This window comes from Schistocerca nitens, chromosome 5 (genome assembly GCF_023898315.1).
Source record: "Schistocerca nitens isolate TAMUIC-IGC-003100 chromosome 5, iqSchNite1.1, whole genome shotgun sequence".
Classification (NCBI taxonomy): Eukaryota; Metazoa; Arthropoda; class Insecta; order Orthoptera; family Acrididae; genus Schistocerca; species Schistocerca nitens.
In genome coordinates, this window is record NC_064618.1 from 177380813 (window position 1) to 177452901 (window position 72089).

A 72089-nucleotide genomic window follows, 5' to 3' on the forward strand; every position below is an offset into this window, starting at 1 on the left:
AGGAATTATGAGTAGTCATTTCTTCGCCAACACCGCAGCCTGTTTTTAAGTAAAGATTTAAGCATCTGATCGCAAGAATGGAGTTTCGTAAAAAACAGAAGTCAGTACAGAGAGATTGTTTCCCTCATTTAATTTTGTTATTCTCTCGAAAATAAAAATTAAATAAAAATCATGAGAAATAGTTTTTGTTGTTTGCAATTGTGCTAGTCTGAACAATGCTGCCATATTTTTGTTCTAAAATAAAACATTTGGGTTGAGTAGGCCTATTACTGGCAATTTAAACATGTTGACTCCTAGAATTAGTCGGTAACCTGTTACAGCACCTGGAACGTCCGTAATAAATAACGTATTTTGAAGTTTATCTCATTATTTTTTACGATCATAAAATCATTAGAAGAAATAAAAACTTTGAGGTTCGCCGATGACATTGTAATTCTGTCAGAGACAGCAATGGACTTGGAAGAGCAGTTGAACGGAATGGACAGTGTCTTGAAAGGAGGGTATAAGATGAACATCAACAAAAGCAAAACGAGGATAATGGAATGTAGTCGAATTAAGTCGGGTGATGCTGAGGGAATTAGACTAGGAAATGACACACTTAAAGGAGTTTTGCTATTTGGGGAGCAAAATAACTGATGATGGTTGCAGTAGAGAGGATATAAAATTTAGACTGGCAAGGAAAGCGTTTGAGAAGAAGAGAAATTTGTTAACATCGTGTATTGATTTAAGTGACAGGAAGTCTTTCCTGAAAGTATTTGTATGGAGTGTAGCCATGTATGGAAGTGAAACATGGACGATAAGTAGTTTTGACAAGGGGAGAATAGAAGCTTTCGAAATGTGGTGCTACAGAAGAATGCTGAAGATTAGATGGGTAGATCACATAACTAATGAGGAGGTATTGAAAAGAACTGGGGAGAAGAGGAGTTTGTGGCACAACTTGACTAGAAGAAGGGATCGGTTGGTAGGACATGTTCTGAGGCATCAAGGGATTACTAATTTAGTACCGGAGGGCAGCGCGGAGGGTAAAAATCGTAGAGGGAGACCAAGAGATGAATACACTAAGCAGATTCAGAAGGATGTAGGCTACATTAGGTACTGGGAGATGAAGAAGCTTGCACAGGATAGAGTAGCATGAAGAGCTGCATCAAACCAGTCTCAGGACTGAAGACCAGAACAACAAAAATAAAATCATTAGTAAAATTCCGTGGTATCAGAATACCCTCTTAATTCGTTGAATAAAAATAACGTATGTAGAAAAGAGATTCTTGATTTTTATAACTTTTCAGGACAATCTGAGATTTGGCAATTACCACTCTTCTGTTATTGTTGCCTCGCTGATGAACTTAAGGATCCGCAGTTCTCAGCCTTATACTTCGAACTCGCAGCAGTGGTCGACTTAATAAGTCACTGGGAGAGTACTCATGTGCTTCGGAAGAAGACCCTCATTCGGGTCAATTGCCCCCCGCCCCCTCCCCTCTACCTCCCCGCCCTCACCCCACTGTCTTCTCAGCAAACTACCCCTTCACAACGCTCCGTACGTGAAGAGACCGGCAAGTGGTCCACGCATCATTAGGAAGGTTTGACGCGGCGGTGAACCGCTTTACGGCCTAGCGCCGATAGCCTTCGGCGTCCGCCTTTCAATCGAGGAGCGTCGGAAGCGGCGCGGGCCACAGTAGTAGGGCGGAGGGGGGAGGGTTGGTGCTCCGAGGAGGAAGGAAGTCGCGGGTCCTTTTCAGCAGGAGCGGAGCGTGCCTTACACACACGCACACACACACACGCACACAGAGGCAATAGACGCCGCTCCCACCGGCGGCGCTGGGGCAGAAGATTCACTCAGCCTGCCTGCCCCGGCGACAATTACCATTTACAAAGACGATTTGTGTCCGCTTAGATGGCGGGGACAGAGGCGCGGGAGGGCCACCCTCCTGCCGGAGCAATGGCACGCATCAAGGAGGGGCGGTGGGAGGCGGGCGAAAGATCAAATTAAACGGGGCCGCGCCAGCCGGCGGAGCGCGGAGCAGCCATTCGAATTAACTAAACCGTCCTCTTGATCTCTAATGCGGTTATTTATAGGCCGCGGAGGAGCTCCTTTAACTGATGCTCGCGCCACGTTCGCTCCTTCATGCACTGCTCCGCACATCGATCGCGCGGAAGAGCAGAGTCTATGTTGCCCCCCAGTGCCGGCTGCGAAAGAGAAAAGAAAGTGGAATTACACGGAGACGTCATTACTTGTGCGGGTCGCAGGCGCGGAGGAAACAGCCGGCTCCGTGCTTAGCCGAAGACAATGGCGGAGGCTCGTCCTTAGTTTCAAATGCTGGCGCGCTCTCTGACTGCTCTCTGGGATCGTGATCTGAATTATTAATGGAAAGCACAAAGAAATATTTTCTTCTCCAAGTATTACCTGTGACATTTTACGAGATTTTAACTGCTACTTTATTTTCTCATCGAGATTTCTTGTACAATGAACATCGATGTATTTCTCTCCTTCAATTGGCATTTATTCAAACTGTCCAGTGGAAGCTACGCTATTAGTCTTTCTCTGGTTGTGGCGTTGAAAAATGACGAATTAACAGGGCGAAGCTGCGAGCATCCAGTCCACTACTGTAGACCGGCAAAGAGCCACTTTCCCTCGGGGTAACTACCTACTTAACTGAATTTTCATCACTATTCTTCAGCATACTCTACTTCCGAATGTAAAGACTTTCCCTGAGATAGAACCTCTTCTGCTCACAAATGGTCCCTTTCCTCACACGATATTCTGCCAACCATTGTGGTAGGGAATAGCAATTCTGTATTTCTAGATTTCCGGGAAGTATTCGAAAAACTGCTACAGCGCAGACTGTTAACGTAGGCGCGACCACACGGAGTAGATTCTCACGTAAGCAAGGGCTGGAACACTTCCTTAAGTAATAGAGGTTGCAGCGCTGTCATTGACGGTTAGTTTTTATCAGAGACAGGCGTGTTGTTAGGAGTGACCGAGGAAAGTGAGACAGGACTGACTGCACGCGAGAACGTTTTGTTTACTAATTAAAGACGAAGCCCCTAGACCATGGGTGCATTTCTGCTAAAACCATCACTTCATGAATACTATAATGTACAGCCACTTGTACCTGCTTGCTGCACTTTAGCCTCTCTGGTTTCAGGGTACAGTTTTTCAAAAAATGGTTCAAATGGCTCTGAGCACTATGGGACTTAACATCTTAGGTCATCAGTCCCCTAGAACTTAGAACTACTTAAACCTAACGAACCTAACGACATCACACACATCCATGCCCGAGGCAGGATTCGAACCTGCGACCGGAGCAGCCCCGCGGTTCCGGACTGCAGCGCTAGAACCGCACGGCCACCGCGGCCGGCCGGTACAGTTTTTACTCCCAAGGCTCCCTCGATTACCTAATTGAGGGTTCCTGATGTTGTTTCACGATTTTTCCCATGAACCTCTCCCTTCTTTTATTAAGATTGTGCAGTACATTTCTTTTCACCCCAGTTCATTTCAATATCTCGTCATTAGTTATTCGACGTTCCCATCTACATCTACATCTACACTGTACTCCGCGAATCACCTAAAAGTTTTTGACAGAGGGTACTTCTGATGTACTACCACTCGCGAAGGCCCACGGTAAGAATGATTGTCGGAAAGCCTCTGATTTGGCTGTAATTTTTCGAACTGTCCCGTCGTGGCCATTACGTGAGATATATGTTGCAGGAAGTAACATGTTGTCCGACTCAAACGCAGAAATAATCCTTAGAATGTGATCTTTAATTACCAATATTCACTTTTCCATCTAATCCTGAGCCAATTGGATACATTTCTGCCAACGATGAACAAGTTTTCTGAGGCCGTCACGGAAGGAGTGGCCACTCTGCTTCTGCAACCGCAGTGTCACAGTTCTCCCAACGTCTTCATCAGAAGCATAATGATATCCTCGCAGAACGTCTTTCATTATCAGGAAGAGAGGGACGTCAGATGGTACTAAATCTGGACTGCCGTACGGTGGTGGGATTCAGTCTCTGAAGTTCTGCTGTAGTGGCTCGTGAAGTGTGTGGTTTCGCATTGTCCCACACGTTATTGTGAAATGCAGATTGTGCTTGCAATTTCTCTCTGAGTGATATGGCGATCGTTCTGAATCAATATGTCAACATTTTGCTTGTGAAACTCGGTGGTTGCTGTCACACGACGTCCAACTCTTTCTTTGTCAAGCTGGTCAGATGTTCCCTCCTCAACATCTTTAAACTTACTCGCCCAACGACGGACAGTACTCACATCAACACAGTCACCATAAACGGCTTTCATCCTCTGATGAATCTCCTGTGGGGTGACAAGAATTCAATGACTGCACGCTGCTTAAATCTCATCGACAGACCGTCTGCGCAGGTTTCCATACTTAACAATATAACAACACAACCGTTCAATAGTTAGGCTTCCCGCCAACTGGAGCTGTAGAGAAGAGGCTACGGAACAAGCAAGTACCTGCCGCATACTAATGCTGCCAACTGTTCAAAAGTTACGAATGTGCGGGCACTGCTTTTCAGTCAACACTCGTAGATAAAAGTTACTCAAGAATCAGTTGAACAATCACCTTATGAGACAGTTCCTTCGTGGAAGAGTTACATTTAGTTAAGATTCTATATATGAATCTCAGTGCGGCATCTAATTCTCCCAATATTTGTTTGATGTGGCCATTCGACTTCAGGTCGCTCTGGATAGTTACTCCTAGATATTTTAGGGTAGTTTCTCATTAGTAGTGCTGTTGTGTAGCAGCATTTTCTTTTCCTGTTCCTCAACTTTATTCTGCAGCACACATTTCAGAACTTTAAATTCTTTTTTTATCTAAGCTTTTTACTGTCTACGTTACACTTCAGTATCACGCTACACTCCGATAAATACAGTCATATAAACACTTGCTAGCATGTGCATCCCATGTTAACAACTTTTAATTTTTCAGAAATATTTTTCATGCTACTGCCAATCTGGTTTTAGTATTCTCTTTGTATAGGCCACCGTTAATTATTTTGGTGAACAACTCTTCTACTGCATTTAGTGTTTCATTTGCTGACCTAGTCCATGTCTGAGGAGTGCTGTTGGCACGCGGGATGCACTCACCCCTTGTGACGCCAGCTAAGGAGCTACTTTATGGAGAAAGTAGTGCCTCTTGTTACGAGAGCTAACAACGGCCGAGACAGCGGTGTGCTGACAACATGTCCCTCCATATCCGCATTCAGCGACGCCTGTGGGCTGAGGGTGACATGGTGGTCGGTCTGTACCATTGAGGCTCCAGTGTCTGTTCAGACGCCGTGTAGTTAGTTTAGTTACTTTGCTTATCCAATTCCGTTAGCATCGTCTAACTTACATCGAATGTATTACTTTAAATTTATTTTACTTTTGTTGTTTTCATTCTATAAGCTCTTTTCAAGGCAATATCCATTCCGTTCAACTCATTTGCTGTCTTCAAGATCTTTTACTTTAGACGACTACTCTGGTCTTGCGGTTTGATTTCAGAGACTACGGGCGACTGTAAGTTGACACCCTGACAGCAGTCACTTAAAATTTCAAGCCTTTCCCTTGCCTACCTGGCAACGCATCTGCTAAATTGATCCCGTCCTCTGACACTGGTGGTTGTTGCTATTTTGCATGGGAGGTTATCACGTTTGTCAGAATCTTAAATAAAACTTGAATGATGGAAAAATTAGTAAGATGATGTTCCTGTCATTCTTGTACTTAGTTATTGATGGGTGATAAATATATGAACTTAGGATTAATCTTTTACAAAAAATGGCAAGAACATATTAATCACAAAATAGGACAAACAACCTAACTTAAGCGAGATGACAAATAAATCATGAACTGTTGGCAACACAAATAGAAGCAAGAAATAATCAGCATCCATTGGGTAGTGTTGGGTTAGCAAAGACTAAGGTTTATCTGTGTAATACATTTACGCTGGATAACCGAATCTGAAATTATCAAACGCTGAATAAGTTTTGATGGATTTATTCCACACAAAAGTTACGTTACGTTGGTGCAGCTGTGAACAAGTGATCTGACTGTGATACTGTTTGCCCCAAGAAGCCAGAGCAGCTATACTATACCCTTCGTCTACACGTAGCAGTGTCTCTGGTGTTGGTCGGGGCGCAAGTATCAGCAGAGTAGCAATGAGCGGCGACTGTAAATTGTTATCGCAGGCACGAAATATGCATAGTAGCAAGCAGGCGATCTTTCAGACGGATTGCAATTACTTTCCAATGAAACTCTGAAATCTCGGTAGCTTCCAATGTGTGACGCTCCAGTTCATCGCTCATACCGTAGACCAGTTTGCCACACTTCTACGGGACTGCACACAAGAAGATAAAACGTCAATGCGAAAGACCTGATACGATTAAGAATGTCCTTGCATAGCGAATTGTCTGAGATGAGTAAGGTCTAAACTCTGGGTACAGCTAAGACTTCCCCACATGCTCCCCAGTCAAGACCTGTGACAGTGCCAGGACACGCTCAGGATGAAGTGTCCCCAGTGCAGGCACTCATAGCAAGAGTCACGACCTGTCATCTCCAAAAAAAGTTTGAATCAGAAACAGTCTCCCTCCGTCTTTCCCCTTCCACGAAAAATTAGGTAAATTCCAAAAGTGCACCAATGCAACTCCCCGACACAGATTTTGTGCTGATCACAAGACACCATGAGCGCCACATTTCCCCTCTATCTCGTCCACCCTGCCTCCCAGCCAAACCTAACCAAAGTTAATAACATTCGTTACTAGAGAAGCAGCCAATCCCTGAATCATAAATTTTCGCACAGCGAGAAGATGTTATGTTCCTGAATTTGTTTCCACAGGTCACATTAGGCAGCTTGTTTGGAGAATTTTCGTATAGGCCTAAAGTGAATAAAACATTTTTCACACAGATCGTTACCTTCACGGATCTTGGCAAAACAAAGAGATTTCCCAACACAGACCATTTTAGAGCAGCTTTAAATATTGCATTCCGTCCTAAAATTCATCTGAAGGCCTGAGACTTCCAAAAAACTCAGCAGGCAGAGAGATGACACTACCTGATGGCTCCATTTGTAGTGTCCAGTCTAAGGCGAACATGGAAACCTGCAGATTTTATGGATGCCAGCTCTTTAAACAATGGGTGTTTACGACACTGTCGAAAAGCCTTGGCCAGCTGACCCACTTTCTCTCCTGCGCAGCTGTGGTCAAGCGGTTCTAGGCACTTCAGTCCGGAACCGCGCTGCTGCTACGGTCGCACGTTTGAATCCTGCCTCGGACGTGGATGTGTGTGATGTCTTTAGATTAGTTAGGTTTAAGTAATTCTAAGTCTAGGGGACGTCAGATGTTAAATCCCGTAGAGCTTAGAGTCATTTGTAGTCTCCTGCGCCCCTGTCCCTGTTTTCGGTCAAAGCACCTAAAAGATAGATCCAGGTAGGCAGGATTTTGCCTGTTCGGCAGAAGGCATTGCCTGCGCACCGGTGCGAGAAATTCTTGGGACAAGCATTCTGTCCTCGGTAAGCGGTTTCAAATGTTCCTCTCGCTAGTAGCTGCATGTGGCTTCCAAATCCCAAATGTTCACTGCAAGTTTTGCTGTTAAATAAACAAACTGCCTGCTTGTTCTCAAGTTCAGCAAATACTATTCTAGGGAATACTACCATAAACATTCCACATGAATTAACAATGTATATGCTCCCCTTACTGCCTGCTCGTGTTGATAACTTCCTGGCGTCTCAAGACAATGATGTCTAGGGTATAAGAACAATATTAATGAATAGCCATCAATATGAGAATAAGTGAGAGACTGACTTCTCCTTTCTCAGTTTCTTCACCCAGAACTTTAATTTCCCTTAGAAATTTTTGCACACAACCTTAGCACCTTTTTAAATGTAGCGATTGCATAACATCAGTGTCTGGCTACATTTACGTCTCTCTCCCTCTGGAACTGCTGCTTCTCTTTTATGTATTCTAACTCTTGAAAGAGAAGGGTACGTTCATGCAAAGGTTGTAGGCAGCCTTTCATGACCTGTTATTCGCCCCTGATACCCTCAAAATTTCAGACAGTGTTGAACAGTCAACGTTTTAAACAGCTTTTTACAAATTTCCCACTGTCATAAACATATGGCTGCGTATTTTTAACGTATCTTCTAAGATTCTGCATAGGGCCAATAATGCCTCGGGTGTGTCTACATTTCTCTAGAACCGAACTATTCTTCCCTGACATGAGCCTCTGCTAGCTTATGGGTGTCGTAATGAATGTAAAGTAAAATATGGATAACGGCTTTTACGATGTAAGAGAAGACCCAGGATAAATAAAGAGCTAAATATACAGCAGCGTGTCAGCTGAGACACGATGTGGATACTTTGCAGTGCCATCTCAGAAAGAGCTTCAATGAGAGCATAATGAATCATTATAAATGCTTAACCATCGAACACACACGTTATAATTGAGATATTGATAAAAGCGAAACATTTTCGGTACACATACAACAAATGAAGTGGCACATCGCTTCAGTGAAACAGACAACATATTTTTTGTCCTGCACCGACTGCGATTTCCATCAGGAATGTCAATTTTTATTCATGAGCTAGACCTCCTGTGGTGCCGATCCCAGCATCCTGACACGAATCGACATCCGCACAGCTGTACAGAATTGCAGATGAGCTACAAATTAGCACCTTTAATCGTTTATTGCAATGACTGTCGTCCGTTACTGTTAGAGCGTGCGCATATTGCTTCAACACTGAAATCAATTCAGTGTAATATGTAACTGCGAATTGACTCATAAATGGCACTATCTACATATGCAGTTAAAATCTCAATAATGCGTAGCATTTAGTCAAAATGGACACATCCGTCGTTGATAAATGTAAAGACATCCAGTGACAGCCCAATAACGATTCGTTTGCACTGCACATAAATCAGGTGCATTTCATTCAAATGCAGATGTGACACTGTCAAATATTACGCATTTCCTATAGGATAATTTTTGACACAGTGATGGTTAAATTTCTCGTTGTTCTACTTTTCCTTTTTTCGCCAATCGCATTTCACGTGACTGTGGCGCATAATCCTTGTTAATGATTCTGTACCCCCCAGTACTCCTGAGAATCATGTATGTATTCAACAAATCACACAAACATACGGGAGGAAATTACATTTTTTTCTTTTTAGCCAAGGAATGTAGAATGTATGTTAAAGGATTGGACATAACAAAATTCTTTGACAGAGGAAAGTTTCTGTCCATAAATGAATTTTGTACTTACAGAGTACCGCTCGAGTGAAATTAAAATTTATCGTTTCTCGCAAGATATATTGCGAAGCATAGATAAAGTGGATCAGGCAGCTTCCGTGCTCCTAGATTCATAGAAATCGTTAGACATACTGCCATAATGCAGCTTTTAACAAACATCCGACCACAGATTAAGTTATAAGTGAGGAAGTGACACGCAAAGGCAAACGTGACCAAAATTTAAGAACGAAAGGGAGATACGGAATGGACGATACATGTAGGACAAGCAGAATCTCAATACATCACGCAATTCAAGTGAAATCAAGCATGTGCCATGCTACAAACCTGTGAGACCAAATATGACCTAGACTGTCGTACAAAGAAGTAGTCCATTTCGACCGATGGAAGACACTGATTCCAGTTAAGTGACTTCTATTCCAGTCACGATCAGCCGTTACCTCACTGAGCAGCTGTTAACAATGGATCAAGTATTTGTGGTCCCTCATAATAATGCTGTATAGTACTAATATTGATAATCATTATTACGAGGATCACATTTTCGGTAGAGTAAACGTCTACGAAAGAGGCCAACAAATGTAAAGAAAGAGGTATACAATTAGGTCTACCGGACAGTGGTTGAAGTAAGAAATATTAACGGCGACTGGTGGGCAATGGACGTCAAATCCGTATCTAAAGGAGTGCGTATGTGAAATGATACGAATTTTCATATACATACATCAAAAAAGGTTTGCATGACCCCGGTTCCCAAAACTCCTGAAGATAGACGTTGACTGTGGATATTGTAACACAGACATAGTCCTTTTGACTGTTCAGATATGTCACTAAACGCGATCAAAGATGTAAACAACCATACGTGAGCAGTGTCTATTGGACGGAGGGAGTCCGACAGCCAATCTGCTCCAGTCATTCTACCAGGATGGAGCTACGCCGCTCGTGTTATCTGTAGTTCAACGATGCCTAGACGGTCAACACCGCGGTTCGATCGCGTCCGCATTGTTACTTTGTGCCAGCAAGGGCTCTCAGCAAGGGAAGTGTCCAGGCGTCTCAGAGTGGACAAAAGCGATGTTGTTCGGACATGGTGGAGTTACAGAGAGACAGAAACTGTCGATGACCGGAACGTACGGATTATAGATCGGAGGAACCCTGACAGCAACTCCACCATGTTGACACACTGTCCAGCGAGTGCAGCAAGGTGGAAGTTTCGTACTGTTTTGGGGTGGCATTATGTGGGGCCGACGTACACCGCTGGTGGTCATGGAAGGCCCCTTAATTGCTGTACGATACGTGAATACCATCCTCCGACCGCCAGTGCAACCATATCGGCAGCATATTGGCGACGCATTCATCTTCATGGATGACAATTCGCGCCCCCATCATTCACATTTTGTGAATGACTTCTTCAGACATGAACTCTATCGAAAATGCCTGGGACAGATTGAAAAGGCTGTTTATGGACGACGTGACCCACCAACCACTCTGAGGGATCTACGCCGAATCGCCGTTAGGAAGTGGTCCAATCTGGACCAACAGTACCTTTGATGAACTTATGGACAGTGTCCCACGACGAATACAGGCATGCGTCAATGCAAGAGGACGTGCTACTGATTATTAGAAGTTCCGGTCTATACAGCAATCGGGACCACCACCTCTGAAGGTCTCGCAGTATTATGGTACAACATGCCATGTGTTCAAATGGCTCTGAGCACTATGGGACTCAACTGCTGTGGTCATAAGTCCCCTAGAGCTTAGAACTACTTAAACCTAACTAACCTAAGGACATCACACACATCCATGCCCGAGGCAGGAATCGAACCTGCGACCGTAGCAGTCGCACGGTTCCGGACTGCGCGCCTAGAACCGCGAGACCACCGCGGCCGGCCATGCCATGTGTGCTTTTCGTGAGCATTAAACAGGGCGGAAATGATGTTTATGTCGATCCCTATTCAAATTTTCTGTTCAAGTTATGGAACTCTCGGAACCGAGGTGATGCAAAACGTTTTTTGATATGTGTACAAGTACGAAGCTATGTGAAATACTCATATTGGTGTGGAGGCAACTGCTTTCTAGAGATTCCAGAAAGATGTACAAGAGCTGAAGTCGATTTAGAAATGCAAATCGACCATTACGAAACTCTTTTGTTAACCACGAGCCGAAGTATTTCTCAGTCACACAGTCATAGATGACAAGATGAAATATGTTGATGGTTTACTGTAAACTACTTCCCGAGAAGACTGAAAAAATCGAGAGGACTTAAGTTGGTACATATCCATCATTGGCGATGAACCCAAGTTGTTCAACACAGAGGTAGAAGAGATAACCTGTGACTGATTAAAAGATGCTTCTGGTTTATATGTTGAAGTGTAAGAGTTATCTCTGAGAACCGCTCTAACAATAGTTAATGTCATTGTTACATCATTGTATTCTGTTATGGTGATTTGAAGTACTTTAAATAATTGTGAAGGAAAAAAAAATCTGACTTTCTAAAACACGGAATATCAATGTCACAATTGCCATTTTGTATTTTTTCCTCGATATCTCTCATTAAGTTTGTTATAAATACGTAGGATGATAAAGTATAGCAAGCATTACAAATATGTCCGTTATTTTCAAAAAATAAGATTTTGCTTTTGAATAATAATCAAAAGTGATTATGGGAATTAGCACATGTTCATATCCGAACTTACTTTTCAAAGGAATATTTTTATTGCAGACATAATCAAATATGAACATCCTTTTGGCACAAAAGGCATTTGTATTGCAATATGTTATTTTCATTCATACGTATGACGGAAATAAATTTTGTGTTGATTGTGACTATCTGCGTTTAGTGGACATGTTCGTCTTTGCATGTTACCTCCTCATATGTGAGTGGTACAAAGTCTTTTTAAGCTACAGAACGCAGTAGGTCGTCCTGGACGATGAATGTTCGCCGGAACAAAGTAAGGCATGCACCAGGTAAGCACCGTTGTTGTCTACACGTATAAACGATCTGGTGTATAGGTTATGCACTAGTCGACATGTGTCTCCTGATGACCCTGTACTCCTGGCGAAAATGTCACCGTTCAGCGACTCTAAGAGGATTCAAAACGATTTATTTGTTTGATGGAAGGATTTATTTATAATTTTTATTAATGTGATGAATGCCAGCTTGCACAATTATTAGACGACAAAAAACATTATTTTCTGCTGATGAGTAGAAAAAACATGTAATGATCGAATACAGTATTAGCGTTGAGCTGGTTGATACACACACGTTTATTAAATATCTAGGCGTATTGCTGCAAAGCTGCATGGAGTGCAGCGATTACGTAATTGCGGTTGCACGGAAGGTGAATGGTCGACTTCGTTTTGTTGGGAGTACTGTAAAAAAGTGCAGATAAAAACCGCCCGTATAGGACGCTTCTGCTAGCCATTACTGAGTCGTTCGCATGTCCTTGTGATCGCCACGAGATCCAATTGAAGGAAGTTTTTAAAGATTTGATGCTAGCTCCATACCAGTAGGTTTGATCAGCACGCGAATATTACGGAAATGCTCCGTGAACTCAGATGGGGAACACTGGCGGGAAGATACAAAGTTGAGAAAGGTCAGAGAAACGCTAACTACGCCAGACAGCAGAAAGATTCTCCTGACACCAATATACACCTTGCATAAGAACCACGAGGACACGATAAGAAAAGACAGGCCTAAAACGGAAACATATAAACAGTCATTTGTGTAGTGTCCTCGCCACCACTATAAGGTCTTGTACCATTTGAATCATGTGAGGGGATATTGTTCGGTGGCCAGTATTCTCATTCTACAACACAAATGCGCACATGTACACTCCTGGAAATTGAAATAAGAACACCGTGAATTCATTGTCCCAGGAAGGGGAAACTTTATTGACACATTCCTGGGGTCAGATACATCACATGATCACACTGACAGAACCACAGGCACATAGACATAGGCAACGGAGCATGCACAATGTCGGCACTAGTACAGTGTATATCCACCTTTCGCAGCAATGCAGGCTGCTATTCTCCCATGGAGACGATCGTAGAGATGCTGGATGTAGTCCTGTGGAACGGCTTGCCATGCCATTTCCACCTGGCGCCTCAGTTGGACCAGCGTTCGTGCTGGACGTGCAGACCGCGTGAGACGACGCTTCATCCAGTCCCAAACATGCTCAATGGGGGACAGATCCGGAGATCTTGCTGGCCAGGGTAGTTGACTTACACCTTCTAGAGCACGTTGGGTGGCACGGAATACATGCGGACGTGCATTGTCCTGTTGGAACAGCAAGTTCCCTTGCCGGTCTAGGAATGGTAGAACGATGGGTTCGATGACGGTTTGGATGTACCGTGCACTATTCAGTGTCCCCTCGACGATCACCAGTGGTGTACGGCCAGTGTAGGAGATCGCTCCCCACACCATGATGCCGGGTGTTGGCCCTGTGTGCCTCGGTCGTATGCAGTCCTGATTGTGGCGCTCACCTGCACGGCGCCAAACACGCACACGACCATCATTGGCACCAAGGCAGAAGCGACTCTCATCGCTGAAGACGACACGTCTCCATTCGTCCCTCCATTCACGCCTGTCGCGACACCACTGGGGGCGGGCTGCACGATGTTGAGGCGTGAGCGGAAGACGGCCTAACGGTGTGCGGGACCGTAGCCCAGCTTCATGGAGACGGTTGCGAATGGTGCTCGCCGATACCCCAGGAGCAACAGTGTCCCTAATTTGCTGGGAAGTGGCGGTGCGGTCCCCTACGGCACTGCGTAGGATCCTACGGTCTCGGCGTGCATCCGTGCGTCGCTGCGGTCCGGTCCCAGGTCGACGGTCACGTGCACCTTCCGCCGACCACTGGCGACAACATCGATGTACTGTGGAGACCTCACGCCCCACGTGTTGAGCAATTCGGCGGTACGTCCACCCGGCCTCCCGCATGTTCACTATACGCCCTCGCTCAAAGTCCGTCAACTGCACATACGGTTCACGTCCACGCTGTCGCGGCATGCTACCAGTGTTAAAGACTGCGATGGAGCTCCGTATGCCACGGCAAACTGGCTGACACTGACGGCGGCGGTGCACAAATGCTGCGCAGCTAGCGCCATTCGATGGCCAACACCGCGGTTCCTGGTGTGTCCGCTGTGCCGTGCGTGTGATCATTGCTTGTACAGCCCTCTCGCAGTGTCCGGAGCAAGTATGGTGGGTCTGACACACCGGTGTCAATGTGTTCTTTTTTCCATTTCCAGGAGTGTATTTAACAGGGTTCTTTATTTATTTGAACAGATAACTGCTACTTAACTTTAAGAGTCCTGTGTTGTGGTACAAGCTCTTCAGAATAGTTCACGTTAGCCTCACTGCTTCAAATGGTATAAATGGCTCTGAGCACTACGGGACTTAACATATGTGGTCATCAGTCCCCTAGAACTTAGAACTACTTATACCTAACTGACCTAAGGACATCACACATCCATGCCCGAGGCAGGATTCGAACCTGCGACCGTAGCGGTCACGCAGTTCCAGACTGAAGCGCCTAGAACCGCACGGCCACACCCGCCGGCTAGCCTCACTGCTGGTGAAGTTCAAGTCCCGATAAACACTACTCCGGTCATTGTACAATCTCATAGCCTGTGGTGTGAACTGACGGACGCCAACTAGGGTGGTGACTGAGCTCGTGCGCCGGCTAGTGACTTAGACTGAGGTAGTGACTGTGATTGAGCGACTGAGACTGAAAATGACTGAGACACTGAGACTGCGAGCTAGGAACAGAGACTCAGTCCCCCGGTCAGTGGCAGCGATCCAAATACTTGCTGTGGAGAGTGCATTGGCGGCGTGTTCCTTGCGAGTCTGTCTGTGACTGCTGTCCTGAGAGGTACGCTTGATCCAGCACCAACTATCGATCTTCGCGCTACATCTCCGAACGAAGTAATTCCCTATAGCCAAATTCTCTGAGGGTGATACTGAAGACGAAGACCGTTCCTGCTGCCTCTGGCCAAAGGGGCGTCTCAGCCACCTAGCTTTTAAGCTGGGTTGCCTGTTGCGCTAGGTCAACGAGCGGTCGGAAATCTGACGTCACTATGCAGTGCCACGTCTGCAGGTGAAACATGAACTTAACAGCCACGAATTTTACTTTCACCGTCTTTTGTTTTTATTGATTTTATTGATCGGTGAACATAAAAAATAATCTGCCCCCACTGTTTGGAGATCCTCTACTTAAGCAATCCATTGGTGGATTCTAGCTGGCTGGTGGGAATTTGCATTGATGACTAAGTTGAATAATTAATGTTATCGACTTTTAATCAAGCAAGCAACAGCCTGGTGACTAATATTGCTGAAATCATTATTACATATGTAGCATGAATCGCTCTTTGGAAACAGATTAACTATTTGGGCTAATTTAATTCTCTTTTTTGGAATGGAACTTGACTGGACTGCTGCTGAGGTTTCTCCGCGTCGGCTGCGCATCACAGAAAAGTCTTAGGGCTACAGTTCAATACGGCGTATAATCATCGAGCTGTTAGAAAATTTATTTTCTCTTTCTCCTGAACAGAATATCATACATTTCTGGCGGATGTTTTAGGCAGTAAAAATAACTCATAGGTCATAGTAGTGCGTTCAAAAGCAACCAAACGCGTGTGTGCGGTGCTCAGACAATGGACTCGTAATCGAGTGCAATCGAGTGCATAGGGATTCTGATTGCCATCTGCTTATCCTTTGCCGGCCGCTGGTGGCCGAGCGGTTCTGGCGCTACAGTCTGGAACCGCGCGACCGCTACGGTCGCAGGTTCGAATCCTGCCTCGGGCATGGATGTGTGTGATGTCCTTAGGTTAGTTAGGTTTAAGTAGTTCTAAGTTCTAGGGGACTTCTGACCTCAGCAGTTGAGTCCCATAGTGCTCAGAGCCATTTGAACCATTTGCTTATCCTTTCTTTATGTTTTCGTGATTCCTCTACGTTGCTTAAAGGGAGCACTGGGCGGGTTTCTTTCAAAAGGCACGTCTTGTTCACTTGCCCATCTTTCTCTAACCTGAATTACTGCTGCTTCTGTAATGATCTTATCGTCGAACGTCGATGACACATCTTCATCTACATCTTTAGACTTACTCTGCAAGCCACCGTACATTGCATGACTGGCCGCATAGAAAATGACCAAAAGCGTAAAATAAATTCTGCAGAAATTAACTTTCATTACAGCAAAAAATTATTTTTCATTCCCAAAAAATTTTATTTTCAGTATAGCTGATTTCAGTTCCTAATTAAATACTACGTACATTTTTCAACTCCACGCTTATTCTGTCCCACCCACGATCATAAAAAAATAAAGCATTGGGGATATTGAATCACATGTTATGTGAAATAACTGCAAATGAAAAGAGCGTGAAAAACTAACTTCGCATCTCAGAAAAATAATTCGAACAAAATTATCTAGCCCATCTGGCTATGAAATACAGGAAAAAGGGACAGATACTTTTCATCAGGCATGATATCGAAAGATAGTCGAACTTCATTCTGAGTATACCAGTCCTCAATTAGAAGTCGGAATGTTTCTAAAATATATGTTTGGTTTAAGATCTCTACCTCCAAGCACATCGAATGTGTTCTTAGACTACCATAGTATTGCTTCCCATCACAGTCAGATTTATTTCTACATTATGTACTTGAAAACTATGTAAGTAAAGGTGCCAAATTTCTTCCTTATTTATCTACCAGTATACCAATAAATGAAGTAACTACACAAGATGCGAAGTCGTTTCCTTGACATTTATAGCAACAGTTTTACAAAGCCCATCATTCTGTGCAAGAATTTATGGAAATGTTAAAGCAGCAGGCAGACGCTTTCCGTGCCCCGTTCGGTTGCTGACCTTAATAGGCATTTCGTTACTGGCAGTAGTGCAGGGGTTTCGGCCATTGTATTGTACATGTGCTGTCTTCTATCATCTTGACAGTGACCTTCTGCAGAGTCAGTTACTTCTAGTTGGATGCAATGCGATAGAATTTTCGAGGATACTGTGAATTTCATAATGGCTTCGGCCTTTTCCTTTTCTTGGAATATTATTCTTGACATTATAAGGAAGTGTAACGGCATGGCGACTGTTAGGACACATCGGAAGAGATCGCAGGAGCGTGGCTGCCTTGCAGAAAGGACATTGCGCCGGGGACGGTGAGGTTAAAGGAAATAAACCTTTTTTAAATATAAGCGCAAAACTCGAATGCGATATCGCTTATCCATTTTCATTGTTGACAGAGCTCCTGCGCTACATCCTGCTGGTGCTGGTAGGACAGTTCATAAGTTTGTGTGAATAAATTGACAGTGCGAGAGGTGGTGTACACTATGCATACCACTGACATGACTACCACTCGTTCAGACACATTGCCAATTACTAAAAGATGCTGAAAATGTAAATGAGGGAGATGGGAAAGACGTAAGTAAACTGCTTAATATTCCAACACCACGGCTGGTAGTGGCATTTATTATTTAAATAATGTGTCATTTACACACAGAATTAGATTGATAATGCTCCAGATGTTACTTTTTAAGTGACCCTTTTTAGTCCCCCGCTCCACACTTACAGGAGATAGCCGGCTCTCAGCCTCCGCCATCCCTAACTCTTCTTCACTATTAGTAAGTGATGTATACATTGACGGAAAAAAACCGCAATGTAGAGTAATGAAATTCCGGGAATATGTTGTCTAGGTAACATATTTAATTGATTAACATTGCAATATTACAGCTTAACGTAAGCGCGAGATAAGCCACTACAAATGTGAAGCTCCCGTACATGAATAACCGGTGTGACTGCCGGAAATCAGAATGCAAGCGTGCAGACTTGCATGCATTGTGTTGTACAGGCGCTGAATGTCAGTTTGCGGGATGGAGTTCTTGCACTTTGTCAGTCAGTGAAGGGACTGCCCCGCGGGGTAGCCGCGCGGTCTCAGGCGCCTTGTCACGGTCCGTGCAGCTCCCCGCGTCGGAACTTCGAGTCTTCAAATGGGCATGGGTGTGTGTGTGCATGTGTGTGTGTGTGTGTGTGTGTGTGTGTGTGTGTGTTGTCCATAGCTTAAGTTAGTTCAAGTTAGATTAAGTAGCGTATAGGCTTTGAGACCGATAACCTGAGCCGTTTCGTCCCATAAGACCTCACCACAAATGTCCCAATTTCCTAAAGTGATTGTTCTGTTTGGGGATGACGCTCGAGTTCTCCTCCTATGAAGGCCCATATGTGCCGCATTGGAGATAGATCTGGTGACTGAGCGGGCCATGACAACATGTCGACACTGTAAAGAGCATGTCCGGCTACAATCACACTACGTGGGCGAGCGTTATTCTGTTGGAATACTGTTAATGAATGACAGTGCTACAGGTCGACTAATCAGACTGACGTTCAAATTTGCAGTTAGAGTGCGTGAGATAACCAAAGGACTTCTCCTGCTGTTATATGAAACCGCACTCCAAACCATAACTGCAAGTATAGGACCAGTGTGTCCAGCACATAGACAGGTCCTCAGCTGGCCTTCTTCTAACAAGCACACCACCATCACTAGCACCGAGGCAGGATCAGCTATGATCAGGAAACACAATAGTCCTCCATCCTGCCCTCCAATAAACTCTCGCTTGATAGCACTGAAGTAACAAATGGCGGTGGTTTGGGGTTAGTGGAATGCACGTTATAGGGCATCTGGCTCGCAGCTGTCCCTGAAATAATGGCTTTGTAACAATTCGTTGTGTCCCTGTGGTGCTAACTGCTGCTCGTAGTGCTGCTGCAGAAACACCAAAGCCATACGTCGAACACGATGGTCTTCCGACTCGGTAGTGCCACGTAGTCGTCCGAAGCCCGGTCATCCTGCGATTGTACGTTATCGTTACCATAGCTGCCAGCAGTCACGTATTGTGAATATATTCTTACCAAGTGTCTCCGCAGTATTGCAGAGGCAACAGCCAGCTTCTCATAGCTCTATTACACGTTCGTGTTCAAACTCAGTGAGGTGTTGATAATGGCATATTTGTCTTTGAAAGCCATTATTTACTACATCAAATCACCACGTCCAGTCTCAAAGGTAGCTACCGCTCACACCCGTTCAAGCTTATACAGTATGAGATCAAACGTACCCGGACACCTCCAGAAACATACGTTTTTCATATTAGGTGCATTGTGCTGCGACCTACTGCCAGGTTCTCTATATCAGCGACCTCAGTAGTCATTAGCCATCGTAAGAGTGCAGAACACGGCGCTCCGCGGAACTCATGGAGTTCGAAGGTGGTCAGGTGATTGGGTGTCACTCGTTTCATACGTCTGTACGCGAGATTTCCACACTCCTAAACACCCCTAGGTAGGTGTCCGGATACTTTTGAACACATAGCTCATATAAAGCATAACTGCTTTTCATAGTTACAGTAAAGCTACTAACGTAACTCTTGGGCGACCAGCGAGAAACTGGAAGAGTCATCAGTTTTCAGATGCAGAAACGCGCCTACCGATTTTCGTTTGTGTCGCACCACTCGTTCTTGATGTTGCGATGTTTTATCCGACAGTGTATATGGAGTCTGGTTGAAAGAGGTCACGCGTGTTGGTACATTTAATAATTTTTTAAAAAACTGATGTAGAAATGAAAGTTTGTCAGAGGGGTTTCGTACAATATTTTCGTAACATTAAGTTCGCACCACTGGGATGAGCTGAGAACTCAATATAGTATTTAAACTTGGCGGGTCCGCTTGATGATTCCACATTAGCTGATAACTATCAGTGATCCATTTTTCGTTTTCTGAAGGTGAAAAACTGGCTGTAATCTAACCTCTAAGGATTTTACTGTATGGTGAAAGTTGTACGAATCACGAAAACATTTGAAATGGATGGACCAGTTAAAAAAGAAACAGTCGAAGCTCAATGACTGACAGGCATTGTCCTGACCGGCCAGTCGAAATGACAATTTCTTCTCTTGAAATCTGCACTGGCGATACTAATTCGTTAAGACCAGCATGTTACAGTTTCACATACCAAACTGTTTTTGCTGTATGTTGTAGTGAACTGAGAATGCTTCTCTGCTCTCGATCATGGCATGCCGAGGAGATCACTAATGACACTGCCTCATGATAAGAGTAACATTTAAGTGATATCAATAATTAAACGAAATCAAACTCAAAGGGAACGATTCAAGGGGTTAATGAATGAAGGTAAAAGTATTGCTTTTTTTTTTTTTTTTTTTGGTCATCAGTCTACTGACTGGTTTGATGTCGCACGCCGCGAATTCCGTTCCTGTGCTAACCTCTTCATCTCAGAGTAGCACTTGCAACCTACGTCCTCAATTATTTGCTTGACGTATTCCAATATCTGTCTTCCTCTACAGTTTTTGCCCTCTACAGCTCCCTCTAGTACCATGGAATTCATTCCCTCATGTCTTAGCAGATGTCCTATCATCCTGTCCCTTCTCCTTATCAGTGTTTTCCACATATTCCTTTCCTCTCCTATTCTGCATAGAACCTCCTCATTCCTTACCTTATCAGTCCACCTAATTTTCAACATTCGCCTATAGCACCACATCTCAAATGCTTCGATTCTCTTCTGTTCCGGTTTTCCCACAGTCCATGTTTCACTACCATACAATGCTGTACTCCAGACGTACATCCTCAGAAATTTCTTCCTCAAATTAAGCCGGTATTTGATATTAGTAGACTTCTCTTGGCCAGAAATGCCTTTTTTGCCATAGCGAGTCTGTTTTTGATGTCCTCCTTGCTCCGTCCGTCATTGGTTATTTTACTGCCTAGGTAGCAGAATTCCATAACTTCATTGACTTCGTGACCATCAATCCTGATGTTACGTTTCTCGCTGTTCTCATTTCTACTACTTCTCATTACCTTCGTCTTTCTCCGATTTACTCTCAAATCATACTGTGTACTCATTAGACTGTACATTCCGTTCAGCAGATCATTTAATTCTTCTTCACTTTCACTCAGGATAGCAATGTCATCAGCGAATCGTATCATTGATATCCTTTCACCTTGTATTTTAATTCCACTCCTGAACCTTACTTTTATTTCCATCATTGCTTCCTCGATGTACAGATTGAAGAGTAGGGGCGAAAGGCTACAGCCTTGACTTACACCCTTCTTAATACGAGCACTTCGTTCTTGATCGCCCACTCTTATTATTCCCTTTGGTTGTTGTACATATTGTATATGACCCGTCTCTCCCTATAGCGTACCCCTACTTTTTTCAGAATCTCTAACAGCTTGCACCATTTTATACTGTCGAACGCTTTTTCCAGGTCGACAAATCCTATGAAAGTGTCTTGATTTTTCTTTAGCCTTGCTTCCATTATTAGCCGTAACGTGAGAATTGCCTCTCTCGTCCCTTTACTTTTCCTATAGCCAAACTGATCGTGACCCAGCGCATTCTCAATATTCTTTTCCATTCTTCTGTATATTATTCTTGTAAGCAGCTTCGATGCATGAGCTGCTAAGCTGATTGTGCGATAATTCTCGCACTTGTCAGCTCTTGCCGTCTTCGGAATTGTGTGGAAAATGCTTTACCGAAAGTCAGATGGTATGTCGCCAGACTCATATATTCTATTGCTTAGATGATTAAAACATGAAAGAAATGTATTTATTTCAGTGCTGTTATCTCAAACCGAAACTAAATATTAAACCTCAGGGCCGATTTGACTGGCCGTGAACACGACTCATTTATTAAGGGAAAAGAGGGGAAGGACTATTCAGCTCACCATTATTCGTCATCATTCGTCTCCAGTTTATCCAGTTTTATCCTACAGTTCATAACCAATAAATTGTGGTCAAAGTCCACAACTCCGTCGTCAGGCCACGAGTGACCTACCGGGACCATCCGACCGCCGTGTCATCCTCATGGGAGGGTGCGGATAGGAGGGGCGTGCGGTCAACACACCGCTCTCCCGGTCGTTACGATGGTATTCTTGACCGAAGCCGCTACTATTCGGTCGAGTAGCTCCTCATTTGGCATCAGGAGGCTGAGTGCACCCTAAAAAATGCCAACAGCGCATGGCAGCCAGGCTGGTCACTCATCCAAGTGCCGACCACGCCCAACAGCGCGTAACTTCGGTGATCTCACGGGAACCGGTATAGCCACTGCGGCAAGGCCGTTGCCCAGAGTCCACACCTGCCCCTGAACATGTCTTACAATTTAAAACCTGGTTCCAAAATCTCTGTCTTACCATGATATAATCTATCTGAAACCTTTCAATGTCTCCAGGCCTCTTCCACCTACACAACCTTCTTTCATGATTCTTAAACCACTTGTTAGCTACGATTTAGGTATGGTCTGTGCAAAACTCCACCAGGCGGCTTCTCTTTCATTCATTACCCCCCCTTCCATCTTCACCTACTATTTTACCTTCTCTTCCTTTTCCTACCATAGAATTCTGGGCTCCTATGACTATTAAATTATCATCTCTCTTAACAATCTGAATAATTTCTTTTATCTCATGGTAGATTTCTTCAGTATCTTCATCATCTGTGGAGCTAGTTGTTGTATTAACTTATACTGCTGTGGTAGGCTTGGGCTTCGTGTCTAGCTTGGCTACAATAATGCATTCAATATGCTGTTCGTGGTAACTTATCCTCAATCTTATTTTTTTAATTCATTATTACTCCGGCATTATCCCTATTTGACTTTGAATTAATAATCCTGTATTCACCTGACCAAGAGTCTTCTTCCTCCAGCCTTCGAACTCCACTAATTCCCACTACATCTAACTTTAACCTATCCATTTCCCTTTTTAAATTTTCTAACCTACCTGCCCGATAAGGGATCTCTGATCCGTAGAACGCCAGTTTTCGTCCTCCTGATAACGACTTCCTCCTGAGTTCCGAATGCAGGATTGATGTACCTCCTGGAACATTTTACCCAAGAGGATGCCATCATAATTTAACCACACAATAAAGCTGCATGTCCTCGGGAAAAAGTACGGCTGTAGTTTCCCCTTGCTTTTCGTCGTACTGCAACTACTGAAATGGCTGATGGCCCTCTTCAGGAACCAGACGTTTATCTGGCCTCTCAACAGATACCCCTCCACGGTGGTTGCACCTGCGGTATGGCTGTCTATATCACTGTGAGGCATGCTAGCCTCCCCACCAACGGCAAGGTCCATGGTCGATGGACCTTGCCGTTCAATAATAGTTCAATAATTGTAACCTTTTATTTGTGCATTAACTGATGATGTGAATACTTAGCACCTTGCAACAAACTTTACACATAATTCTAAACCTTAAAGAGATTTCCTATCTGACCCCTACTTAAAATTATTAAAAGATAACATTTTAATGCTTGCTGCACACCATTCATTCAGTGAGACTGACACATAGTCTTGACTTTTTAATTTATTACTTCTTTAATAACAACTCTTTTCGCAACAGTTTCGTAGACGATGTCTATAAATATACTGGATGTGCCTGCAAAATATTATCATTTTACGGCACTTAGTTTAGGGGATATGACGTCATACACATTGTGATTCGTGAAAACGAAAACATATTCCGAAATCTGCTAGAGATTCAGGTGATTTATGTGTATAAATATGCGTGAAATATATGTGACAAAATTGTGGGTTACTCCTTCTAAGCACCTGGGCCGATTCCAACCAAACTTGGTACACATATTACATACTGTCTGGAAACAAGTATTGTGGGGTAAGAACGAGAGAAATCCTATTTGGATGGATGGTGGTAATGTGAAGAGAGAATGGTGGAGAAGGAGCTGCACTGATAAAAAGATGAGGAACGTGGAGATGAGTTCAGGTACGCAGGGAGATACAGACAGAGGAAGGGAGGACGAGGAAATGGACAAAGTGAGGGTAGATGAGCAGATAGACAGAGAGAGGGCACAAGGGGACAATGGAGAGGAAAGAGGGTGGCGGGGGTGTAGCAGATGGACGGAGGGAGGGGCCAGGATTGATGGCTAGAGACTGGTGAGTGGTGGAATTGGACAGAGAGGGACAACTGAAGATATACATCTACATATACATAATTACTCAGCAATTCACAGTTATCTCTCGGACAGAGTGTTCATCAAACCACATTTAAGCGATTTCTCTATCATTCTACACTAGAACAGGTCGTGGAAAAAACGAAAAATCCTTCTGTGCGAACTCTGATTGTTTTTTATTACGATTATCATTGACTTCTATGTAAATGGGCGCCAACGAGATATTTTCACATTCTGAGGAGAAAGATGGTGATGAGAAGGTCCTGCGGCAGCGAAAAAGTTTTGGTTTTAATGAGTACCACCACATTTCATGTATCGTATCAGTGGCACCCTTTCCCTTATTTCGTGAGAATACTAAACGAGCTTCCCCCTTTGAACTTTTTCGATGTCATCCATCAGTCCTATCTGATGCTGATCCCACACCGCAGAGAAATACTCCAGAAGAGATTGGACAATCGTAGTGTAAGCAGCCTCTTTAGCAGATCTGCTACATTTTGTGATGTTCTGCCAGAAAATCGTAGTCTTTGGTTTGCTTTGCCCTCAACATTATCTATGTGAACATTCTCATTTAAGTTATTCGTAATTTTACAATTGACTGTTTGGTTGAGTTCTTAGCCTTTAGATCTGTGTTATTCATCGTGTAACTGGAATTTAGCGGATTCTTTTTAGCAGTCAAGTGCACGGTTTGGTTCTTCAAATGCCACTTTTTGCATTACACATAAATCTTGTCTACACGATTTTGCAACTGTTCCTAATATTCTGATGACTTGTCGTGATTATCAGCGATAGCATCATCTGCAAACAATCTACCGGACTGCTCAAAGTCTCTCTCTTAAATAATTTATGTGGATCAGGAACAACAGAGGGTCTGTAACACTTTCTCGGAGGACGCCAAATACTAATTCTGTTTACTCGATGACTTTCCGTCCGTTGTTACGAAATGCGACCTTCTTGACATGAAATCACGAATCCAGGCACACAACTGAGACGATGATACCCCATAGGCCAGAACTTTTACAACAAGTCGCTTGTGAGAAACGGTGTCAAAAGCCTTCCGAAACTCTAAGAATAGGGGAACAATTTCACATCCCCTGTTGATAGTATTCATTACTTCGTGAGAATAAAGAGTTAGATGTGGTTCCAAGAAAATTATTTTCTGAAAACCTGTTGGCTATTTGCGGTAAATTGTTTTGTTGGAGGTGATTCATGATATTTGAACACAGTATATGTTCCAAGATCCTACAGCAAATAGAAGTTAGTGATGTGCGTCTGTAATTCAGCGGATTACTCCTATTTCCATTCTTGGGTGACTTATGCAACTTTCAAATCCCTTTCTACGAGCTAGCAGTTGTGCATGAAAGCCAAGTATCGAGCTACTGTACCAGTATACCCTTAACGCAATGAAACAGGTATGATATTTTAATTTTTTTTTCTTTCTTTGGGCCTTGTCCCACACAAATGCGGGGTCGCCGGTGTTATTACGGATTTGGCAGTGTGAGTTGCAGAGGGTGGTCGGATGCCCTTCCTGCCGCCACCCCGAACCCCCTGGGGCGTATGTAGTGTACCCCAGCTGTCTGCGTCTAGTGTAAGCCAAGGAAGAATGTGAACGTGTTCGAATGTCTGTGAGTCGTGTAACTGAGGGGGAACGTTGGGACCAGTCCGGTATTCACCTAGCGTGATGTGGAAAACCGCCAACGTATGAGTTATTAATTTATTGCTTCTTTAATAACAGCTCTATTCGCAAAAGTTTCGTAGGCGGTATCTACAAATAACACCTACAAATCAACTGAATTGCTGGCACCTGACCAGTATTCAGTCTGGACCGGAAGTCTTGCCTTTATTGCTTTAAGCTGCTTCGATACACTATCTACTTCTAAGTTAGCCATTTTAGCAGTGTTTCTTGATTCGAATTCTGGAATATTTACTTCGTCCTTTTTTAAATAGATTTCGAAAAATCGCATTCAGTAACACTGCTTTACTGGGACTGTCATAAATTACATCCCCACTGTTATCGGGCAGTGAAGGTATTGATTGCCCGTTGCCACTGATGTTCTTCACATAGGACTTGAATCTCTGTCTTTTCTGCCTGATTTGGAGACAGATTTTAGTTTGGAAATTATTAAGAACATCTTGCGTTGGAGTTCGCGCTAAATTTCGAGCTTCTGTAAAGCTTCACCAATCCCAGAGATTTTCCGTCCTTTTAAATTTGGCATAGATTTTTCCCTGCTTCTGCAATACTGTTCTGACCTGTTTTGTGTACCATGGGGGGTCAGTACCATCTCTTACTAACTTATTTGGTATAGATCTCTCAATTTCCGTCCATACTGTTTATCTGAATTTAAATCACTTCTGTCTACAGTAACATAGTCAGACTGGAAGAGTGGAGGCTGACTCTTAGGAAGGTGTCAAACGAATTTTTATCTGGTTTTTTAAATAGATGTATGTTGCATTTATTTTTGGGGGGTTTGGGCGTTACGGAATTTAGTGTGGCAACAACCACTATTTCGTCACTAAACCATGTTTCTGTCATGATGCTCCCTATATGGTCAGGATTATTTGCTGCTAAGAAGTCAAGTCCTTTCACTTCGCGGCTTCTGAACTAGTTCATCAAAATAATTCTCTGAGAAGGCACTAACTACGATTTCAGGCGTCATTTTGTGCTACCACTGACTTTAAACATTTATTTTCTCCAACTTGACGAGTGTAGATTGAAGTAACTTCGATTATACGGGGAAAGGGTATCTACCTGAAATGACTCTCAACTTTTCTTTGAACTTTTCAGGTACTGTATCATCTGAGTCATGGGCTAAGTAGAAGCAACGTATTATTAATTTTTTCCTGTTGTTATGTATAGCCTCTGCCCATACCAACTCACAGGAACTACATATTTAAATCTCACTACAATGTAAACTACTTCTGACAGCAATAAAGACTCCGCCACCAAAGGTATCTATCCTTCCTGAACATTATTAGGTCTTTTGAAAGAATTTCGGCTGAACTTATTTCTATCTTTAGCCAGGTTTCCATACTTATTACTATATGAGATTCAATGCTTTCTATTAGAGCTTGGAGGTTTGATTCAACACATCTATGGCAGTTGATAGTTATAAGATTAACAGAGATGGCGGGAGGGGGTGTTAGAGCAGGGAGGAGTTGGAGAGAGAGGGAAGGAGCACATGGACATAACAGGAAGTAGTGAAAAGGACAAAGGGGAGAGGACGTAGCATGTGAAAGTTGCTGGATTTGGACGGGTTACTCCTGTAACTGAAATATCAGATCTGAAGATGGTTCTGAATGAACCGAAAGCGGTCATATGAATAAAAAATTTGCAGTCAAGACGGATTTTAAGTAACATTATAAAATCACTGATTGCTGTTATCCGGTAAGACATTATGTCTGTTTTTGCAAAGGGGAGAGGGGCAGGTGGGCAGAGGCAGGGGTGAGTAGCAGGTGGATAGACAGCGATGTGGGAGGAGATTGACAGAGAGTATGGGTAGGAGGACAGGGACAGAAAGAGAGGGGTGAAAGACATGTTCACAGAAGAGGATGAGGAGATGGAGAGAGAGGGGCAGAAAGTGATGGATATAGAGGGTGGGGAGGTGAGGGGTGAGCAGGAGATGGACAAAGTGGAAGCAAGAGGAGAAGGACTGATAGAATTGAAATAGATACATATCTGGGCAACGTCATGTATCTGACTAGTTCATTAAAGATAATTAACGATAGAACTAAAATCTAATTTTTGTTCTGAAAACAAAAGTACACGCAATGAGCCTCTTTGAGATAAACTTGTAAAATATCTTCAAAATCATAAATCAATGAATTTCATTAGCCACACAGAGGCTCAAACACAGGGCGAGAAATGAATGTACGGGTTTCAAGATTTAGTAACATTTATTACATTCAGCTTAAAATGATAAGAAATACATCTAAAGAAAGAGAAACTCAAATGGGTTGTGGATTCCTCAGAGAGGAGGGGGAAAAGGAGGAGGGGTGGGGAGTTTCTCACAAGAATGGATTATCCCCAGGCGGTCATAAATCAATTAACAGAAGAATAGGTTTGCCACAGAAGGTATGTTTTCCGTGAATGTATACTACCCGAACAATGCACTTTATTCCTATATTATTCTCTTCACCACGAACACAAAACATTTGTTGAGAACCACTAATAAATCAACATTGTCTTCAGACTATCTGTTCCTCAACACAGACTGATCGATGACATTATGCCTGAAGAACCACATACTGTACATTGATCTAATTAAATATCAGATATCCCAAATGGTACAAATTAGAACCCGGTACAATACAGACAACTCTCCCCTTCTATTTTTCTCGCTTATATTTCAAATTAATATTTAACTGAGGAATGAAAGATATGCATGGCCTAGACCAGTACAATACAGAGGTGGCCACTTACTTCTACTCTTCCCTTACTGCCTCAAGTGACCTTAATGGTCTTAGTTCACATTCTGTGGGTTCGTCTATATATTGCAGAATTAATGACGGCAATCAAAGAAAGGTCCAAAATTGTTATTATTATTGATAAGTTTCGCTGATGACACAGTTATCATGAGTGAAAATGAAGATGAATTACAGGATATGTGGAATGGAATGAACCAAAAAATGCGTATGAAATCTTATGGGACCTAACTGCTAAGGTCATCTGTCCCTAAGCTTACACACTACTTAACCTGAAATATCCTAAGAACAAACACACACACCCATGCCCGAGGGAGGACTCGAACCTCCGCCGGGACCAGCCGCATAGTCCATGACTGCAGCGCCTTAGACCGCTCGGCTAATCCCTGGAATGAACAGCCTAATGTGTACAGAATATGGACTGACACTAAATGAAAGAAAGACGAAATTAATCAGAAGTGGCAGAAATGAGAGCAGCCTCAATCACATGAGAACTTCGAGTCACAAAATGGGTAAATAAAGGACAGAGCAAGGAGGACATAAAAATCAGACTATCACCGGGAGGAAGGTCATTCCTGGTCATGTGAAGTCTACTAATATCAAACATATGCCCTAATTTTAGGAAGAAATTGCTGATAATGTACGTTTGGAGCACTATCGGCAAGGAAGCGAATATATGGAAAACACAGACAAGAAGTGTTCCGGCGTAACAACAAGCGCCGGCACGAATATCAAAAACTCAAGAGCAGGGAGGATAGTGAGACGACGTCAGCCAATAGTACGCTGACTAGGAGGACACCACGACTGGAGCAGCCTTTATACGAAGAGAATAAAAGCAACGAGCCGCCGAGCCGCGGGCGCACTAGAAGGAAGACACTAGAAGACGCACTCGAAGACCTGCACTAGCAGTCGATCACTAGAAGAGACGTACTAGAAGAGCCGCACTGGAAGACGAGCCGTGACTTGTGACCTATATAAATTGCTTGCATTGGAAATAGTATATATCAGGGACATATACTATTTGCATGTCGCCATTTGCTTGCGACACTGCTGTAACTCCTCTAAGTTAAGAAGTACTGTGAAATCAAACTCCATTAATATGATTGTCTTCTATTTTGTCTAGCTATCCGAGAAAACAGCTCCTTAGGCACCTTATACTACACGAGGGGGCAGGATACCACAAGAAGAAGACAAGATGGGACACGATGATAGGATACCTGTTAAGGCATCTCCAGAGGGAGCTGTAGAGGGTAAAACCCTGTATAGGAAGACAGAGACTGGATTACGTTAAGCAAATATTTGAGGTCTTTGCATGCTGCTACTAGTCGGAGCTGAAAAGCTTGGCACAGGAGAGGAATTCGAGACAGGCCACGCCATCAAACCAGTGAGAATACTGATGACTCAGAAAAAATGTCCTTTTATAGGACTTGCTCATCCCTACTTGTAATAGAACTTGAATTACGTAACCATTACGGCACCTCACTTCAACCTCTCGATACCAGCAATATTCTACTGTGCTTCTGCAAAATAGTTAACATATTTCTGTGACATCATTCAGATTTGATTTCATTAACGTAGAGGTACTTCGATACATCGATATGTATATATTGCAATGATATTATTCTTATGTGTATTCTTTATTTTGTCACTATGATCTTTGACGCACTTGTAACTCTGATTTTTGGGCGCGTAAGCGGTTGTTAGATAGTCAAGCTTTGGTCGCCATGTTAAAAAGACGCAAATTGTAGTCAGTTTATGAAATGTGAGCTTAAACAGCGAGGAAGATATTTTCAAGTATGTTTTATATTGTGAAGTGATGTTTTGGAACGAGTTGCGTGATAATGCAACAAAAATAATAAAAAAGAAATGTAACTTAAATTCGGAGTGCTGATTACTTTTTTACATCACCATTGTCCTAACTTGCAAAAGTTTAATATTCAACAATGGTTTATGAAACGCATCTATAAAACTTTTGGATTTCGCAGAACAACACGTAGGTCTCTTTGCATCCGAGCTTGGAATCATTACTACCTAGATTTTCGACGATTGAGCCATGAGTTCACAACGAGACCAGCGTGGGAAACACGAAAAGATGAGTGTCTAGTTTATCCATTATTTCAAGAAATGACTTTATTAACTGTGCTCTAATGACACCTGCCACATAATATAACTTTGTTGTTGCCCGAACATGCAATATTTAGCAGCATGAGGAACACTACAATCATAATTAATTTTTCACCTTCTTTTTGTTAGGGTTGTTAGACTCTGCAATGTCTGTCCTATGGCTAGATAGTATTAGCCGGAAGAAGCGACTACGGACTCCAGGAATCTCCAACATGGGAAATGGAGTGGCAGTTAACTACGCAGGTAGAGAAGCGAGACACAGCATTAACTGTAAACAGTTCCCAAATATTTAAATTCATGTCTCTGGAAGTACTTCATTCAAGCTTCTTATTCTAGGTAACATGTGGTGTCTGTGTTGTGTATCTGGACAGTGGAGTCCCACAATTGGCTCCTATAGTGTACACAGCGGAAGCAGCTGTGATTCGCGGAAACAGGGACCGTAACCTGATCCACTGACGCTGGAATCGCAATCGGAGCCGCGTGCAGCATGTTTAGCACGGCGGAACGAATAAGCACGTGTTTCGCGGGAGCGGCGACCACTGGCGACCCTGCTAGGTGGCGGGTGTTTCCGGAATGTTACACGGCGGCCGCGCGCCGCCTGGCCGACTCGTTATGTAAATGCGCCGTCAATATGCGCGGACAGGCTCACAGCGGCCGGTCTCATGGCGACGCTCGTTACCTCGCCATATCCAGGTCCATGGCCGCCGCCGCCGCCGCCGCCGCCGCTGTAGCCCGGAATTGATTCGCGAACGCTCCCATACGTGTCGTGGTTTGCACAGCCACTCTGTCACTGCACAGGCTTGTTTTTGTACGCGGACGACTGCTGGTAACCTGAGGAGGACCAAGTGGGCTGTGCCATAGCCTGTCCCATTATCCGCAATAAAGGCATTTAATTCCGTAATGAGTGTACGATGCGATACTTTAGTTCCTCTTGGCGTATAAAATGTTCAATATTCTAACATTTCTGTTTTGTTTTTTGAGCCACCAGACTTGAACCGTGATTTATATTAAAAGAATATTCTTAAGAATTTATTTTATTTACTAGCGATTCATCAAGAACATTGACACATTTAATCACGCCATGTAAGCATGGAAGTAGTTGCCAGGGAGTAACTGAGGAAATCATAACCAAATTCCTTTTAACAAATGGCAATTTTATTCAAAGCATTTTTTGAAGAAAAAGATTTAAAATTGTAATCGGAAAGCACCCACTAAATATCAAAGTTACAATTTATTCAGAGGCAGAAAGAAAGCCTCTGTAAGACTACACTGGTGCAAATCTGCAACACAGCAGATAACTTTAAACTACGAGTTTTAACAATTTACACAAGCACACAAACTATGCAACCCCCCCTCCCCCCCCCCCGTAGGAGGGATGGAAGTGGTACAAAACACTAACAATTAAAATATTAATCTTGGCACCGAAGGTGCAACTTGATTTTAACATCTAAGAAAAGTCTTACGGTGAAAGGGTGGCAGCTTTATATACTAAAATGATCATTTAAATAAAAGCCCAAGAAATGCAGTGTTATATAAAATTCCACAAGGTTGGCCAAACAATAATTAAGATGCTCTACAGTGCACAGATACCGCCTCTCAAGATCATAGGCAATGATATCAAAGTTTCCAAAGATAAAAACATATTTCAGGTATTAGGCCGTTACACTGCGAGCAATAAATTCGGTAACACACCAAATCCGACAAACATGACAGAGGCAGCTACTAACGTACGGTAGATAGGTAGGGAAATTACCGAACAACCCGAACCGCAGGTTGCTCTAACCCGCTCCTACTCCACAAGGGAAAAACGGATCACCCAATTTTTAAACAACCACCTTCCCGCGGGTGGGCTAACGAAGAAGGATGGTGGACGACCCCAAAGCAAAACGGCTGGTGACCTCACCAAGAAAACAACTAGAATTTAACAAGAGTAAATCAAACAACATATCACCAATCACTTAACCTCTAATAAACTACGATTTCTCGAGAAGACCTGGCCAGCCTGATGTCGTGGGTTGACTCCTGTTGCTCTCGTGTCGACCGCGAAGTCACTACCCCTCGCTATACGCCGCAGCCCACTGGACTCACGTGGCGACCTCACATGCGCCGACGCTCAAAACGGACAGGTCATCTTGTTTCTCAGTGCGCGACCGACCAACCGATCGATCTATCCGCCAACGACCATTGCCTGAGCAAACTCGAGCAGACTGGCGGCCTAACGCGCAGACTCAGATGCAGGAGGTAAGCCCCTACCGGGCGACCACTCGCTGAGTTCTCTTACTGGTGGAGTGGAAAGAGTCTAATTTTTACGGCTTTAAAGGTTGATCCAAACTACAGACATATTAGCACTCCGAATGACAGACAGACACTAACTGCCTAACAAATGCGGACGAAAGACAGACTAGCAAGCTGGAGACGAGAGACGGACCCAGACTGACCACTGGCGAGCTCATGGCACCTCATAAATGCACGTGAACAGGCAATCTTTCCCACCAGAGGGCGACACCAAAGCTGCGATAGCCACAGCGGCACCACCGCCAGAAACGGAGGGCGATTGCTTCACACTACGCTCTGCGTCGCGCTCCTCAAAACAGCAATTTTTTACCACGGCTCAAGACTTCTGACTGGTTTGACGCGGCTCGCCACGAATTCCTCTCCTGTGACAAGCTTTTCATTTCAGGTTAGTAGTTTCAAACTACCTCCTCAATTATTTGCTGTATTATTCCAATCTCTGTCTGCCGCAACAGCTTCACCCTCTACTGCTCCCTCTAGACCCATGGAATCTTAACAGATGTCCTATCACCCTGAACCCCCTTCTCGTCACTGTTTTCCATATTTCTCGCCGATGGTGCGGCGAACCTCGTTATTAGATACATCATCACTCCACGTAATTGGCAACATTCTTCTGTAGTACCATGTCTCAAATGCCTCGATTCTCTTCTGTTTGGTTTTTTCCGCCCTTCACTACCACACAATGCTCTGCTCCAAAGGTACACACTCAGACATGTCTCCCTCAAATTAAGGCCTACGTTTCGTAGCCGTAGAGTTCTCTTGGCTAGGATTGCCCTTCTTCCAAGTGCTAGTCTGCTTTGTACGCCCTCCTTACCCCATCCGTCATGGGTTATTCTGTTGCCTAGGTGACAGAATTCCTAAACCCCATCTACTTCGTGGTCATCAACTCCGCTGTTAAATCATTCCATGTAGTTAAGTTTCTAACTAATCTCATTACTTCCTGATTCTTCAATTTATTCTCAGTCCACATTCCATACAAACTAGACGGTTCTTTCGATTCAACAAATACTCTAATTCCTCTTTACTTTCGCCGAGGATAGCAATGCCATCATTGAATCTTACCGCTTATTTTCTTTAACCTCAAATGTTAATTCCACTCATGAAACTTCCTTTTATTTCAATCATTGCTTCTTCGATGTACAGATTGAGCAGTAGGAGCGAAATACTTCATCCCTGTCTTACACCCTTTTTAATACAAGCACTTCGTTCTTGATATTCTAGTTTCCTTTTGGTTCTTGTATATGCTGCACATTATCCGCCACTTCCTAAAGCTTATTCCTATTTTTCTGAGAATTTCAACATCTCGCACCATTTTACACCATTGAACGCTTTTCGCCGTTCACAAATCCTATTGACGTGTCTTCATTTTTCTTCGGTCTTGCTTCCGTTATCAACAGTAATGTCTGACCTGACTCTCCTGTGCCTTTACCTTTCCTAGAGTCAGAGTCACTGTCATGTAACAGATCCTCAATTTTCTTTTCTATTCTTCTGTTTATTATTCTTGTCAGCAACTTGCTTGCATAAGTTATTGAGCTGATTATGCAGTAATTCTCTTACTTCTCAGCTCTTACAATAGTCGGTATATGGCACTTCCTTCCACTGATTTTGAACCCTTTTGCGTTATTTGATCTTAAGTCGTCCTTTTAAATGTTCATTTAAATTCTTTCTAATTCTGATTCTAACGCGGGATCCCCTATCTCTTCCATAATGACTCCTGTTTCTTCTTCTATCACGTCATCAGCCAAGCCAAGTCCCAACCCCCCCCCTCTCCCTCCCGCCACACACACAAAGGTGTTCAACGTACTCTTTCCATCTATCCGCTCTTTTCTCTGAATTTAAAAGTGAAATTAATGTTACGGCCCTTGTTTTTACTTTCACCGAAGGCTGTTTTGACTCTTCTACATGCTCAGTTATTCCCTTACGGGAATACAGCCGGATTGCGTTCTGACAACCACCGAATTTTCGAGAAGAGGAAAAATGTTAATTTTCAAAGCACAATTGAAACGAGATAATGTAGTCCAAGGAAATTCAAACCCGCGGTAGGCGGTCTACACAGCCAAAAATATACTATACGACATGTGTACAAACTCAGCTACCACTTAGAAAATAGTAAATATTAAGTCCTAACGAGTGATGGAGTGGGCAACATTTTCTGTCTCTATGCGAAGACTAATGTCAAGACGTACTGAAGGGATTCTGCTTTTGAAACCGCCCGCTCAATTCCCGGAACAGTAAAATACCTGGCCGTATGCAAGAAGAAAATCTGTACTACGAGCTTCTTGTAGCCAAAACACTATCCCTTTGGAACACTTAAAAACGAGCCCATAGAGAGGCGAAGTTGGTCCATGCAGACACAAAAGCAGACAAGTATTCAAATCTCCGCACGAAACTCGACACACGCGGAGGGATTACCGACTATACAAATCAAAACATCTGAAAACGAAAAAAAAAGCAAAGGAATGCTCTCAGATCTACTTTGAGAGATATTTTGGTCTCAGATTTTCCCCATCCATCAATATCAACCACGTCATCTGTTGAAGTCAAGGAAATTTACATTGCCAAGGCCCAGGCAGCTCTAAAAAGGAGATGAACAGAGGTAAAGCCACTGGCCCCAATGACCCCCTCCCCCAGCAGAGATATGTGGTTGACAACTGTGGAATGCGGCAGGTTGACTAACAGGTCTTTTCAACCATATCTTCAGAGAAGGTGGAATGCCTACAGATTGACAGTGCCAGTCTTCAAACAGAAGGAATGCTCTGCTGAGCGTTCTAATCACCGCCCGACCTGATAACTGAGACACGCCATGAAGACCTTTGAACGCATTCTCAATAAAAGGAATTGAGATATAGCTCATATCGCTGCGAATGAAGACGGATTTATGAAAAATTGTGGCAGAAGTGACGCAATCTATGCCGCACGGCTGCTGATCGGAAAATACCATGAAAAGAACAAATCGACGCAGCTAGCTTTCCCAAAGCTGAAAATGCCCTTCAATCGCGTACTACATGATCTAATCTGGTTAGACCATCAAGAACGTGGCATTCCAGAGTACTCTGTCAACTAGGTAGGTCTTTTGTATGTAGAATCGAGGCGCTATGCCCAAGCGGGTACAGGAGCGTCAAATGACATTACCACAGCAGTAGGAGTCCACCATGGCTCTGTCCTGTCACCACTGCTATTCACAGCAGACCTGTACATTCCACTATTATGGTCGATTCTCTGTGATGATGACGTCTGTAGAGAACAACTTTGGTCTCCAACACCAAACACAAGAGTGGAGGGACTGCAAGCACGATATGTCCTGTGGCTCAACAAGAAGAAAACTGTGCACATGATGTCAGTTCCATAAGAAGTTACGACCATCAACGATGACAGAGAAGATATATCAAGAGTATCGAAACTTAAGCTCTTCTGTTCTGCAGTTCTTAACGATAGCCAGCGCAGAGACGAAGTCAACGCAAGGACGCAGGCATCCTGGATGGCGAACGACAACAGTGTCACCTGAGATCGTCAGATTAAGCATTATTTGCAGTCAATCATCTACCGGACTTCCATCCGTCCTATTGCTCTCTACACACCGAGTGTCGACCACCTACGAAAGAGGCATAAGGGAATCTGGGGGTCAAGGAAACCAACATGCATAGATGGAGAAGTGGCATCAATCGACTGGATCACGTTTCGAATAACAATATCAGGAAACGTTTCGGTGGTCGCATTGGTTCAGAAGAAAATGCGAAAAAGCCATCTGCAGTAGTTTGGACTTGTACTGTACTCGGAGGATGATATCACTGTAAAGGCAGAATACACAGTGGAAGTAATTGGAAAGAGACCGCATTGACAACCTAGACAACGATGGGCCGACACTCTATTCGACGACCTGAAGGCTTTAAACCTTCATCCAGAAATAGCCCACGATTTAACAAAATGAAGACAGAAAATACACTCCGCAGACCTTGCCACCAGTCTGGACAAACACTAAATGAAAAGAAGAACGTTGAAGGGATTTTGATATGATTTTCGAGAATAGATTGACTGATTCGAGAGGAAGATCTGTGTACATAATTTATAGGTATTCCTTGCAAATTGGCTGAACTATGAAGATACCTCTTAGTAATCGCAGCTTGAATCGTTAATGTTACACTGCAATTTTGGCTAAAACTTCAGGTATCCAAAGTAGTTCTCTGAATTTTATACACCTCTGCGTACTGTCCTGTAAACTAAATTACAGCTTCTCCTGAGAAGGTGTCCGACCGTGGACAGCGTTACCTTTGTGAAGCCGGAGCACGTCGCTAGTGCTCTACGCACCAGTTCTTCGCGGTTTGATGTTGTGACCAACGTATGATGGCCTACAATTCCAGGCAACGTGGTAGACACTGGCCTTACGCAGACCAGGATCATACTTCAAAGACCGTAAAAGGTCCCTATTCTTAGATGATTGTCGACAGACACACGTATTTTTACAGAACTGGATCTACCCTGTTGAGCGTGATACCTACATAAGACGTGACGACTAGTCCTAAGTCCCACCTCGTTACTCTCACCAGTAACCCGATTCACGTTTGATACTGTAACGCAAAGCCCATCTGGTGTTTCTTTCACTGTAAGCATTGTAGCGATATGTGACGTTGAGGTGGGTTATCTTAGCTGATAAACGTTTGGAGTCTGAAATGATGTGGAACACACGGATCAGGAAACAAAGAACTCCTTCATGCTCTGCCAAATGATGACAAATATCAGCCTGAAGCTTCGACTTGCCAGTCGAAACATTAGTGATTGTCGAGGATCCCACCCAGGGTCATTCTTTTAAGTTGGTTCAGAATATGTTCATTATGATATTTTCTGCATAAATTATTATTGATTTATTGAAATAGTGTCATGTTTAGATCTGCACAGCTCCCCCGACCGCCCAACGTACCATGTTCATAATAAAGACAATGTAAAGGAAACGGACGTCCTGCAAGGAGCAGACGCAGAGAATGAAAAGAGTGTAGAAAAATTACATAGCTAACGACATGCCAGTGACCTTCTTCGACTTGGTCGAATTTGGAGTGGGCCAAAATGCCATTGAAATGTACTATTACCGACATATTCGACGTGAGGTTTTCCACAGCTTTACTGAAAAAAATTGGTTCAAATGGCTCTGAGAACTATGGGACTCAACTGCTGTGGTTATGTCCCCTAGAACTTAGAACTACTTAAACCTAACTAACCTAAGGACATCACACACATCCATGCCCGAGGCAGGATTCGAACCTGCGACCGTAGCAGTCCCACGGTTCCGGACTGCGCGCACAGAACCGCGAGACCACCGCGGCCGGCGCTTTACTGAAGTCTACCCGTAAAAGGTGCTCTTAATTTTACCGTATCAGTAAAAACAGAGACAGATAATTTAACAGAGACGGTAAAAAAAGGATTAATTTTGTGGTGGTAGAAGGAAGTGTGACTCTTATGTACTGAGAAATGAACAGGCGCGGTTGACCTTCCCTAAGGATGTCAATACTGCGATAAGGAACTCCAGAGTAGGAAGCTCAATTAAAGACAGTGGATATCTGGGACAAGGGCGATCACACATGTTAGACAGACAGACATAAGCACAAAGAAGATGACTACGAAGATATCTTGCGTAACAGAAGGAATATTTCAATTGATCGACATGTTGTTGTTGTTGTGGTCTTCAGTCCTGAGACTTACTCTAACCTGTGCAAGCTTCTTCATCTCCCAGTACTTCCTGCAACGAACATCCTTCTGAATCAGCTTAGTGTATTCATCTCTTGGTCTCCCTCTACGATTTTTTTCCCTCAACGCTACCCTCAAATACTAAATTTGTGATCCCTTGATGTCTCAGAACATGTGCTACAAACCGGTCCCTTCTTCTTATCAAGTTGGGCCACAAACTCCTCTTCTCCCAAATTCTATTCAATACTTCATCATTAGTTATGTGATATACCCATCTAATTTTCAGCATTCTTCTGTAGCGCCACATTTCGAAAGCTTCTATTCTCTTCTTGTCCAAACTATTTATCGTCCATGTTTCACTTCCATACATGGCTACACTCCATACAAATACTTTCAGAAATGACTTCCTGACACTTAAATCTATACTCGATGTTAAGAAATTTCTCTTCTTCAGAAACGCTTTCCTTGCCATTGCCAGTCTACATTTTATATCCTCTCTAGTGCGACCATCATCAGTTATTTTGCTCCCCAAATTGCAAAACTACTTTACTACTTTAAGTGTCTCATTCCCTGGTCTAATTCCCTCAGCATCACCCGACTTAAGGGGCTCCGGAACGCCCTATACTTGCAATGTTAAAATAACGCTTATAAATAACATCTTTCCTCACAAAGTATTTGAAGTAGGAAGTTGAACTTTTTACAGACTATTTATTGGAATATGGGCTACAACTTAACGCAGGGATTTTACAAAATTTTAGTTCAGTTATTAAAGATGATTTTTTTTCAATTGTAATGAAAATTCACAACATTTTTTTGCAATTTTTTATTTATATATTCAAAAATATACAGTTTTTTGGAAAAAGGCTGTGTTAAATTATGCAGAAGGTACTGTGTAACATTTACTGAAAGTTTGAAACAAATATGTTTGGAAGATCCTTAGAAAACATGTAATTAGTATGAGAAAATAAAAGTTTTGGGAATCGAGCGACAAAGATTGGATTAACTTTTTAGTGCATTCCAGGTCCATAGGATGGATTATCTTCATCCTCTGCAAACTCCTCCTCCAGCTTCCTCTTGTTCCTCCTCCTGTTTACTCTTGCTTGTATTTCTAGACTCTTTACAGCCCTGTCTGCAGCCCGAAGGCGTTCCTTGTCTAAAGCAAGCATCGCTAGTACCATGTTAGAACCTATCTTCATTCCCATATTTCTAAATACCTTGCACCTTACAATGTTGCCATCATTGAAAGTCGCAACAGCATCATACACACCAAAGTGAAGTGTTTCTATTCCAACTAATACAGTCTTGCGGATTCTCGACCATATAACACTATTTACACTTTCATTGGGGTTTTGAGTTTTTCCGTGAATACACTTTTTCAACAGTTCAGGTGCTGCTAAGTCTCTGAAAATAGGTTTTATCACCTCCATTATTGCATGAGGCAGACTGTGCTTATGAGCGTACACTTCACCAGTTAGCAATGCTTTGTTATATTTACACCAACTGTCTTCTTCTTTGGGACACAAGCTATGTTGGGGATTTTCATCGTTTGAAGAAGTATGAAAAAAAGAGCCCAAACAGCCTTCTTCATTTCGTCGACACTTTATGTATTTTGCCTAATAGCTATTCCATAATAGTTCTGCATTTTGTCAATTACACTGTCAGTTAACCTTCCCTTCCCATCCAACCCTTTACCATCACTGAGTTTTTGTTTTTTGTACGAAGCTTTCAGTCGCCGAAGTCTTGTTCCCATTCGCTTCTGTACGTGTCCAATACACTCAAATTTCTGCACTACAACATCATCACCATAGGGCTTCAGTCCTTGAACATGTTTGAAACTTTTAGAATCACCAAGGTAATTAACATATCGCACTTTATCACACGCCTCAGAACGCTGGAATATACTGGCAACACCAGCCACTTCCATTCCTCCACTACTGCCACTATAGTTAGCTTTGCAATTATTTTCATGTGTACCTTTATACACTCCTGGAAATTGAAATAAGAACACCGTGAATTCATTGTCCCAGGAAGGGGAAACTTTATTGACACATTCCTGGGGTCAGATACATCACATGATCACACTGACAGAACCACAGGCACATAGACACAGGCAACAGAGCATGCACAATGTCGGCACTAGTACAGTGTATATCCACCTTTCGCAGCAATGCAGGCTGCTATTCTCCCATGGAGACGATCGTAGAGATGCTGGATGTAGTCCTGTGGAACGGCTTGCCATGCCATTTCCACCTGGCGCCTCAGTTGGACCAGCGTTCGTGCTGGACGTGCAGACCGCGTGAGACGACGCTTCATCCAGTCGCAAACATGCTCAATGGGGGACAGATCCGTCGATCTTGCTGGCCAGGGTAGTTGACTTACACCTTCTAGAGCACGTTGGGTGGCACGGGATACATGCGGACGTGCATTGTCCTGTTGGAACAGCAAGTTCCCTTGCCGGTCTAGGAATGGTAGAACGATGGGTTCGATGACGGTTTGGATGTACCGTGCACTATTCAGCGACCCCTCGACGATCACCAGTGGTGTACGGCCAGTGTAGGAGATCGCTCCCCACACCATGATGCCGGGTGTTGGCCCTGTGTGCCTCGGTCGTATGCAGTCCTGATTGTGGCGCTCACCTGCACGGCGGCAAACACGCATACGACCATCATTGGCACCAAGGCAGAAGCGACTCTCATCGCTGAAGACGACACGTCTCCATTCGTCCCTCCATTCACGCCTGTCGCGACACCACTGGAGGCGGGCTGCACGATGTTGGGGCGTGAGCGGAAGACGGCCTAACGGTGTGCGGGACCGTAGCCCAGCTTCATGGAGACGGCTGCGAATGGTCCTCGCCGATACCCCAGGAGCAACAGTGTCCCTAATTTGCTGGGAAGTGGCGGTGCGGTCCCCTACGGCACTGCGTAGGATCCTACGGTCTTGGCGTGCATCCGTGCGTCGCTGCGGTCCGGTCCCAGGTCGACGGGCACGTGCACCTTCCGCCGACCACTGGCGACAACATCGATGTACTGTGGAGACCTCACGCCCCACGTGTTGAGCAATTCGGCGGTACGTCCACCCGGCCTCCCGCATGCCCACTATACGCCCTCGCTCAAAGTCCGTCAACTGCACATACGGTTCACGTCCACGCTGTCGCGGCATGCTACCAGTGTTAAAGACTGCGATGGAGCTCCGTATGCCACGGCAAACTGGCTGACACTGACGGCGGCGGTGCACAAATGCTGCGCAGCTAGCGCCATTCGACGGCCAACACCGCGGTTCCTGGTGTGTCCGCTGTGCCGTGCGTGTGATCATTGCTTGTACAGCCCTCTCGCAGTGTCCAGAGCAAGTATGGTGGGTCTGACACACCGGTGTCAATGTGTTCTTTTTTCCATTTCCAGGAGTGTATTTTTGTGGACATCTACAATACTTTGATATTACTGCTACATCTAAAACTTTCCCTGTATACATACTGGTGGCAGATACTACACCATGAAGAGATGTGTGTCCCCGTTTATGCCAGGTACCATCGAACGCTGCAGTCAAATCTCTGTTACCATTATTTTCCATTACTGCCTCTTCCAAAGCGTTCTTCATAGATTCTATACAGACATCTTCTACTTTAGACCCTATCAATTTATTATAGGTCGTAAACTTGGTTGGGGGATTTGGAAGATTCATGATGCCACAGAAAATTGCACCTGCAGTAGCACCCTTACCAACTTAACGCAAGGAATAAACAAATCTAATGTTGTGTTCGTAGATTTTGCTACCATTTTCTTCAGTTGCAGTTACTGCAACACTGTTCCAAAAGGTGGTCATGTATGAACACTTATCACATTTCAGTTGTATTTCACTAGCAAGTCCTACGTGCTTTATTATGGAGAGTTCCAGACCAACTTCACTACAATGAATACATCTTACACTGTTTGAAAAAATTCCTTTGAGAACCGACATATCAAATATTTCATTCACATCCGATTCGCCCATAAAACATTCATAGTGTTCACTCATTGAACCAAGCTTCTTCTGTGAAGTATTTTCTTTCCCACTTTGACTGCTATGGGCAGGTGTACTTGAGCGGTTAGGTTCACTCACTTGGTTATCGTCTTTATTTTTTACAGTAATAACATATACCTTTGGCTTTCCAACATTTCTCCTTTTCTTAAAAGCCTTCAGAGGATTTCTAATAACTTTACTTTTACTCATTATTATACTTCAACAAAACAGAGACTCAAGAAACAGAATTAATTACGAATATTTTCGAGATAACGACAGAGTAAATAAACATGAAACAATCGACAATCACACCAGCGATATATATTGAACCATCACAGGTTAGCCACAACACATACTTTATCTCACATCACTAAAATGTACCTGATGAACACGGACGTTAATAATAACACCATTTGACAGCAGTTTAACAGCGCCACAGTGGGTCACGCCCATGTAGAACACATTTCAAAAAAAATTTAAAAATAGTTGTAGTCTTCGGAATTGAATAAATTATATATCTATTAAAAGGTAATAGTCTGCAGATTCAGAAAACGCAAAAAAGTAAAAATTGAACTTTTCATGATTTTGAGCCTTTCCGGAGCCCCTTAATTAGACTACATTCCATTATCCTCGTTTTGCTTTTGTTGATGTTCATCTTATATCCTCCTTTCAAGACACTGTCCATTCCGTTCAACTGCTCTTCCAAGTCCCTTGCGTCTCTGACAGAACTACAATGTCATCAGCGAACCTCAACGTTTTTATTTCTTCTCTATGGATTTTAATACCTACCCCGAATTTTTCTTCCGCTTCCTTTACTGCTTGCTCAATATACAGATTGAATAACATCGGGGAGAAGCTACAACCCTGTCTCACTCCCTTCTCAACCACTGCTTTCCTGCCCCACGACTCTTATAACTGCCCTCTGCTTTCTGTGAAAATTGTAAATAGACTTTCGCTCCCTGTATATTACCCTTACCACCTTTAGAATTTGAAAGAGCGTATTCCAGTCAACATCGTCAAACGCATTCTCTAAGTCTACAAATGCTAGAAATTTAGGTTTGCCTTTCCTTAATCTATTTTCTAAGATAAGCCTTAGGGTCAGTATTGCCTCAATTGCTCCCACATTTCTACGGAATCCAAACTGATCTTCCCCGAGGTCGGCTTCGACCAGTTTTTCCATACATCTGTAAAGAATTCGTGTTAGTATTATGCAGCTGTCACTTATTAAAGTGATAGTTCGGTAATTTTCACATCTGCCAACACCTGCTTTCTTTGGGATTGGAATTATTATATTCTTCTTGAAGTCTGAGGATATTTCGCCTGTCTCATACATCTTGCTCACCAGATGGTAGAGTTTTGTCAGGACTGGATCTCCCAAGGCCGTCAGTAGTTCCAATGGATTGTTGTCTACTCCCAGGGCCTTGTTTCGACTCAGGTCTGTCAGTGCTCTGTCAAATTCTTCACGCAGTGTCCGCAGCTCGTGGTCGTGCGGTAGCGTTCACGCTTCCCACGCCCGGGTTCCCGGGTTTGATTCCCGGCGGGGTCAGGGATTTTCTCTGCCTCGTGATGACTGGATGTTGTGTGGTGTCCTTAGGTTAGTTAGGTTTAAGTAGTTCTGAGTTCTAGGGGACGGATGACCATAGATGTTAAGTCCCATAGTGCTCAGAGCCATTTGAACCATTTCTTCACGCAGTATCGTATCTCCCATTTTATCTTCATTTACATCCTCTTCCATTTCCATAATATTGTCCTCAAGTACATAACCCTTGTGTAGATCTTCTGTATACTCCTTCCACGTTTCTGCTTTTCCTTCTTTACTGAGAACTGGGTTTCCATCTGAGCTCTTGATATTCATACAAGTGGTTCTCTTTTCTCCAAAGCTCTCTTTAATTTTTCTGTAGGCAGCATCTATCTTACCCCTAGTGAGATAAGCCTCTACATCCTTACATTTGTCCTCTAGCCATCCTTGCTTAGAAATTTTGCTCTTCCTTTCGATCTCATTTTTGAGACGTTTGTATTCCTTTTTGCCCGCTTCATTTACTGCGTTTTTATATTTTCTCCTTTCATCAATTAAATTCAATATTTCTTCTGTTACCCAAAGATTTCTAATAGCCCTCGTCTTTTTACCTACTTGATCCTCTGCTGCCTTCACTACTTCATCCCTCAGAGCTACCCATTCTTCTACTGTATTTCTTTCCCCCATTCCTGTCAATTGTTCTCTTATGCTCTCCCCGAAATTCTGTACAACCTCTGGTTTATTCAGTTTATCCAGGTCCCATCTCCTTAAATTCCCACCTTTTTGCAGTTTCTTCAGTTTTAATCTACAGTTCATAACCAATAGATTGTGGTCAGAGTTCACATGTGCCCCTGGAAATGTCATACAATTTAAAACCTGATTCCTAAATCTCTGTCTTACCATTATATACGAGGTTTGTCCGGAAAACATGTATAAAAGTTGAATAATGTCTTTATGTTACAAGTTGTAGTCACCGCCAGGTGGGACTACCGCTGTAATCAATCCCATCAACGCTCAGTTCGAGTCAGAGCACTCTGCGTGAAGGTGGGGGTGTGGGGCAGCTTGTTGACAGTTACCCTTTTTCACCTGCCGTCGGCATGGAGCTCTGTCTGATTGAGGAACAGAGCGTCAACATCAAGTTTCTTGCAAAGCTAGGCAAGAATGGCCGTGAGATTTTTGAGTGTATAAAACAGGTTTACGGAGACAATTCTCTGAAGGAACCAACCGTGAACAAGTGGTTAAAAACGTTCCGGGATGACCGAGAAGAAGTGAATGATAACCCTCGCCCAGGACGCCCGTCGACATCGAGTTCCGATGCAAATGTTGAACGAATTCGGGCTTGTGTTCTTAAAGAGTGTATATTGACAGTCAGAATGATTGCTGACGAGCTGTCAATCCCCAAAACAATCGTTCACAAATCCTGACACAAAAACTTGAAATGAAGAAATTGTGTGCGAAAATCGTACCGAACCTCTTGACGCCAGAACAGAAAGCAAAGAGGGTTGAGTTCTGTGAGGATTGGTTGGAAGCAGAGGAACGAGGGGACTTTCTCAACCGAGTCATCACTGGAGACGAGTCCTGGTTTTATGAATTCGATGTGGAGCTCAAATCTCAAAGCAAGGAATGGAAACTAGCAGGAGAACCGAGAACAAAAAAGTCGCGAATATCAAGGTCCAACGTGAAGACAATGTTGATTGTTTTCTTTGATTCTAGGGGCATTGTTCACAAGGAATATGTCCCTCCCGGTCAGAGAGTGAACGGAAATTTTTACGTTGAAGTTCTGACACGTCTCAGAGCTCGTGTGGCCCGAGTTCGACCGGAGTTGGGAAAAGGGAGCAGGTGGATCCTTCATCACGACAATGCGCCCGCTCACACGTCGCTCGTTGTGCGCGAGTGTTTGGCCCGAAGCTCAATCACCGTGACAGACCACCCGCCTTATTCATCCGATTTAGCCCCGTGTGACTTCTTCATGTTCCCGAAATGCAAAATGGTGCTTCGGGGAGATGTGGAAGCCATCAAGGCGGAAACGACACGGCAACTGAACAACGTCACAACTGAAGACTTTCATCAATGTTATCAACAGTGGAAACGGCTTTGGCAGAAGTGTATCGCGTCTCAGGGTGAGTACTTCGAAGGAGACCGTATTGTAATATCCGAATAATTGTAAAATAAAGTTATTATTCAACTTTTATTCGTATCTTCCGGACAAACCTCGTAATCTATCTGATACCTTCTAGTATCTCCAGGATTCTTCCATGTATACAGCCTTCTTTTATGATTCTTGAACCAAGTGTTAGCTATGATTAAATTATGCTCTGTGCAAAATTCTACCAGACGGCTTCCTCTTTCATTTCTCACCCCCAGTCTATGTTCACCTACTATGTTTCCTTCTCTCCCTTTTCCTACTCTCGAATTCCAGTCACCCATCACTATTCAAATTTTCGTCTCCCTTCACTACCTGAATAATTTCTTTTATCTCATCATACATTTTATCAATTTCTTCATCGTCTGCAGAGTTAGTTGGCATAAAAACTTGTACTACTGTAGTAGGCATGGGCTTCGTGTCTATCTTGGCCACAATAATGCGTTCACTATGCTGTTTGTAGTAGCTTACCCGCACTCCTATTTTTTTTATTCATTATTAAACCTAATCGTGTATTACCCCAATTTGATTTTGTATTTATAACCCTGTATTCACCTGACCAAAAGCCTTGTTCCTCCTGCACCGAACTTCACTAAATCCCACTATATCAAACTTTATCCTATCCATTTCCCTTTTTAAATTTTCTGACCTACCTGCCCGATTACGGGATCTGACATTCCACGCTCCGATCCGTAAAAGGCTAGTTTTCTTTCTCCCGATAACGACGTCCTCTTGAGTAGTCCCCGCCTGGAGATCCGAATGGGGGACTATTTTACCTCCGGAATATTTTACCCAAGAGGACCCCATCATCATTTAGCCACACAGTAAAGCTGCATGCTGTAGTTTCACAAAAAAGACTCCCATCCAGCAATGCGAATCACTCGGGAATGAAATAACAATAATTAGGATATACAGGGCACCCAGGGCCAAATGTATCAGGAAAGATATGAAGAAGTCGAAACAGAAAAAGTCGTCTGGATGACTGACTCACCAAATTGAAGCGTCAAAGCGAACATCGATGAAATTAAAAGCAAAGGTTGTCATATTAAGAGGAGAATGGAATTCCACAGTTAAACGCAGAGGAGAGGGTGAACAGGTGGAAAGCCTAAAACGAAAGCCGCTATGAAGGGGAAGACTTGTCCGATGACGTGATTGAAGAAGGTATTGGAGGCGATATGGAGGACAAGGAATAGAGGGTAGGTGTTTACTCGTGGCCTAGGGGCAAATCTTTAACTAACAATCAAAACGTCTGGGATCCTGGGTTCTAAATTCGCCATTGCTTAAATTTTGAGTAAAAATTTTCAGCAGTGGTGGCTAAAGACTTGCGGTACGAGAATTCACCCTCGTTCCGCCAGCAGCCTTGTCAATGAGGGCGGAGAAGCGGATGGAGTTTCATGGCACTCTCTTGCCCTTAGGGTGGGAAGCTGACCCTAAAACATAATGTGTATCCACAGTACATGTGGCCCGTAACTGAAAATGTGTCAAGTTGATCTTCCATTGGCAGAAGTATTAACTGGACATGTGGCCTGTAATTGAAAATGTGTCATGATGATCACCCATTGGTTAAAGATTCCGGATTCCCCCACCAATGGATCACAGCCAGAGTACTGATAATGGGGAGCTGGCCATCGGAAGAAGACTGAACAACGTTAGGGAAAAGTTGTAGAATCCGAGCATGGAATGTCAGAAGCATGAACGGGGTAGGGAAGCTAGAAGATAGGGAAATGCTGAAGCTCAGTCTAGATATAGTGGGGATTTCTGATTCGAGTGTAAGGTAATATCAACAGCAGCAGAAATAAGAAAGTAGGGCAGAGAAAAAGCTTTATTTTAAGTTATTGACATTCAGTTGATGCATATTCAGCCATCTCAGAAATGGAAAGACGATACGACAGTGTACGGAGACGACTTCCTTGTCAGTTACGACGGTACGAAAGTAAAGTCAACACAACAGCAAAGCCCAGAGGGAAGTAAATCGCCGTGCCGACCTGGAATCAAACCCGGTTCCCCGCAGTTAGCAGATACGCAGACTAGCGTGAATAGTTCAGTGGTCGTATTGTGCTGATCTGAATCGACAGCAAACCAACACCGACAACGGTATTTCAGGTATACTTGTCAACGTCACAAACAGAAGATACAGAGGCAGAAAAGGTATATGAGGATACTGAACGGAAAATCATCAAGTTAACGGACATTATAATCTAATAATCGTAGTGCATTGGATTGCGATTGTAGGGGAAGAAGTGTAAGAAAGAATTAAGGGAGATTATTGGGGTTGGCTCTAGGAAATAGAGAGGAGAAAGATAACTTGTGTTCCGAAATAAATTTTAGATGTAACAGGGAATACTCAGTTAAAGGGTCACAAGAGGAGGAGGTATACTCCGAAAAGGCCATGAGATGCCCGAAGATTAAAGTTAGATTGCATCATGATAAGGCAGAGATTTTGAAATTAGTTGTTGGCTTTTAATTCGCAAGTAGGCATAGATACAGACTCAGACCACAATAAAGTAATGATGAAGAGTAGGCTGGAGTTTAAGAGACTAGTCACAAAGAACGAAGAATGATGTGATACGCGCGAATTTCTCTGAAGCTGTAGATAATGCGATAATGAAGTGGTCAGTAGGCAGTTCAGTTGAAGAGAAATGGACATCTTTAAAAAGTGCAATCATAGAAGCTGAGAAACAGTGGGTAACAGAAGAAATACTTCGTTTGATTGACAAAAGAAGAAAGTACGAAGATTTTCTGGGAAATTCAGGAATACAGAAATACAAGTCACATATCAATGAAATGAACAGTAAGTCCAGAGAAGCTAAGGGGAAATGGCTCCATAAAAAATGTGCAGAAATCGAATAAGAAACGCTTCTGCAGCAAGTCCAAAGCAACATTTGCTGACATTAAAAGCAAGAGTAGTAACACTGCGTGTGCAAAAGGAAATTCCACTGCTGAATTCAAGTGAGGGAGAAGCTAGACTAAAAGAGAACACCTAAAGCTTCTATGAGAGGGAGGACTTGTCTGATGACGTGATGGAAGAAGAAACAAGAGTCGAAAGGGAAGACATAAGGCATCCTGTATTAGAATAAAAATTTAAAACAGTACTGAACGACTTAAGATAAAATAAAGTAGGAGGATTATATAAAATTCCATTGGATTCTCTAAAATCGTAGAGGGAAGTGACAAAAAAACGACTACGAATTTTGTGTGGGGAATGTATGAGATTGGCTATATACCACAAAACTTTCGGAAGAACATCATCCACACAATTCCGAAGGTTGCAAGAGCCGATTAATACGAGAATCGCTCAATCAGCTGAGAGCTCGGGCATCCAAAATGCTCACAAGAATAATATACGGGAGAATTAGGAAGGAGATTGAAGATGTGTTAGAAGACGACCAGTTTGCCATTACTAAATGTGAAGGCACCATAGAGGCAACTCCGACATTGCAGTTGATTATGGAAGCAAGACTGAAGAAAAATCAACACACTTTCTGAACACCTCTCGATCTGGAAAAAGCGTTGTGCAATGTAAAATGGTGCAAAATGTTTGAAATTCTGAGAAGAATCGAATTACGCTGAAGGGAGCGACGGGTAATATACGCTATGTAGAAGAACCGAGAGCGAACAGTAAGACAGGAAGACCAAGAACCTCTACTGTTCAATCTGCGTAGCGAAGGGGCTATGAGGTAAGTAGAACAAAGATTGAAGAGTGGGACTAAATTTTAGGGTGAAACGATATCAGTGACAAGATTTGCTTAAGACATTGATATCCTGAGCGACAGTGAAGAAGAATTACAGCATCTGTTCAGTGGAATGAACAGTCTAATCAGTACAGGATATGACTGAGAATGAACCGGAAGGAGGAAAAATTAATGACAGTAGCAGAATGAGAATAGCCATAAGATAGTAATCAAAACTGGTGATATCGAGGTAAAATAAATTAAGGAATTCCGCTGCCTTTCAAGCAAAATAACCCAAGTTAGAGAAGGCAAGGAGAATATAAAAATGGCTCTGAGCACTATGTGACTTAACACATGAGGTCATCAGCCCCCTATAACTTAGAACTACTTAAACCTAACTAACCTAAGGATATCACATACACCCAGGCCCGAGGCAGGATTCGAACCTGCGACCGTAGCGGTCGCGCAGCTCCAGACTGTAGCGCCTAGAACCGCTGGGCCACTCCAGCCGGCAAGGAGGATATAAAAAGCAGTCAAGCACGTGGAAAGATGGCACTCACGTCCAATCGAGGTTTACTGACATCGAACATAGGCCTTAAATTGAGGAAGAAATTCTGCGGATGTGCGTTTGGAGCTACGAATTGAAAGGTGGAGTCTCATATACACCGGAAAAACCGAAACAGAGGAGAATCGAAGCGTTCGGGATGAGGTGCTGCAGAGGAATGTCCAAAAGTAAATGTGTTGGTAAGATAAGCTAAGGGGATATTCTCCACAGAATCAGGGAAGAGAGGAACATGTGGAAAACAGTAACAACAAGACGGGGAAGGATGATAGGAGATACGTTAAGACGTCAGGAATTAACCTCCATGTTACTAGAGGGTGCTGTAGAGGGCAAAAATTTTAGGGGAAGATAGACATTTGAATATATCCAACAACCAGTTGAGACGTGTAGGGCGCAAATGCTACTCTGAAATGAAGAAGTTAGCGTGGGTGAGGCATTCGTGGTAGACTGCATCAAATCAATGAGATGACTGATGAGCCCCCGTCCCAAAAAAATAGTATAAACACAAAATGAACGTCTAGTATCTATTCTCTGCATTCAAAACCACCAGTCTGAACCTCTTGCGCCTATTGCATAGTTTGAGGAAGGAGGAAATCCTTCCTAATCGGCACAACCCCTGAGTGTTCCGTAGTTACTTCAGTGACCAACACTATGCGAGAGCTTAAAGATTTCCTAACTGGATATAGTTGTCCCGACTAAACGTATAGTTTCGCCGTTGTTCTTTGCTGCAGTCGGAGCGGCGTCTTGTGCCTCCCCTTTTCGCCGGCAGAACCGACGCCGCCGGCGACGCCGCCTCCGACGGCCGCTCCCTGTGCGCGTTTCTTGCAGCTGATATACTGCTGCAGCGGCGACTGACCACCGCGCGGCAGATTTACTGGGCGCCGGCTACCGGACAGCGCAAGAAACGCCGCTGGTAAAAGCACCCCCTTCCCCTCCCCCACTAACCCCCGCCGCTCGCTATCCCCTTGCCGCTCCGACCGCAGCGCGCTGTGTGTGGACCAATTCCCGTGGCGGGTCGCTGTGACTTCATATTTCGTGGCCGGCGAAACTGGCTGACGCTAAGTTACTGCCCCCGGATGGGGCCCGCTGGTCGCCGGCGTCGAGGCCACAGGCGACGCCACCGCCACCGCCGCCGCCGACGCAGACACCGATGCCGGCCCCTCACATGGACCGGGGCTATTTCATGCATAAGTTATCCGCGGCTTCTTATGCGTCACGCGCCGTCGGCATGCCGGCGCTCCTCCCTCTGTTTTACAGCCTTTCTCCTCTCCCCCCCTGCCCGCCGCCCTCTGTGTTCTGCGGACCCCCTACCCGCTCGATATGACCCCGCTACTTCTGTGAGCAGTGCGGCAATAGCTACGCTGCATTCTGAATTGGACGACGTCTAGCCTGTACTGGGACGTCCTTTTCCAGAAATATAAATTTCCTCTCTACGAAGAGAACACAAGAGATGACTGAGAACTGTTCTCGTATTCCTACAGCACAACTCGTAATTTCATTTATTACACAAAACTAGTCTAATTTCTTTTATGTAAAACAAATACCTTACGCCAGCTTTTTGAAAAGTGTGGTGTCACTGCCAGACATCACACTTGCTAGGTGGTAGCCTTTAAATCGGCCGCGGTCGGTTAGTATACGTCGGACCCGTGTGTCACCACTAACAGTGATTGCAGACCGAGAGCCACCACACGGTAGGTCTAGTTTAGAGAGACTCCCTAGCACTCGCCCCAGTTGTACAGCCGACTTTGCTAGGGATGGTTCACTGTCTACATAGGCTCTCATTTGCAGAGACGACAGTTTAGCATTGCCTTCAGCTACGTCATTTGCTACGACCTAGCAAGGCGCCATATTCAGTTACTATAAGTACTATCTTCAAGAATGTATTCTGAACAGATAATATTGTGAATCATGTACCGTCAAGAGCGACTTTCATCATTAAGGCATTAAAGTTAAGAATCAAACTAATTACGTCCGCTCTCTGAATTGTCATTCCTTGTCATGTTCCAGACCTTACGACAGTATAGTTCTTCCCTCCTCACGCTAGCCTGATTGAGCTAAAACGCGTGCATTTCTGCCTCCACTCGTAACACTGCGTTGGCTCTTCTGCTAACACAAAAAAAAGTATGAAAACCTTAGGTGTAATGCACTGAAGAGCCAAGGAAATTCTTACACCTGCTTAATATCGTGTAGGGCGCCCGCGAGCACCCATAAGTGCCGCAACACGACGTGGCGTGGTCTCGACTAATGTCTGAAGTAATGGTGGAGGTATTTGACACTATGAATCCTGTAGAGCTGTCCATGTATTCGTAAGAGTACGAGGGGATGGAGATCTCTTCTGAACAATACGTTGCGAGGCAACCCAGATATGCTCAATAATATTCATGTCTGGGGATTTTGGACGCTAGCGGAAGTGTTTAAACTCAGAATAGTGTTCCTGGAACCACTCTATAGCAATTCTGGGCGTGTGGGGTGTCGCATTGTCCTGCTATAATTGACCAAGTCAGGCGGAATGCACAATGGACCTGAAAGGAAGCAGGTGATCAGACAGGATGCTTAGATACGTGTCATCTGTTAGAGTCATAGACTTATCAGGGGTCGTATATGACTCCCATGACAGAGCTTCCACCACCTTGAACAGTCCCCTGCTGACGCGCAGATCCATGGTTCTTGAGGTTGTCTCCATACCCGTACACGTCCGGTCGATACAATTTGAAACGAGACTCATCCGACGGGGCAACATGTATCCAGTCGTCAGTAGTCCAATGTTTGACGGGCCCAGACGAGGCGTATAGCTTTGTGTCGTGCAGTCATCAACGGTACACGAGTGGGCCTTCGGCTCCGAAAGCCCATATCGATGATGTATCGTTGAATGGTTCGCACGATGGCGCTTGTTGATTGCCCAGATTTGAAATCAGCAGCAATTAGAGAAGGGGTTGCAGTTCCCTCGCGTTGAAAGATTCTCTTCAGTCGTCTATGGTCCCTTTCTTGGAGGATCATTTTCCGGCTGCAGCGATGTCGGGAATTTGATGTTTTACCGGATTCCTGATATTCATGGTACACTCTTAAATGGTGGTACCGTAAAATCCCCATTTCATCGCTACCTCGGAGATGCTGTACCTCATCGCTCGTGCGCCGACTATAGCACCACGGTCAAACTGACTTAAATCTTGATAAACTGCCGTTGTAGCAATAGTAACCTATCTAACAACTGCGCCAGACACTTGTTATCTTATATAGGCGTTGCCGACCGGAGACCCGTATTCTGCCTGTTTACATATCTCTGTATTTGAATATGCGTACCTGTACCAGTTTATTTGGCGCTGCAGTGTGTAATAACGTGGATTATAATTTAAAACAGATGCCATCCATTATTGTGAAAAAAAATTTGTTAAAATCAAGCAGTTACCAGTTTTAGATGTCTTACTTATCGATATCCATATGGTTCGTACTAACTTTCTTACTCTCTTACTGAAACCTCTTTCTGTGATCTATATCAGGTTTGTGAAACTAATAAAAATAATATACACAACAGTCTTCATGAGAAGTCACATTTGCAGTCACCGATAGTCAACACTGTGTTTTCGTCTCTTCATCTCACGAAACATCGCCGGTTGTTGCTGTACTCTCGCCACCTACCAGAACATTCGATATACCAGTGGAAAGTCTGGTTTCACCGCTTAATATGTTGTCAGCTTTTGCTGTATTAGTATGGTGAGCATATTTTGTTTCTGTTAGTCAGTTTTGAAGAGTTAATTTGAAGAAACGTTCAGTTGCAAAAATGGAAAAAAGGAAAAAGAATGCATCATGTGCTTCCTATGTGTGTACAAATACTGGACACGATACACACGATACGCAGTGTCAGGTAGCATCAGATAACACTTGTTGTATAGCAACATTGTTGAAATACTGTACATGAACAACACAGATGACTTACAATATTCGAGTCGCTTGACACATGCGACAGAAACACGAACTTTCGATTCAGATACTTTGTGAGGTGGCAAAATTATGCTACTAAACATCTATTAGTCTATATATTCTTTCCGAATTATATTTGTATTAGATGATGCACAAACAGTATTAAATCTTTCATTGGGTGATTCTGGATAGCACCATGTTCTCACAATTTCTGTAGTGCTGCATGTCTAGGAGTTAATTAGAGCTATGCACTGACAGAAAAGGCCACACCTTCCTCAGAAGGCGCTGTCGGCTGAAGAGGGTCTGGGAAGAGTCTTGTGGTGTTTTACAAGGGCGTACATTTTCTGCCCTGAGAGAAAGTATAGCGAGGAGGCAGTGCTTTACAATGCCGAAGGCCGCAGAACCCCTTCGAGTGGAGAGCGAGGGCATTTGGTTGCCCTCGAGCGGAACGGAAATAATTTCAGAATAGCGTACCAGGAGAAAGAGCATCAGGCCCAGAACAAGACGAAAAGACATCCTTTTAGTGCGAAGGAATGCGTGGATTCATGAACAATGGTCTCGAGCAGGTCTCAGAGGACTCTTATATGAAGTGCTGGGCATGCTCCCCGCCGAAAAGCAGAGATTGGCGAAGTGCTAAGGATGTAGGAAACGAAGTGGAAACGCCTAGAAAATCTTCTGAAATTAGTCTTAGCTTCAGGTGTTTCGCTGGCAGATTCACGACCCATGTAATGGGAGGTAATATTTTTGTAATGGCAGCTGGGGTTCGTCGACTGACCGCAAACGTAGACGCTCTGTGTCCAGGAGAGAGCAGGGGCTTGGTGTGGTGAGACACGTTTTTGGCTCTGAGCACTATGGGACTCAACATCTTAGGTCATAAGTCGCCTAGAACTTAGAACTACTTAAACCTAACCTAAGGACATCACACACACCCATGCCCGAGGCAGGATTCGAACCTGCGACCGTAGCAGTCCCGCGGTTCCGGACTGCAGCGCCAGAACCGCTAGACCACCGCGGCCGGCGGTGAGACACGTGCCAGTGGCGATCGATGGAAGGCACTACTCTATAGGGATCCATCGAAGGCACTTTCCTGCTAGTATCGATCGAAGACACTTCCATCTGCGGATCTAAATAGTGACTTCGCTGGCGAGAGCCACAACGGAGAATCTCCCGGTTAGATTTTGGGAAGAAGTGCTGGTCAAACAAGGAGCGCATGAAGTCGTTTGTCTGTGTTCTGCTTTCTCGAATGATGATTCCTTGGATCCCTGTGGTATCTGACAAACATTGAAGTGTTCCTTTATGGATGAACATTCGAAACGAATTCCTGTTCCTGGATAGTGAGGAAACAGAAATCTTGACTAATGTTCTATCTTACACTGATCTGATTGCAGCCTTAGGAGTTTGCAGATAGAATATTACGTCCACTGCGTTCACAGAAAATAGCAGATACACCATGTAAATCACCTGCAGAGGAGCCAGTGACCCAAGAAGCAGGTCATCGGTACACTGCAACTGCTGTCAGTCATTCAATAGGTACCTGCGCACTCCATTTCGTAAACACAGTAAATGGGTTGAGTTCCACTTGCTTGTCCACTGACTCTTTGCTGGAAGTGTCAGTCAGGGTGATGTCTTCCGTTTCTCACCGTTAGTCAGTGTGAGCCAACATTCTATCCGTCTATTAACGGCGGGAGCCGTACAAACAAAGCCAAATATACATTCTGCTAATCGCGAAATTACATCTACGATAGAACTCAACATTGTGTACTTCACATTTATACATTTTTTTGCACACTACGTATTTCTTGAGGAAAAATAATTTACGGTATCAACTTGCGATAAATTCTAGTAGCATCCCAATATGAATGACTGGTTTGATATTCTAAAATGAAGTAAAACCAAAACATGATATTTCATTTTATGGAAATCCCTAGGTATAGGTTGTCAATGGCAGGGTCATTTTAATCATCTGCAGGAATGAGAAGTTCACTGCACAGAATAAGTTCTAGTAGCATCCCAATAGGAATGACTGGTTTGATATTCTAAAATGAAGTAAAACCAAAACATGATATTTTATTTTATGGAAATCCCTAGGTATAGGCTGTCAATGGCAGGGTCATTTTAATCATTTGTAGGAATGAGAAGTCCACTGCACAGACAACATTAGGCAACCACACACACACACGTTAATAAGTGACATAGGCCACTGGGTTGTACAGCTTAACTCAGACAGGTCAGTGATGCATGCAGAATTATGTGACTGGCACGCATGGCCAAAATTAAAACTTCACACTATGTTTATAACTAAGTTTCAACTTCACTTGCGTTACAAGAAGAGTATGTGCTAGCTTTTCAGTGAGAGTATACAATTGTTCCAGTATTAAAAGTGTGTTATTGTCCTGTAATACAAAACCTGATGTATGCTTATTTTAGCAAATAATAGCTGACCACTCGCTGCTTCGACTGCGTAGACCGCATGATCGGCACAGATATTTTGTTTTTCTTTAATCGAACTTTTGCGTTCATAAATTTGCCTTTTTGTGGTGGTATTTCCATACATCCCCAGCACATCTTTCTTTATATCTAACTGTGGAGTGGAATACAAATTTTTATAGATTTAGATTTAAAATTTTTTATTGTAACGAAACATGGTCTTATAAATTTGCATGCCATGGAGTTAAATTTCGGAAAAAAAACATAGTTTTTTTTTATTTCTAACAGAGAAGTCATATACAGATTTTCATATATTTAGCTTCAAAATACTGTCCCAATGAAATAATTTCATAAAAATTTTCATGCCCTCTTTAATTTTCCTTACGGGGTTGAATTTTCAAGAACGCTGAAACACAATTTTTTTTAACAAATTTGTCACTGAGAATTCAGCTACCTATTTTCATTGATTAGCTTTAAAATACTCTAGCAGTTCTAGTTCAACTATTCATTTTCAAAAGAATTTTGACCAACTGTTTCACCCTCTTATCGCTGAATTGCGAAAAATGCTATAATACATATATTTTATTAATTTCTGGTTAACAAACCAAATGGGAATTTTGCATTAGCCAGTGATCACAGTTCTGCTATCGAACAAGAGTGTCATTCAGAGGAAGAACTTTAGGAGAGTTGTGATGGGGATCTGTCTGTTTCTTTAATGAAATACTTAAAGTGTCTGGTAAAATCGAATGTGTTCTGAGAGGTGGTAAGAAAAATGTAGTTCCCAGGAACGAATATTTGTTTCGAAAAATGGTTCAAATGGCTCTGAGCACTATGGGACTCAACTGCTGAGGTTATGAGTCCCCTAGAACTTAGAACTAGTTAAACCTAACTAACCTAAGGACATCACAAACATCCATGCCCGAGGCAGGATTCGAACCTGCGACCGTAGCGGTCTTGCGGTTCCAGACTGCAGCGCCTTTAACTGCACGGCCACTTCGGCCGTCATTTGTTTCGAAATCTGTTCCTCAAATTAAGCAGTATATTTCATATAAACAGATTACTTTTAGCAATAAATACACTCTTTGTCTATTCTAGACGCTGCTTATGTCCTCCTTGCTTAGTTCGTCATGTATCAGTTTGCTGCCTAGGTGGAAGGATGTCTTCGCTTCAGACATCCTTGAGCTGTGCGCGGCTCGTGTTCGTGCCGTTTATTGGTTGACATCTTGTTTCTGCGGTACTTCTGTCCCGTTCATTATTCGATTTACTGACGTCACTTAGTTGCAGGCTTGCCTGCCCCTGAGTGCCAGCAGCAGTGCTTATCTATAAGAGCACTGTCGTACTATCTTTGGAGCGACCGCTAGTATTTCCGGGTCGTCGTGTGTCGGGAGTTCAGTCGGGAGGGAGCAGCAGTGAGGTCCGGACAGCCAAGACTCGCCCGACCGGATCCGACACACATGACTTGAGTGGGGACGTCGTTGGTCAGTCGTTCGGTCGGTCGTCTCATCGGCCGACGTGTAATTGGCCGCCCACCGCTTCTGGGTTCTCCGTGTGTGTCGACTTGTGATTCGTTCTTGTTGTTCCACAGTCACTGGTTTTACTATTGTTCGAGTTGTTTGTGGAAGTGTTTTCGTGGAACCATGTGTAGCTTGCGTGGTTTTGACTGAGCAGCTATTTTAATGAAGTTTGCATGCTTCAGGCAGTCTGTCGGTTGCGACGGAGCAGCCAGGAAATCTCCGACGCGCCAGGCCAGGCCCGGAACGTTGGCAACGTGCACGCGCTGTCGGATCATGAGGCGCTAGCTGCGAGAGCGACAAAGTTCGTTGCTCACCGTACCTGGAGGCTGAAGTTGAGTGATCAGTTATTCTGTTATGAAACCTCAGCTGTTGTGACATCTCTTCATTCATTTCTGGGTTGTTTCTCCCTCGGCCATTCCGGCTAGCAGCAATGTATAATGTGTTGGTGTCAGTGAAATGTTGCAGCCGTCTTCCTATATTGTGATTAATTATTAAATTGACTGTTACTTACCAGTGAAGTGCACCAGCGGTGTTTTCTGCCCTGTGGCCGTTAACGCCCCAGTTACCTGCCCTGGTCGTTAGCGTACTTTTCCGGCAGTGTGACTTTCCTCGTCGTGTTGATGCTGTCCGGAACGGCGTGTAGTTCGACAGCCTTTTAACTTGTTTGCTTCATATTTGCTTAGAGTGGTTATTGTTCCCTTGATTGTTTTTAAACGCCAATTTCTGAAGACATAGTGCTGTTCGTGTCCTCGTCCTCGGCCGATATTTTCCATCGTTGTGCGATTGGTTGGACAGAAGGGAATTGGTTACATTGTAGGTCGGTCCCTGAGCCGTCCCTAGTTTGGGTTGCCAACCGATTATGTAACTTCAACTCTTGGCTGGCTGTCTCACCTCACCTTATGTTTGAGCTACCTTCTCATGCCGACCCTTGGAACACTGGTGAGCACCACTGGTTCTGTTTGTTTTAGATTATGACTTTCATTTTAGTTTGAAGTATTGTGCGGGGCCTTCATCCGTGTATTAGTTCAGTTCTTTTTAAATTTTACATATAGGCCTTCACCCGAGTTACATCAAAATTTTGAAAATTGATTTTATTTTAAAAAAGAAAAAAATTTCCTTAAAGTTGGTTCAATCTGAAATTGTTTGTAATCCAAGCCCTTAGCCGTTAGTTGTTTGATGTGTTATGTGTGGCCTTCAGCCGAGGATTTATGTTAACCCCTTTTAATAAGGCTTTCAGCCGTGTGTATCCCTCAAGCGAAAATTTTTTTATAAGAAGTAAGGGGTTTACTTTAAATTGTTAGTCTGACTTGTTGTTCAGGCCTTCAGCCGTTTTTCCAAATTTGTTCGTGGCCTTCAGCCATGCAGTAAGTTAATATTTCTTTAATTAGGCTTTCGACCATTGTGTTGTGAGTTTAAAAAGAGATTTCTTGGTTGGAAATTTTTTTAATTAATGTGTTGTAATTGTAGTTGTCCTTCAAACGTGTAGTGTAGGCCTTCAGCCGCCAATTGTATTCAATTGCATGTTTTTTCAAAGAAAACAATTTACGTTCTAGTTTTAATTGATTTTTGATTTCTAAGCCAGGCCTTCAGCCATTCTTGTTTTTGGTGTGGTTTTGGGCCTTCAGCCCAGAAAGCATCTCAAGTTCTTTAACTAGGCCTTCAGCGGTATTGTTTAGTTTTGATCATTTGGAGCCATGTGTAAATGAGTGGTTCTCAGAAAAATGAAGTTGTGTGTTCGATTGTGCAACTCACAGTAACTGTTTATGGCCCTATCCACAATCATAACCTTATCCTATGCGCTCTGTGAGTACCTACCAACCTGGTTTCAATCCTGTCTTTGATAAGTTTGTCTTTAACTTTATCTTTAATCTCATTCCACCTATTGCTCGTTAGTTTATCTGTCTGTTCAGTATGAATTTACATTCTGCGATCATTAGACTATTTATTCCATTCAACAGGTCCTCTAATTGTTCCTCTCTTTCAGTCAATACAGAAACGTCAACGAATAGTTTCTTTTGTATCCCTTCACTCTGAAATTTAAATACATTCCGTAAAATTTCTTTCTTTTTTTTGCCTTTGCTTCTTCGATGTACAGTTTGAATAGCAGAGGAAAAAGCTTACATACTTTTCCAAATAAGCTGTTCTATTCTGGTCTCTCCTTCTCTTTTCTCCTTCTTGGTTATACTGCGTGTCTACCCTACAACTTATTAATTGTAAACTTATGTCTTCGTTATGAATTCTCGTAGGTACCCAGAAACCTTGAAACGAGACTTTTCCAACCCACTGTTCATGACGAAGATGATGAGTCTGATGCGGTGGGTACAAAACGTCCTGGCTGTCATCAAATCCACTGATTTTATTCGTCTCACCATCTCCGTTTCGACTACTATGCAGACACCCACTCATCTTGAACGAATCGTCAGACTACTTTGTTAACTGTGCAGACTTTACCAACCTCACTCACGCAAAGGAATTATCTGTTATTAAATTACTATTGTTTCTGGACAGTTATTCGTAAGTACCTCTTGAGTTTCAGAATATGACTGTACAGAAGCTGCAGTACACACAAAATTGACACGCCAGTGAATAAAGATCCTCTCTACATTTTAAGACACATAACAAGTGCTTAACATGGACACCACCAGTGATGCAGTAAAAGTTAACCTGCGTTGAAGACCACATCCTCGCAGTTCATTAAAGTTGCTGCTAACCGATAACAGCAGTCCACTTTGGAAATCTCTTTGTGGTGTCATGTATTGATCCCACCACGCAAGCGTCAATGTTGGCAATGGAATTTCAAGTTTGTGAGACAACGATAGTAGTAATGCAGGATCCGGGTGACCCAATGGTGCATTCCCACTGAGCCACAGTTCCAGCGGCTCCGCATCTCGAACGCCCTCTACCGCCGCGATATTGGACGGTCGGAGGCAGACATTCAGCCAGCTAGCACTTGCAGTCTCTTTGCTGCGACATCATCGATCGTGCTTAGTACAGAGAGCCTCATCCTTGTTGAAACTGAATGATGCATTCTATTTCTTGTTGCGTTATTTGTAATGAGTTATCGTCACTTGAGAAATACCAGTTATGTTAATATTCTGTTTGCCGAGTTAACTTGTTCGCTAATAATTCTGCTGCTGTCCAGCTTTCCCTCGACGACAATTCCCATACCATTCTGTAACCCACGTCGCCTCACTAATGTGAACAGATTCGAACGCAACACTGGCCACCTATTTGTTTATCTGCATGCGTCTCCAGGCGTTAGCTAATTCCGTGTGACTATACAGAGCAGCTGTAAGGCAAAACAACTTCGACACACCTGCCCCATAGTGATAGACTGTTAACTATTTCACAGCGCATATAACGAATCCCAGTTAGGAGAGCTGCTCTATACACTGACAAGCGTAATATTTAGAGCTCTGTACCTCAGTCGGTAGAAATCGAACACTTACAGGATCACTTTGTTTTTCATCCGTCGGTCTGTCTGTCTGCCTGTCTGTTAAGACCCTTTTTTTATCAAGTATGGTTAGAAGTATGACGTTGAAATCCAAGTCACATACTAAGGTAACTGTCCCTTGGCGGTGTGAAACACTTAAGCGTCTGAGTCAACGCAGTCAAAAGATACTGTCACTTATATATTTTGACACTCGCAAACGTTCTCATCAAAACTTCTAGGTATTTCCCATTTACCTAGGAACATGAAACCTGAAAGAAGCACGGTGAAAAAACATGAAAATTGTTAAACTGTGATTATGTAACATAAAAAATAGTTCCTTTAATTTTCTACTGTGCGTCTATTCGTCTGCCCGTCTATTAAGAGCCGTTACTTTCAGTCACTCTCTCCGTCTGTTTCGTCAGCCATACGAACCGATACTTCATCCTATTTCCAATAAAATGTTGCAATGCTGATTTTCTATAAAACTGTATTTTGCTTACGAACGTCTAGGTTAAAAAATTTGCAACATATAAATAAACACGTTCACAGTATTTGGAACAGCGTCTACAGCAACAGCTCTTCATCGAGATATACCTCAAAATTACCGATGTCATACAGTCTTTTTGTAAATTCATAGCTTGTCCTTCTGAAGACCAGTAATTGTAGCTATGAACAGCAGAAGGAATGGATGTTAGTTATACATGACTCCCAAGATGCAGCGGCTCAAGTGTTTCAATAACACATCCTACGCCTGTAATCTGAAACTTTGCAGATCTGCGACTTTTGGAAATTACGATAACATATTCCTCACTATACAGACAATACAGTGTATTGGTCTGCACGTTCTTAGAGGGCTAAAATATATTGCCAGCACTGGAGATGTGACGGTGGAAACTGGTAGTGAAGTGAGTGAGCCTCAGGTACATATTACCTACTCTCTAGGCCAGCGTATTTGTCTTCAGTCAATCAAATATTGCAGAAATACTAGAAGTTGGTAAAAGATATCTCCACGGACGTACTCCACCAAGACTGTATCAATTTTACGTAGCTGGCACCGTCGTGCGCTGTCTGGTTTCCTTTTAGCAACCGACGCCGTTTGGGAGGGACCGCTACTGTAAACAAACCACATAGGCGCAAAGCAGTGGACACATCTAAGCGTTCTGTCTACAGAGTACTCCGTGCGACATGTCCAGAGTGCTTCATCAAGCAGATGGACGCTGCGAACGGAACCTGTATTTGCGCAGATACATAAATCGTGTGGCTCCGAGTTTGAATAGTCACTATAAACACGTGGAAACGCAGCTGAAAGTCCTAACACTTGTCTATACACACTTTGTCACTCGTAACACTATATTATAGACATTTAGCTTCGTATTGATCATGCCCATTGTAATTAAAGAATTGCGGTGCAGTACTGTACAATATGCCTCGGACGTAATGTCATCTGAAGTAAGACATACGCTGTGCAGGTTTCCGTTAATGACGTACTATTTTAAAACAATTAGAAAGTAGAATAAGTCGCATTTCCCGATTATACAACAACTATTTTAACTCTCATCATAATAATGTCAAAATTTAGCCCAGTTAATGATATTTGATAAAACTGATCTGTGTAGCACGTACAAGCTAGCAAGGAACTTCGGAGAAGAAAAGATTCTCCACCAATGTTGTTCTGCTCAAAATGCCTCTGGTCCTTCACATTAACGCTGGTGTATTATCACGTGATGGCAAAAGACTTGGAAGAGCAGTTGACCGTAATTGATACTCTCTTAGAAGAAATTATAAAAAGGACAACAAGAAAATAAGGCTAACATAATGTAGTCGAAACAAAGCAGACGATGCTGATGGAATGGTATTTGAAAACGATACATCGAAAGTAGCTCATGAACTTTGCTATTTGACAAAGTGAATGATAATGGCCGAAGCAGAGAGGACGTTAAGTGCAGACTGACAGTTGCAAGGAAAACATTTTTGAAAGTGAGGAATCTGTTGTCATCTAGTACACATATATCGCATTAATCTCTTCTGAAGGTACACTAATGGTGAAAAGTACCCGGACACCCGTTTGTAATACGAAATTGACCACTGGAGGTGTCATATGGGGGGTTGTCATAAATCGCATTAAATCAGCAGAACGAATTATTAGTTACAAAGTGCTGCCAGCAAATCAGCTAGCGCAATGAATGTTCATGGGAAATTAAAAAGAATCGGCAACAATCGTCCAGCAGCTCCTCATAAACTATATATTTTCATACTTAGTGCAAAACGACGCATGAGGTGGTGTAAAGACCGACGCCAGCAGGCAGTTGACACTCGGAAACGAGTGACTTGGGCTCATGAATCAAGCTAGTGTAACTTCAGAAAAAATTTCTTAGTATTTAAATTTATATTAGGTGGTCACAAATTTCTCTCTTCAAAGAATAACTTCCATGGTACTACCTGTCTACGTTTTATATTCATCACGTCTTTAGTTCGGTGATCTTCAGTTGACGTGAAGAATACCTGCTTGGGACTGTTCATTTCAAGAAATTTTATCAGGCAGCTGCCTGCCTCATAAAATACTCACTTTGTATTACCTTCACTCAACATGAATATGCATCTCTTTCCAGACCCACAATCATGAGTACCTGAATTATACACCCATAACTTCCTCTTAAAGAATGCAAGCCCAGACGTCTGTCGTGCTGTTGGGGATGTTTGTTGTAGATCATAGGCTGCTGTAAGACATTCCTTCGGATTTTCTCTACTTAACTTGGAAAGCTCTGTAATAATATTTTGTCCTGCAGATACTTTGGCGTGATGTAGGTCTCTTTCAGTTTTTAATCTTCTGTGCATTTTCAATTTAAACCTGAAATTTGTCACATGCACGACACGTTCCCGAATGGGGTAATTTAAAACAAATATTATATTGTTGTTGTTGTTGTTGTTGTTGTGGTCTTCAGTCCTGAGACTGGTTTGATGCAGCTCTCCATGCTACTCTATTCTGTGCAAGCTTCTTCATCTCCCAGTACCTACTGCAACCTACATCATTCTGAATCTGCTTAGTGTATTCATCTCTTGGTCTCCCTCTACGATTTTTACCCTCCACGCTGCCCTCCAATGCTAAATTTGTGATCCCTTGATGCCTCAAAACATGTCCTACCAACCGATCCCTTCTTCTAGTCAAGTTGTGCCACAAACTTCTCTTCTCTCCAATCCTATTCAATACCTCCTCATTAGTTACGTGATCTACCCACCTTATCTTCAGCATTCTTCTGTAGCACAACATTTCGAAAGCTTCTATTCTCTTCTTGTCCAAACTATTTATCGTCCATGTTTCACTTCCATACATGGCTACACTCCATACAAATACTTTCAGAACCGACTTCCTGACACTTAAATCTATACTCGATGTTAACAAATTTCTCTTCTTCAGAAACGATTTCCTTGCCATTGCCAGTCTACATTTTATATCCTCTCTACATCGACCATCATCAGTTATTTTACTTCCTAAATAGCAAAACTCCTTTACTACTCTAAGTGTCTCATTTCCTAATCTAATCCCCTCAGCATCACCCGATTTAATTTGACTACATTCCATTATCCTCGTTTTGCTTTTGTTGATGTTCATCTTATATCCTCCTTTCAAGACACTGTCCATTCCGTTCAACTGCTCTTCCAAGTCCTTTGCTGTCTCTGACAGAATTACAATGTCATCGGCGAACCACAAAGTTTTTACTTCTTCTCCATGAATTTTAATACCTACTCCGAATTTTTCTTTTGTTTCCTTTACTGCTTGCTCAATATACAGATTGAATAACATCGGGGAGAGGCTACAACCCTGTCTCACTCCTTTCCCAACCACTGCTTCCCTTTCATGCCACTCGACTCTTATAACTGCCATCTGGTTTCTGTACAAATTGTAAATAGCCTTTCGCTCCTTGTATTTTACCCCTGCCACCTTCAGAATTTAAAAGAGAGTATTCCAGTTAACGTTGTCAAAAGCTTTCTCTAAGTCTACAAATGCTAGAAACGTAGGTTTGCCTTTTCTTAATCTTTCTTCTAAGATAAGTCGTAAGGTTAGTATGGCCTCACGTTTTCCAACATTTCTACAGAATCCAAACTGATCTTCCCCGAGGTCCGCTTCTACCAGTTTTTCCATTCGTCTGTAAAGAATTCGCGTTAGTATTTTGCAGCTGTGACTTATTAAACTGATAGTTCGGTAGTTTTCACATCTGTCAACACCTGCTTTCTTTGGGATTGGAATTATTATATTATGAATTATTATATTATTACGTTATGAAGCTGGTATCTGTACAGATGTCATTGGTGATCTTGCAGCTCTCGAAGAATCAAGTTACAATTAAATCTAGACCTTTCGCTGCTTACAGGAGTTGATGAACATCGACGGCGACAGTTGAATATTGTAATCGTGATTGAAAACATCTCGATAATTTGGAACGTCTACTTGTAGTGCATTAGCTCCTGCACAGTATTTAAAACAGCCTTCTTGAGATAGTGAAGAGCTTGGCATGTCACGGTCGAAGCATATTTTATTAAATTCCGTGAGCGGCAGTAATGACTGACATACTTAGTATGTTATTTATGAAGTGCTGAACTGCCTGAAATGATTCTGGTTAAATTTTCCTTGATGGGATCCCTTTTTCTCCTGCACACAAAAAAGTTCATTTTAATGTTAAGTGGCCTGGTCAGAGAAATTTAGTGAATCTTTGAATGAATGTGATACTTAAAGAAAAAACATAATACATGAACAGAGTACATTTAGTAATGCATTTTTTGGGAAACATTTCTGATTTTTGGAGTAGTGCAGCGCCCATCACGCAAGCATTACTGCAAGTTCTTAAGAAGGCCTTGCTTCTTGTGGAGCCCACTAGATTTAAAAATGCCTCTCTACATACCATAATATTACAACCTTTAAACTTAACCTGATACAGAAAAGCAACCATTCACCGTGAAACCGTGTTTTTCCTTTTTCTTTGGGTACCTCAAAAATGAAAATGCGTTAATCAATTAAAATTATAATTTCATCTACAAAAAGTACATAATATAAAAATCGAATATCTGATTATCATTAGTTATAGTTACCCCCTTTTCACTTGTTCCATTTTAATACAACTGAGAAAGTGAATATGTTGAGAATCAGAGTCCATACCCCAGAGAGAATGGAGTATCTACTCTACATATTCATGAATTTTGCCCAAACACTACTTTTTGCATGTACATCCAGGACCAAGAACCTTAGCACCAGTACTTTGCTTTGTTTCATCAGATATGTACTCTCTGTCACCGGTTCGTCGATATTTACATTTCACCCTTTTCCAATTGTTCGTATTCCTTTTTTCTGTATTTTTTTCGTTAGGAAATTTAGCAGGAGATACCTCTGGAGACTTCTGACTTTCGTCACCACACTAAGTCAGACAAAATATTCAGAATGAGAAAGATCAAACCCACTTGAACATACATAATACTAATTATTATATTATACAAATGGCCTTATAATATTAAAATTATTACAAATATGCTGTAATTAGTAGTAGAAATATAATTTTTTCACGATTCGTACATATGTATTTTAATTATTAGTTATAATTGCCCGGTAACATTGTAGTACAAACGTTAGCCTGAATGTTTTTATTGTTTAAAAAGTTAAGTACTTTCGACTTGCCATGTCATTTTCGGATGAACATTCATCAGAGGGCAGGAACTGGTTCCACCGGATGAACAATCTTCATCAAAACCAGCCATTTCTTTCTCATAATCTTCTGTTTCGGCTACGTATGGAAAGGTCTTCTTTTAAAGCGCCATTTTACTGTGGCTTTGGGTTGTTTCACACACGGAAAAGAGTGGTTCTTCAACATTTGAGAACGTCAAATGTGAACTGCTCTTGCACATGCTTTTGCAGTAGCTTGCCTTGTTGAAATTCAGTCGAAGTAACACAAAAGACATGTTTTAAGAAAGGTATAGTTTTTCACTATATGAATCTCGCCCTTCATAAATATGTATACATATTTTCTTTGGCGGAACTACATACCATGTTAATGAATCTGATCCCTTATTGTCTATTTACCACTTTCCGTTTTGCTACGAAAATAAGGAGAAGCTGTCTCCCTATAATTACTAATAACGTTTTCCTTAATTACTCTTGCTACTTTCAAGCAAGAGTCAACTCTTTTGCAACCTGACCTCACACCGGTCAATATACAGCCCCTTTTACCATTTCGTACTCTTCGTCTATGGAAATTCGGAAACCAAACAGTATGGTTTGTGGGAAGCTTTTGTTTTCGCTCCGCCCAACCTTTCAACCAAAACGAACGATGGGCTCTGTTGTAGCTGCCATGAACAGATAATGTCGAAACAATAACCCTGAAAGCACCATTTCTTCATATTCGGAAAATTTAAGTCATTCGCGACTCTGGCCTTGTCAGTCGTGCATGAAATGAAGCGCTCTTTCAGAGTTTCGACAGGAAAACGGGCAACATGAATCGATGAAAATTTAATTACTGCGACGGCACCGTTAAGAATGGAGAATGACAGCACCTAACCCTGCTGGAGTGGCTGGATCGACCGCAGGTGACGGGCGAAGCAGTACCCCGCGGCAGGTGACAGGCTGTAGTTTGTGTTCCGTGGCCAGGCGGTGCGGACTTACAGGTAAGTGCAGGACGCAGTTTGGTTGGCCAGAAGCGAGTCACATACGCGTAGGAACTGTTTGGGTAGGGGAGGATTTGTAGTTTCTGTAGTCTTGGCAGCGAACACCTCGCGTCCACTTGCTCATGACCGAAAAGATCTCTAGTTTTTAATGTAATCTGTTGCAAACAGAAGATGCGAAGGCATTTCATAGTACTACTAGCACATCCAGGAATATTTTGCAGTTGCAAAAATGTGTGGCAACGGAATATATATACCCTAGTCAGTGATCCCTGGGACTTTCCTCAGAAGGCAAATTTCGGCTCATTGTTGCGAATTCGTCCACATGAACCCTCCCAGAAGGGCTGGGGGGTCAATAAGCTCGCCAGACAAAAAATTAGAGACTCCAAGAGAAATCATTACAGGCATCGTTTAATACCGTGTAATCCCGCCCCTGGACTTGATAGGTGCCTGAATTTAGTTAGGATTGGGTCCAAAAGATTCTGGAGGTACGTCGTATCCAGGTCTCACTATTTGCCCATTCATTTCCAAGACCTTTATGGGACGGTGATGTCGGCGTTTTACCTGCTGTTCCAGCATGTCCCACAGATTTTCACTGTGGTTCAATAAAGGCGATTTTGTAGGACACTCGATATGCAACGTGGTGGGGTATTGTTCAGAAAACCAACCACATATTCGCTTAGCCCGACGAATTCTGTTGTTATCGTTTTTATGTGCTTCCGTGAGCAATGGCCTCTTGTGAGGTGACTGACTGCGAAACGTTAATTGCATGCAGTTCCCGTCGTAGTGTTCTCTTGCTGATAGGTTGGAGTGGACCTTCACTCACTGCCTGCAGTAATTCCTGTCTGATTTGGAAGCGATTTTGATTTTTAAACCGTGAAACCCGTCTTTGTTACCTCTCAGCAAGGATATTTTTCCGACCACAATTCTGACGTTGTGTTTCGTGGCCACTGCTTGTAGTCACGTTGATCAGTCCGCCACAAAACACTAACTGACAATATCACCCATGGACACAGCCTAACACGATTGCATCTTTCTGCCACTCTGCAAGGTCCTCACATTTACCAACGTTTACTATAACATCCACTTGAAACATAAATGTCTCACTCATCGCTACTGTCCTATGCTCAGATAGAGCACTACGAGCGCTGAGCACGTGACTCGATCCCTGCGCCATCTCTAATGGCTTAACGTTTCATCTGGGTGTGCGTACTCAGGCGATCTATTTTCTGTCCGGTGACCTAATAACTCCATAAGATCATTGGAGATATTTATTTCCCCTGTTTCAAAACTAATAGTTTCAGATATGTGACTTTCTCCCTCTAAATAAATTGTATCCAATGAAACTATGTACATTTTTACATTTAAACAATATTAATACTTAATCATAGTTTAGCCTTACGTCTTTTTCATTTCTTGAATGTAATATTTATAAAGATAGAATGACGATTTTTACGTTTAACATCTTTTATCCGAATTACCTGCAACAATGAAAATATTATTTCCCGTTTACTTTTACATCCATTTTTCGCGTCCTTGGCCTTAGCACTTGTTGTACCCTTCTCATTACCAGTGGGGTCAATATCAACCCACACCCACACAAGAAATATATATATCTGGAGCGAAAAAAAAGAAAATAGCTCATTCTTGTATATTCCATTTTTGTTTAAAATTTTGTATATCAAGTGACAGTATATATGGCAGAAACAAATTTTGTGATAGTTTATATGCTATACTTTCGAGTTAAACTACAAGAAAGAAAATGGAACTGCACATTCGCACAATATAGATTTTGGAGCTCGCATTTGTTTCAACAGGAAATCTGTACAGTGCTGTTTACAAAATATGCCGCCTATTCTCACTCGAATGTTTACTATAGTAGCTTGTAAAGATCAGAAGTAGATCGGCTCGTAACAGATATGTTTAGCAATGCCACGTAAGAACTTGGAGACTGCACCGTTTCAGACAGATTCAATAACGATAAGACAGAGATTAAGACAGCAGAGTTTAAATTGCTAACCTTATCCAGGGTTTAGGTCACAATCTATTTCTAATGAATTGATGATTATTACTCAAGAAATTGCAGAAAAGTAAGCAATTACGTAGATGGCACACTGGAACGAACGTCAGGTTGCTTAGAATTTCAAAGGGATCATTAGGCAGTAGTGATGGAAAGAATGGCAGAAAATATAACAGAAGACAAATTATAGTTAACAGCAATTAAGTATTAAAAGAAGCAGAGCATGATATAGCAAAATGTCAAGACCTCTTAAAACTCACTAGTTGACACATAAAATACTGATTCTGAGTATATTTCTTATACTTTTCAAACTTCATTTTATATTCGTATGCACTAAATTTTTCCCGAGGGCATGCAGCTTTACTATACGATTAAATGATGATGGCATCCTCTTGGGTAAAATATTCCGGAGGTAAAATAGTTCCCCATTCGGATCTCCGGATGGGGACTACTCAGGAGGACATCGATATCAGGAGAAAGAAATCTGGCCTTCTACGGATAGGAGAGTGTACTGTCAGATCCCTTAATCGGGCAGGTAGGTTAGAAAATTTAAAAACTGAAATGGATAAGTTAAAGTTAGATATAGTGGAAATTAGTGAAGTTCGGTGGCAGGAGGAACAAGACTTTTGGTCAGATGAATGAAGGGTTATAAATACAAAATCAAATAGGGGTAATGCAGGAGTACGTTTAATAACGAATAAAAAAATGTTAGTGCGGGTAACCTACTACAAACAGCATAGTGAACGCCTTATTGTGGCCAAGAGAGACACAAAGCCCACGCTTACTACAGTAGTAAAGTTTATATACCAACTAGCTCTGCAGATGACGAAGACATTGAAGAAATGTATGATGAGATGAAAGAAATTTTTCAGTTAGTGAAGGGAGACGAAAATTTAATATTGATGGGTGACAGGAATTCGATAGTGGGAAAATGAATAGAACGGAACGTAGTAGGTGAATATGGATTGGGGGTGAGAGATGAAAGAGGAAGCCGCCTCATAGAATATTGCACAGAGCATAACTTAATCATAGCTAACACTTGGTTCAAGAACCATAAAAGGGGGTTGTATACATGGTTGAAGCCTGGAGATACTGACAGGTTTCAGATAGATTATATAATGGTAAGACAGATATTTAGGAACCAGGTTTTAAATTGTAAGACATTTCCAGGGGCAGATGTGGACTCTGGCCACAATCTATTGGTTATGAACTGTAGATTAAAACTGAAGAAACTGCAAAAAGTTGGGAATATAAGGAGATAATCTGACTAAACCAGAGCTTGTACAGAGTTTCAGGGAGAGCATAAGGGAACAATTGACAGGAAATGAGAGAAAGAAATAAAGTAGAAGAAGAATGGATAGCTTTGAGGGATGAAGTAGTGAAGGCAGCCGAGGATCAAGTAGGTAAAAAGACGACAGCTAGTAGAAATCCTTGGGTAACAGAAGAAATATTGAATTTAAATGATAAAAGGAGAAAATATAAAAATGCTGTAAATGAAGCAGGCAAAAAGGAATACAAACGTCTCAAAACTGAGATCGACAGGAAGTGCAAAATGGCTAG